Source organism: Python bivittatus, unplaced genomic scaffold (genome assembly GCF_059951505.1).
Source record: "Python bivittatus isolate LINGU-HERP-01145 unplaced genomic scaffold, Pbiv_v1 ctg000090_np1212, whole genome shotgun sequence".
NCBI lineage: Eukaryota > Metazoa > Chordata > Lepidosauria > Squamata > Pythonidae > Python > Python bivittatus.
In genome coordinates, this window is record NW_028277046.1 from 370,251 (window position 1) to 441,315 (window position 71,065).

Genomic DNA, 71,065 nt, shown 5'->3' on the forward strand with positions numbered 1-71,065 from the left:
CTAAGAAACGGTGATTGAGTAAACATGATCGTGCAAAAGAGAGGTTAATTTTGTTTTACGGAAAGAAATCTTTGCGCAGTGACCGTATCTACTCCAAGCAATATAAATGCAGAAGCCAGCATGGGTATCCCCAAATGACAGCTTCGTGATGTCATTGCACCAACGATGCAACGTGTACTTGGACCACATTGCACGATGCACGGGTGCAAGTGTGGTCAGTTGTGAATATGGGCCTGCCGCATTTGCTTATGACCAGTTCAACAACTTCAAAATCACATCAACTATGTAGTATGACACAGAAGGTGGAAGATTGTCATCCAGTCGCATAAGGACAATTTTAGGCACAGAGTGTGAAACAAACCATGAATTATTGACATCAAGTATGTGGATTAAGCAGAGTACAGCATGAGAAATGCCGGGCTGGAAGAATCACAAGCCGGAATTAAGATTGCGGGGAGAATCATCAACAACCTCAGATATGCAGATGATACCACCCTACTGGCAGAAAGTGAAGAAGAACTAAAGAGCCTCTTGATGAGGGTGAAAGAGGAGAGTGCAAAAGGTGGCTTGAAACTCAACATTAAAAAAACCAAGATCATGGCATCTGGACCAATCAATCCCCGGCAAATAGAAGGGGTAGAAAAGGAAGCAGTCACAGACTTCATTTATTTGGGCTCCAAGATCACCGCAGACGGAGACTGCAGCCATGAAATTAAAAGACGCTTGCTCCTTGGGAGGAAAGCTATGGCAAACCTAGATAGCATATTAAAAAGCAGAGACGTCACCTTGCCAACAAAGATCCTCATAGTCAAAGCTATGGTTTTTCCAGTAGTAATGTATGGCTGTGAGAGCTGGACCATAAGGAAGGCTGAGCACCGAAGAATTGATGGCTTTGAACTGTGGTGCTGGAGAAGACTCTTAGGAGTCTTGGACTCCTGGACTGCTAGGAGGTCAAACCAGTCAGTCTTAAAGGAAATCAACCCTGACTGCTCATTGGAAGGATTGATACTGAAGCTCAAGCTCAGATACTTTGGTCACCTGATGCGAAGGGAGGACTCTTTGGAAAAGACCCTGATGCTGGGAAAGATTGAAGGCAAAAGGAGAAGAGGACGGCAGAGGATGAGATGGTTAGATAGCATCACCGAAGCAATGAGCATGAAACTGAGCAAACTCAGGGAGGCAGTGAAGGACAGGAAGGCCTGGCGCGATGTGGTTCATGGGGTCACGAAGAGTTGGACACGACTTAACGACTGAACAACAACAACATGTGGGTTAAACTTAGAAAGTTTAAAAGGGTAGGCATTGCAGGAAAATCTGATCAGAATGTAGAGTCAGGATATACGATCGCTGTAAGGAACACCTTTCTCTAAGGTGAATGGGAACTTAAGGAGTTATGGAAAAAGATAAGAGATGTGGTGGAAACCAGGGTAGTCAAAAGCATGCTCCAAATTTCAAAGAGAAAAAGTAACTTTCAGAAACAAGCTGTTCATTAGAGAATGATGGAGGATGAAAATTTCGGGCCGTGAGCCCATGAGATGGCTGAACCCAGCGCATTCAACGTCCAGCAAGAAATAGCTGCGAAGGCCGTCCCAGTCACGAAGATCAACAACAGAAAATACTGAGGCAAGGAACAGTTTTAAGAGCAGAGAAATAACAAGAAATTGTCCAGCTGCAATTGGGCTATGAAAGAACCATAGAAGAGATCCAATACTGGCAAATATACTGAGATATTACAGTATGCTACAAGCAGGACTGTAGAACCTTTTCAGAGAGAATTCGTTCAGAAACGGACTCTGTCCGATGTAAAATAGAAAAGCAGGAGTCTGTCAAATGCAAAAACAATAGGCACAGGGAAATACCCATAAAACTGCAGGGGAAAAGGCAGTTAAAGCGCTAATGGCTGTACGGCAGCATGGAAGGGACTGTGGTGGTCTTGAAGCTGCAAAGGCACATGGTGTAGAGGCCTATGCTGAAAGGAGGTGCAAGAAAAAAGGCAATTTATCACACCATTACACTGATTCCTTACATGGGGAGAGAAATGCCAAGAGGACAAGCAAGTTTCAGAAAAAACAGAGGGATAAGAGAGAGGAATGTAAGATGGATCACAGCAAAATAATTTAAGAACATTTAATAATAATGAACTTCATTGCGGTCATTAACCAGCACATTTAAGGCCATTCATCTTGGCTTGATGGCAAGATCTATGGAGATTTGCAGGGAGGGCCAATGATGTCATGAGTGTCATGATGACATCACACGAATTACGCCAATGATGGGCATGATGGCATCATCGTGGTTTCTCCTCCTCTAGTTCTAGACTCTATTGAGGCTAACGGATGTGGTAGAACATCTGATTGTTCTTCTGAGAAAGCTTAAAAAATAATCAAGAAGCTGCTGGTAGACCTGGGTTTGGAGAAACAGAGCATTTCAGAACAGAGCTGGGAGTGAGAAGATGAAGCATGTTGTTCCTCCATGTGTACAACTTGTACAGTGACTATAGCACTGTTTCTCAACCTTGGCCACTTTAAGATGTGTGGACTTCAACTCCCAGAACTCCCCAGCCAACATGGCTGGCTGAGGAATTCTGGGAGTTGAAGTCCACGCATCTTAAAGTGGTCAAGGTCGAGAAACACTGGACTATAGGAATGGCACAATTGAAAGAGATGAGAGCTAGAATTAAAACTGGAGCTCCAAACACTAACCATTTTGAGAACTACAGACAACATCTCTTTGTTATTCCAAAGGAAAGAAGAATTAGAAGAGCTCATTACAAGCCAGAATGAAAAATGAAATATCTGTTAAATATTAAGAAGACAAAAGTAATGTCTCCTCCATCCTTCGTGAACTCACATTTGGCAGTGAAAAAGTTTTGTTTCTTTGGAAGCAAGAGTAAATAACAATGTACGTTGTGCTAGGGAAGAAAGTCATGATAAACCTAGATAATGATCGTGAAAGTTTTTCAGTGTTTTTCAACGTGGGAATGCATGGCTGACAAAAAGAAGAGAAATGCCTTTGAATTATGGACCTGAAGAATCCATGGGTTTGTAGGCCTACCACAAAGCACGGGAAGAAGCAATTATTTGGCCTTGGATCAAATAAAAACTGTCTGTTCCCTTGAGATGATCATCAAGGCAGCAGAAACTCATGGCAGGTGATGGCCTAGGGGAAAAAATGGCTATGCTTGACAAGCTGAGGGAAGAGAAGACAATTTGGAAAGACAGGAACAATATCACTGGAATGTCCTTAGAATGGATCGCCACAGAGGGTAGGTCAAGGTGGTGGGTCTGTCTCCATATTGTCTCCAGTGTTTGTGCCTCCTTTGAGGGTATGGATAGCTGATCAATTCAATTTTGATAAATCTGAATGTACAAATTGAGTCACTTTGAAGATCAGCTGTTTCGTTGGGTTGATTGAACAAAGGAAAATGTCAGTTCAGCCCATGAAATTGTCAAAGTCCTGTTCAATCATTTCAACGTGAGCTTTGCAGCACCTCAACTACTCTTGTATTTCTTTCCTTCTGCTCTAGGCCACATCAGGAGCTTGGATGGGTGAGACTAAGGCCACCTCTTCTCTTGTTGCTTAATACAACCTAAGACCACCACTTCACTGCGCTCCACAACCTCTTGAGATAGATTTTGAACTCCAGATCTCAGAGCAGACACACCCAGTCTCATTTTGGGACTTTTCTTGTTTCTTCCCATCCCCTTCTGTTCTCAAGGTCACCACTAGTGGACCAGTTTCCCAGAAAACTTTGTGGTGGTGTCACTCTCATGGGCCCTTTGGGCATCACATCCCCCAGCTGAATCCAGTGGGGGGCAGAAATGTGCCATTTATAGATATTTCTGGCTTTAGCATTGAGCGTGGTTTCTCCTTCCATTCAACATGGGAACCATGCCTAGGAGATCAAAGGTGCCGAAAGTCAACAGAAAACAAGGAAGGACCGGTCCAAACTTTCACACTTCACATTTATTTTGGAAAAAAAAGTCTTCTTAAAAATACTCCTACAAAGATATCGGAGTAGCGGGTTCTGCTTTTCCTTTATAAATACATCTGGTTTCATTTCTTCCTTCTCCCCTTCCCATCAGCACCCAAAGATGTCTGATGGAGTCAGAAGGCCCTGGTTGGAATGGAAGACACGCCCTTGGGTGACAAGGGCTGGCAAACCACATATTATTCACATTTTTTTTTCTTTTGTAAAAATACAAATACTGTCAAGGGTAAAGAACAAACATTGCATGTGAGGCCACGGCTCGTGGCCAGCCAGAGACAAAGCAGTCTCCCTGAGATGGGGACCTGCCAATGAATTGAGTCACATTTTCATGAAGATTCAAATCATTCAAAGCCATAGCAAAGAAGCAGGCTGACATAGGACGGTCAATGAATGTTCAATGTTCTGGACTCTCCAATTCCATGCCCCCAAAAGAAATTACAGACAAGAGAAGAAAAATCTTAATTTGTTTGATTTTAAATAAATACTTGCTACTGTTTGCAGACACTCCCCCTCCATACATCTCTCTATTCCAGGTTCACGTCCAGACAACTGAGATTATAGACAGTGTTTCCCGCATTGCTCAGATGGACACTTCTTGTCAATCCCCTGCGTTTCTTCCAACTCTGAAACAGAATCAGCTCTTTTGCTCATCCTTAAAGGCCGTTTCCTGTCTTGGATAGAAGTTGAATTCTAACAGCAAAAGCTATTTATTGGATTTGGGATGGGGCTTTAGCGACAATGCTGGGCTCCCTTCCCCCTTACATGAATTCCTCAAGGGCTCACACACACCTCAGTGAAAGAAAATCCATCGAACAAGCAGAGATTCCTGGATTACGATGATGTCCTCTAAAGCAGTACTTCTCAACCTTAACAACTTTAAGATGGGTGGATTTCAGCTCCCAGAATTTTGGGAGTTGAAGTCCATGGGAGCCAGCTGGGGAATTCTGGAGTTGAGGTCCATGGAAGCCGGCTGGGGAATTCTGGGCGAACTCCCAGAAAAAGTCCACATTTCTTAAAGTTGCCAAGGTTGAGAAACACAGCTTACATTTAGTGATTCTATAGGAGACCAAAAAAACAAACAAACAACCCCCCCCCCAAAACCCAAAACTGAGATTCCGACCAAGTAGCCTAATACAAACCTAGCATGAACCCGGGGCAAACACCCCCCTTCGCTCAAGGTCTATCATGAATGTTCCCATCAAGACTACTTTTGAGGTGCACATCATTTGTGGCTTCAGTTCATGGTCAACATCATTCCCCCTTGGAAAGCTGTCCATTGCAGCACATTCTCCAGATGTTGCTGGCCTACAGCTCCCACTATTGCTATTAACCATGTTAACTGATGGGAGGCGGGGGAACAAGGTTCTAGCACCCCAACACTTCAGTCCAACCCACACGAGCAAACCGGTCTGCCAAGCAGCCTGGTGGAGTCCCCTCTTGCTTGCTCCAAAATCAATAGATTCATTTTCCTGGAGAACATTTAAAGTCTTCCGACTTCTCTAAGACAGATCAGGAAGTCCATTAAGATTGTCTCCCTGTCCCCCAGCCTGATTTTCAGCCCCTTCTTTCCCAAACATCCATCATTTTGTTCAGGGGGCCACACCATATCTCAGCTTTAAGGGCCAGCCCAGACCCTTTCCTGCATTTTGGCATGGTAGATGTGGGTCTTGCTAGCCTACCACCAGCCCCTCTGCCTTGCATTCGCCCCACTGCCATTCACAAACTGCCAGTGAATACTCTGGAGTAGCATTACTTTGGTGGCCCAACCAGGGTTTGTCAATAAGGCTCTTGTAGGACAGGGTGGTAGGTTTGTCGCAGGAGAACATCTTAGCCAAAAAACGTTCCTTCTAATTCCGCGAATGCCATGCTGAAAATCTCTCTGGCATTTTTCCACCATTCCCCTTCCGTTGCACGAAGAGTTTGTTTCTGAGGATCCCTTAAAGCAGTGTTTCTCAACCTCAGGAACTTTAAGATGTGAGGACTTCAACTCCCAGAATTCCCCAGGGGCTGGGGAATTCTGGGAGTCGAAGTCCACACATCTTAAAGTTCCTGAGGTTGAGAAACACTGCCTTGAAGGGACAGCTGGAGAGACTGAATGTAAAATTTTCAGGGAACACTTTCACTTCATGGGAGGGCAATCAAAGAGACTGCGCTTTGTAATAGAACACAGACCCTTTAACTTTAATTTTAACACAGCTTCCTCTGCTATTTCAATGATCAATGCAGCTGAGAAACACCCCCAAAGGAATTTGGAAGAATTCTCAACCCCCATCCCCTGAATAAGGTAGGAAAAAAAAAACATTGCAGGTTCAGTTACTTTGCTATTGAGAGGAAGGAAACCTTTGGGAACAATTGCAAGGTGCAATTCAGCCCAGCCTCTCCTACTGTCCAAAATCACAGTGAAAAGCTTGGTCTGGTCTTGTGAGCCCTCGGTTTTCTGCTTTGTTCTCCAAGGGGGGGGGGCTTGGCATGGGGAACCCGGGACCCCTCCCTGCCCAAGCAGGCCCTCCCGACCGGATCGCAGTCCCTGCAAGCCTGGCATTTTATTGCTCTGTCCAGTGGAACGGGGCAACCCCACTGGAGGGTGGGGGGCATGGGCTTGGTAAAGCAGATGACGCAAGGTGCGAAGGCCAACAGGAGATCACTGGCCCGCTGAGATGCTACAGGTAAGATCAGGTGAGCTGAAATGCTTGAAAAAGCACTCTGCTGGCCATCTTACAGATGGAAAGGCATAAAAGGGGCAAAGAAAGGGTGGGGAGGGGGGATATTCCACTATTTCAGCAAAGCCACCAGAAATAGTTTGGCACTGCAAGCCGAGCGCCCTCCTTCTCAAGAGGAGGAAAACACGCAGGTTTCGAGCAGCATACTCATGCAAAACCGTCAACGGAGGAGTTTTGATTTGGGGGCACTTTGTTTTCTCATGCACATCTGAAATGTTCCATGTGTGTGTGTCTGTGTCTGCCTTCCTTCCCGTTCGGAGCAGCGCGACAGAAGAGCCACAGGGCCTCCATCTAAGAAGCAAAAAGGGTTCCCTCGCTCCTTCATGAAACACACCCAAGAAAAATCCTCCTTTTTGCCTGAAATGAAAGCTCTGGTCCTGCCGTCGTGGGGAACTATAACATCAGTTGGGTCTTGCGCAGAGCCAAACCATTGTGGCTTGTTCTCAGTTTGAAAATCAATGTGGGAAGAGGCGGTGTCGAAGCCGCTTCACAGGGACAAAAGACGGTGGCTCGGTTTGCACAACACACTTTGCTCGATGGAACGTGCTTGCAGGCTGCAATGTGCTTCAACTAATGGGCTGGGTTCACAGGCTGAGCCGTGCGCACAGACCAAAAGCCCTTACCAGGTTTAAAACTTTCCGAAGATCATGTGCTGTTCCTGATGCAGCCTTTACATCTTTAACTAGCCTACAGATGTTGTGTGAACACCGCCAGATTGTTTTTCGGGCATGTCTCCCACCTCCCCGTTCAGACACTGGGCACTTTTACCTTTGGGTTCAGACATATTGCAGGAAGCTATAACATCAGTTGGGTCTTGCGCAGAGCCAAACCATTGTGGCTTGTTCACAAGAGGTGGCAGCTTAGCACGAAGGCTGAATCCAGCACTGGGGCTGCTCTTGCTAACTGTGGTTAAAGCAAACCATGGTTTAGCAGAGTGTGGAAAATAGGGTGGTGGGGAGCAGCAGTGAAATAATGGGTGGGTATCCTTGTTTCTGGCTTGGCATGTGGTGCAAATGTGGCCCCCGGGGCTGATAAATCACAGCTTGGGGTTCTACAAACTTCAGCCACTGTGGTTGATTCCATCAAGAATTCTTCAGCAAACCCTGGTTTGAGTTGTTTGAACCAGCCAAGGACGTGGCAATGTCTGAACAGCTGCACGCTTTTGTTCTGCTTTCTACCATGCCAAGGCCAGAACCTGGTCAAAGGGGACAGAGTTGGCAGTGATCTGACACCCCACCCCCGGAAACTTCCTTGGAAAATATGAGGACTGCGTGTGACAAACGTCTCAACCAGCTGGGGATCTGTCTTGTGCCAGCCTGTCCTAAGGAGCTTCTACAATCTTGCATTTTCATTGCTATTCCTTGATTTTCCTTGCAAGTTCCCCAGATCTGAAGGAAGGCTGAGACTGGTGAGAATCCCAGATTCCTCTTTTCAACACCTGCTCCTTACACTGAGCTGGCCTTCTCCGTTCGTGGCTCCCTGGCAGCATTTCCCCCCCCCCCTTTCTGCACATGCAGGAGCGAGCAATTCAGCAAACATCTGCTCCTAAGATCCTGTGCGAGTGCGGGAGAGGGCAGACAATGGTTTCCTTAAGATAAATATCTGGCAGGCCCACCAACTGCAAATGGAAAGGAATAGGACCTCAGACAGACACACGCACGCACGCTTGGGAGCATCCTGGCCAAAGGACCAGGGAGGGGGTCAATGTGTGCACCCCTTGGAAGTGCTCACATGGAGGGGTGGGTCCACTAGAAACAGAAAGGAGGTCATTGTTGCGTTTGGAGGGGCCCGAAAACAATGCAAAGCAGCACTTCCTCGGGACCCGTTGCAAATGAAGGGGAAAAAAGAGGGCGGCCACAACAGAAATGCACGTCAAGTCTACAGCACGCTACGGGGGGGAGGCCTGGTGAACATCTCAAGTGTGTAAGAGCTGCCGCTGGGGGTGGTGTGGGGGGAACAGCTCAGGGCAGCGCCAGACTCAACACAATCCCAACACAACCCAACACAACCGGGTCCTGAACCATAGGAAGCCTCTCTGCGAGGCCAAAACCGCTTTGTCCCCAGGAGAAAGGCTGGAGAGGAGAGAAATTTAAAAAATCACTTCTTCTGGTTTCTGTTCTTCAAAGGGAAGAGGGTTTAAAAAGACCCGTCCGTTTTCGAAGTCTCTCGCTATCGAGAAAAGCCTCCTGTCCCTTGCTGTTCTTCCGTCCAGCCCAAAGAGCTGCTGGGGGGAACCACGTCCGGCAAACAGGAAGGAGATGGACCTTCCGCAGCCCCGTTCCAGATGTTCGGGGCCCTTCTTCGAAAAGCGATGCTGAAACGGCTCTTCCGAAGGATGGGCGGGGTGGGGGGGCCGAGAAGAGAGAGTGCAACCCCTTCCCCGCCCTTAGCCCTTGAGGAGAAGGCCCACGTCGATGACGTCGAGTTTGGAAGCGTCCTTCTAAATAAGAATCCCTGGGTTGCTCTGGTCTGCTCAGAGTCTGCAGCCGCTCGGCGTTCCTGTCTCCGCGGCGGCCACCCCGTGTGGGGACCCCACGGCCCGCGGGAAACCTGGACGCACACTAGGACAACGAGGGAGCGGGGCCTCAAGCTCGTGGCCGTGCGCGAGCACCACGTCTCAAACTTCCACGGACTGGATCTGGCTCATCTGCGTGCGCATCATCTGGATGCTGTTCAAGATCTTCTTCTGGTGGCCGGCTAGTGTCACGCCGACTCGCAGGATGTCTCTGGGGCCGGGAAGAAGAGCAGGGAGAGGACGATTAGCAGGAGGGAAGCATCAGTTCATTGTCCGCTGTTTTATTTTATTTTATTTTATTTTGTTCACATAAAACAGGCAGCGCTCCAATTGCACCATCGTGCCACCGTCTTGACTTTTCTGACCCCCCCCATGGTCACCCCTGCCAACCTTAACCCCCATCCATGAATCAGCCCCCATCTCAATACCATTCAGGGGTGCTGATACCATTCCAGGCACCAGGCCAGAGCCAGTTGCTGTAAACATCGGAGGTGCCCGCAGGGGAGGGTCAAGCAAGTCAAGATGGCGGCTGGAACGGTGCAACCCAAGCCCCGCCCCTTTTAAGGTGGGACGTGTCGCTTTGCAAATCCCCGCGAACCCGGGGCCAAGACCTGCTCTTACTCCATTGTCATCTGGGAAACCAAGTCGAAGCTGACGAAGCCGTTGCTGACGAAACTCTCCTTGTACTGGCCCATCTTGATTGCTTCGAGCCATTCGTCGACCGTGTTGAAGCTGGAATAATCCGGGATCGTGCGGTCCAACAAGGGGAGGTTAATCCTGCAAGACAACCACAGCAAACTCTGGTCCCAACCTGGCACATTTCTAAACTGCGCAAAACTGAGAACCCTTCCAAAAACGGCCTCCCCCAGATTCTGGCTTGGTTCTTCTTTTAAACCAGGTCACCACATAGCAAATTTTCCACTCTTCCATTTGTTACTGTAGAATTTTATTAGACATGCTTCGACTCCTCCAATTCCCAATTTTTCCTCTATTTTATGTCCTCAAGGGAGATGGTTTGTCTTTGGAAACTTTGGGACAATGAGGCATGGTTGCAACACGACAATTTTGTGCTGAGTGCAACAATAATGCACGTCTGTGCATTAACAAAACGCTGTAAGAAAACAATTTAATTCTCTTGCATAGTTGGAAGTACTAGATACACACACATACATATCGACGATTTCCAGATAACTTTTCTGCAGTGTTTTACCATTAAACAGAACAGAGAAATAAAAAATGCAGTGGATTGAACTGGAAAAGCTGTGGACGCTCCAGTTTGGGAAAAACTTTCAGAACCATGAGGAAGGTGGGCTTTTGTGGCACAACAGAAACAGAAGGTGTGTGTGTGTGTGTGTGTGTGTGTGTTTGGGAGAGGGAACTTTATTCCACATTTTCCCAACCTTGGTGTCCCTCTTCCACACAGACATTTCTAACCCCTTGATAGATCCCTAGGTTGCACATCCAGCCATCCCACCTGAAGGAATTCTTCCAACCGATGAAGAAGACGCAAAGTCTTCTTCAACGTCAAAGTCAAACTTTGCTCTGTTTCCTTACCCTGAGGAAAGGGGTGCGATGGCTTTCAGGCTGTTGGGGTTTCGGATCATCTTGTCTAAGGTGTTGACAATCTGTCCAGATTTGGGCCGGTGGTTGCGATCCTTCTGCCAGCAGTCCAACATGAGCTGATGAAGAGCGCTGGGACAATCCATGGGTGGTGGCAGTCGATAGTCTTGCTCAATGGCATTAATTACCTGGAAATGAAGGACTCGTGGGTGGGCAATAGCTTGACACCAGTGGGGGCCTCTTGAACACTGAGCGAATTTTATGCTCCCTGCTCCCAACTTATTGTTATTTTGGTACTACTTCCCAAAAAAGATGATCTGCGCCCATCCACCGCTTCACTTTCTAAGAAGGCTTTTTGCAAGTTTGGAGAGAGAAGGATCTGAGAACTGGAATTGCTCAAAATATAATCTTCAGCATTAGGAAGACCCAAAATTTGTCCTCCTGCCTTTGAGGCCCATCAACCCTTCCAGACTACTGCAATCATATTGTTTGAAGATCAGGGAAGTTGTCTAAATGAGAGGGTAGCAGGTTGAAAATGGTGCTTTAGATGACAGATCAAATCAAATCAACTTTATTAGGGTCACAGAGCAGCATAGTTTAGATGATGAAGATTTTGAGTTAGGAGGAATGATTTGGATTAAAGCCTCCTTTCCCTCACCTCTCTTCAGAAGTAGAAGCAGCATCTGAAACATTGGAAGAGGTCCCACAAGATTTCCTTCTCATTTTTTTCCCTAAGCAACCAATGATTTCTGAAAATCCCCCATTTTCTGCTCTCTAGGTCTACAGATGATGCCAGTCCTATCACCCGAAGCTCTATCCGTCTACAACACCCAGTGTTCCCCAGATGTTCCAAAGCTGTGACTTACGTCCTGGTTGGTCATATCCCAATAAGGCCTCTCCCCATAGGATGTCACCTCCCACATGACGATGCCATAGCTCCACACATCACTGGCCGAAGTAAACTTTCGATACTGGATGGCTTCAGGTGCGGTCCAACGGATTGGGATCTTCCCACCCTGTGAAGGTGAGAAGAATCAGGTCAGAAGAGGATATTCAGTGGGTGGGTGGGGTAGATCCACTACTCCTCTTTTGAGGGAGGGGACAATTATTGGTTCTCTTTGTCACACAGCAAGAAAGAAAAGTTTCTGGGGAAGACTGACCCACGCAGAGCACCCTGACACTTCCTTGGTTAGTTCTTTTAGAACTATGTTTTTCAGCCTTGACAACTTTAAGATGTGTGGACTTCTACTCCCAGAATTCCCCAGCCAGCCTCTTTCAAGACCCACTGATGCTCTTGGTCTTGGAGAACTGAGGGGGGAGTTATGGGTTGATCACAAAATAGCCACAATTCAGTGACAAGGCACTTGTCCTGTGGGCAAGGCCTTGGTATCTTCAGGGAAGAAGATCCTTCACCCATGAGGGGAGATCAGCATACCATAACCTGGTCCCTTTCAGTCATTTTGGACTACAATTCCCAGACTTCCCAATTGTCATTCAGGAATCTAGAGAGGGCCAGATCAGGGTTGGCTGACATGAACTAGAAGTGGCCAGTCGACAACCTGAGGACCATATATCAGCTCCTCAGGAGAAAGAGAAGAGGTAGAAGGTGACCTGTCCCCCGGTTTGTCTCAGTCCACTTTCAAATTCTTGGCCAACCACATCTACCCCTCCTTCTGGCATCTTACTAGAGCACTGGTATAGGTGGGGTCCGAGGTATCATCTTCCAGGAAGCGGGAGAGGCCGAAGTCCGAAACCTTGCAGACCAGATTGCTGTTGACCAGGATGTTGCGTGCCGCCAAGTCACGGTGGACGTAGTTCATGTCAGCTAGGTATTTCATGCCGGCGGCGATGCCCCTCAGCATCCCCACCAACTGGATCACAGTAAATTGCCCATCATTTTGCTGAAGAGAAGAACATGAGGACAGGAAAGTTGGGTGACATCCAGGGCAGGAGATGTGAGGTGTGAGCTGGCCACTGTGGTTCAAGGATCTCCTAGCCAGCGGACCTGATTTCCCTAGCCTCAAAAACTGAACTTCAGCTGTAGAAGAAGTCTCCCTCAATCTTGCCTGTGGACCTTCTGGATGCATCTGACTGGCCTTTATGTGACAAAGACCTTGGTCAGATCCAAAGGAGTCCAACTCCTGTTCACGCAATCTACTCAACGTAGTCAACCGCTAACCCATTCAAATCTCCTAAAATCCCAGAATCAAGTCAACCAGGACATAAGCCATGACGGGGAGAACGTTCTCAGCTGTTCCTCTACTCCAGTTCTTTTCTTAGAAGATGAGGTAGACCACCAGAGGTAGTTCACTGGCTTTTAGTGTCCCTAAACCATGGCTGGTGAGCCTGGTTTATTTCACCTTGTGCAAGGCTGGGTCTCTTGTGGGCCTCTTCATATAATTGACTGGAGCAAGTGACCCCTTTCTGACAGTCTCACAACACGTTTAACCAGGCCAGTGCAGGTCTAATGGCTGCATTCACACAGAATCCCACATTTGCTGACGGCTAACTTTGGCTAGGTTTTTCATAGAATTATGGAGTTAGAAAAGTCCCGTGAGGCCATCAAGACCAACCCCCTGCTTAATGCAAGAATCTGTTAAAGCAGGGTTCCTCAACCTTGGCAACTTTAAGACGGGTGGACTTCAACCTCCAGAATTCCTCAACCAGCCTTGCTGGCTGGGAATTCTGGGAGTTGAAGTCCACCCATCTTAAAGTTGCCAAGGTTGAGGAACCCTGTGTTAAAGTACCCCAGGCAGATGCCTTCACGCCCCTCCTTGAACAGATCCAGCAAAGGGGATCCTCGCAAACTCAGGACATTTTTCTTATTTTTTCATCTTCCATTGTTGTCCAAGGGATCCCACCATCCAGAAAACCCAGGTTTAGAATGTTGTGTGAACGACTCCATTAAGCAAAATGATTGCCTTGACATCTTTTGAGGGGAGAGGGGGCTAGAGATAGGAATGTTTTCTTTGCTGGTGCAAATGGGTATCGAGAGGGGGCTGGAAATGGGTGTTCCCTGCCCCCTTTTGCTTAAGGGCAGGACGTGACCTGCAAGGACGCCCATGCGAGGGAGAAGCCGCTGCACCCCGTTGGGGGCCTTACCCGGAGGAAGGAGTCCAACGAACCATTCTCCATGAATTCGGTGACTATCATGACCGGGGGGCTCTTGGTCACCACCCCTTCCAGGTGGATCACATTGGGGTGGTCAAACTGACCCATGATGCTGGCTTCGCTCAGGAAATCTCGCCGCTGCTTCTCAGTGTACCCTGATTTCAGGGTCTTGATGGCCACGAAACTCTCCCTTTTGCCTGCCAACTTCAGGTGCCCGCTGCACACCTCGCCAAACTCTCCTGGGGGGGGGGGAATCAAGGGTAGAAAAACACGTTTGGCCCCGTGGAACCTCGACTTTCTACATTTCTGTCCCCAAAGATAATTGGACACGGCTTTGTCCTGTCCCTGCCTCTGTTCGATGAACTGTTTCATTCAAGCGAAGATGAGGAGGTGCCCCGTTCATCGTCCCCCCAATGGGGTCCCTTGCAACGTGGGGCCCTCAGTCTCTGCAGATTCATTTCTGTGTCTGTAGAGTCTTAATCCACCCCACAACTGAGATTACAAATTGACCACGAGCAACCATCGTGCCCATAAAACACACCCGACTAGAGTGGGGGAGATGTGAGATTAAGATGAGCTAAAAGCCGCTCTATTCTGGCGTGAGATAAATGAAGTCACCCTCAAGCTGAGCTCCTGGAAACTTCATGAGTAAGGAAGAAGTTTTCCAGGAATATTTCTTTTCAGATTTCCCATAAAAATAAAGAAAAATTACCAGGTCTGACGCTGCAGTCCTGCAATATTGGGGCTCCATTGAGGGTGGGGAGTCAAAAGAGTCGAGATGGTGTCAGTGACTATACCATTGCAGGCGCCATCTTGACTGTTTTGACCCCTTTGGCAGGCAGCCCATAAGAGCTGCCACCTCCCGACCCACATTTCTACCTCAAATGCCTCCAATTCGTACAGGTCATTCCAGTGGGGAAAAAACGGTGGTTGAATGGATTTTCTTGAACCGTTTCAAAAGTCAGCAGCGCAACAGGTAAATTCCCAGCAGCCAGGGTTCCTGATGCTGGCCTTACCTGCCCCGATCACCTGCTCAATTTTGACGCACGAGATGTCGATCTCCTTCGCGAACTCCCGGACGGCCTCATTGGGATCTTCATAGGTGAACGGGTCGATGTAGATCTTCATGCCAGGAGTAACTGCACGGAGGAGAAAAAGCAGATTTCTGTCATTTGCTCATCCCGTTACTCCGTGAGCTTGGGTCAGGGCACCCCAAGTTTATTGGGGGAGAGCTGTTTTGTTCCCCCTCCTGCAACAACCCTGTGAGGTAGGCCAGGCCAAGATTTCGTGATGAGCCAACATCAACCCAGCTTAACCAAGCCCCCTGACCACACTGCCGGGCCTTCACACTTTCTCACACAATTGTAAGAAATGCAACCACTAGATTGTGGTTTCCTGTCACACTCACAACCAAGTAAGCCCTCCCAGTCCTGGCTGGGCCTAATTCTAAGAGAGACCCCCACCCCGCATCAAAAAGGAGGGTGCAAATGATTAAGCACCATCGCTGTGAGTCTACAGTAGTGGCGTTTGCCTCTTGGCGTGCGGGTTATCGCTCTGACGTCAGCCCGGTGGGCAGCGAACGCCGCTCTTCCCACCTGCCCCCGCAGGCCCAGCTCTGCCCCTTCATACATACTGTGGCCACTGGTGTAATGCTGGAGCTTGTCGGTGTACTGAGAATCGGTGCGCTCAAATCCACGTCTTCTGGAAGGAGAGCATCGGGCTGAACGGTAGGCAGATGGACTAGCAGAGCAGGGGGGACAAGGCTGGGCTTCAGCAATCAGCCCAGAGGCAGCGTGTCCTCCCCGTCCCCCCCCCAGCCCCCCAGCCCTTCCTTCTCTGGCGAGGCTGAGCTTGCCCTGCAGGAAAGCCACGTGGAATGGTGCAACTGCAGGCTGAAGGCACGCCGGGTACGCGCAGTGCGCGGTTCGCGCATGGCCTTCTCAGCCACTCCCAACCCACGGGTAAAACCTCTCCCGCACCCCTCCTTCCCACTTCTGAATTCCAGAGGCTCCCTGGCTTCACATCCCTATTTCATCACGAGGGGAAAGGTTGGGGGGGGGTCAGCAGGGCATGGCCAAAAAAGTCAAGGTGGCAGTTGCCATAGTGTAATGGAAGTGCTGCCTGATTTTTACACACACACACACACACACACATCAATTTTATGAAAAGTTTTGCAAAGAACAAAAACTAACACAAACTAATAGAGAGGAGAAGGAAGGAAGGAAGGAAGGAAGGAAGGAAGGAAGGAAGGAAGGAAGGAAGGAAGGAAGGAAGGAAGGAAGGAAGGAAGGAAGGAGAAAGAGGGGAAGGGAGGGAGGAAGAGAGGGAGAGGGAGAGAGGAAGGAAGGAAGGAAGGAAGGAAGGAAGGAAGGAAGGAAGGAAGGAAGGAAGGAAGGAGAAAGAGGGGAAGGGAGGGAGGAAGAGAGGGAGAGGGAGAGAGGAAGGAAGGAAGGAAGGAAGGAAGGAAGGAAGGAAGGAAGGAAATGTCAAAAGAAAGAATAAAAAGAAATAGAAAATTCCAATTTGAAGTGCTGCCCAATTTTTATTCTTTCTATCTATCTATCTATCTATCTATCTGTCTATCTATCTATCTATCTATCCATCCATCCATCCATCCATCCATCCATCCATCCATCCATCCATCCATATTCCTTCCTTCCTTCCTTCCTTCCTTCCTTCCTTCCTTCCTTCCTTCCTTCCTTCCTTCCTTCCTTCCTTCCTTCCTTCCTTCCTTCCATCCATCTCTATTTCCAATTTAGACATTGCCCAACTCCAATTGGCTCTGGACGGTTCACATAAAAATGTAGCTGGTGCTTCAATCACAGCAGGATAGCCCCCATCTTGACTTTTTTGACCACGCCCTGCAGACAGCCCTGACTGGGAGCTCCTCCCGGGGGGGGCTTGCAAATCAAAACATGGGGGCAGCCAGGGAAGCTGCAGAGAGGGGAAAAGGCCACCGACGGCAGGCAACCCAGGAAGGGCGGGACATTCTAACGCTGTCTGGAGCAAGAGGCAGAAAAACAGAAGCCTCCTTGGAACATTCTGCTGCGACCTGCTTTCTCCAGACCTCCCTCCTGGAGGACCCCTTGCTCCAGATCTCAGCCTACCTGTTGCACACGAGGATGATGACCACGAGGGCGATGAGGAAGACCAGCCCTGCCGCCGAAGAGCCGATGATCAGAGGCAGCTTCTCCTGGATGCTGGTCTGGTATTCAGCTGCAACGGCAACACGGAAGAGGGAGAGGAACGGTCAGCCAAGCCCGGTCTGCCTGCACGCTTGGCACAGAGAGGCGGGCAAGGCCTGGCGTTTCTGCCAGGCTGTCGTAGGATCGTAGAATGGAAAGGTTGGAAGGGGCCTGAGAGGTCATCCTATCTAACTCCATCCTCAGGGCAGAAATCCACTCGTGCGGTGTTTGGGATGGACGGCCATCAGCCTTGGTTTAAATACATCCAGCCAGAGGAGCGTGGAACGTTTCCTCCTCTTAGGAAAAGGGTCCCACTGAAATCTACTTCTTGTAATTTCAAGGAATCGTGGAACGGAAGCAGGAAAGGGACATTGGAGATCATGCAGACCAGTGTTTCTCAACCTTGGCAAGCTGAAGATGTGTGGACTTCAACTCCCAGAATTCCCCAGCCAGCAGGGCTGGCTGGGGAATTCTGGGAGTTGAAGTCCACACATCTTCAGCTTGCCATGGTTGAGAAACACTGATCTAGTCCCACCACTGCAGCCGCCCAACAGACAGCCATGCAGAGCCCTGACATAAACCTGACTTGATTTGCCAGTGGCTCCCTAGCCCAGCCAAGCCTCCGTGCCCCTCGGCCCAAGGGGGTGACCCCCTGCCTCTCACCTTCCGTCATGGTCTGGAAGTACATCTTCCCACTGTAGCGCCCGTAGCCGGCCACCGTGCGGGCTCGCACCTGAAAGACGTAAATGGTCCCGGCCTTGAGGTTTGGGACGGTCACGGTGTTGGTGGGGCTTTTGACCGCCGTGGAGTTGAACTCACTCAGATCCTGCTGAGGACAAAGACTAGCATGGTTATTCAGGGCAGGGGGAGCAGAGGGGCATGGGGAGAAAGCCAGGGGCTGGGTTTGCATAGCTTGAGACGCGACGGTAGGGCAGCCCTGGGTAGAATCATCACTGGGAGTTGGGGGGCCTGTGAGGCCATCCAGTCCACCCCCCGCTCAGTGCAAGAATAGAAAGAAAAATATTCACATATTGGAAGAATCCTAGTGTCTTTTCTTAAGGGTCTGTCTGTCTGTGTGTCTGTCTATCTCTATCTATCTATCAATCATCTATCTATCTATCTATCTATCTATCTATCTATCTATCAATCAAGCATCCATCCATCCTCCATCCATCCATCCATCCATCCATCCATCCATCCATCCATCTGGCTCCCTCAATCTCTGTTTGCAGGATCAGTTTCTGTCAGCCTTCCTAGACAGACCAGGCAGGAAACATGACCAGATGAGCGAATTCTACTTTATTGTAAAGCTATATTAACAGAATCTTGCAAGTCTGAAAGTGCAAATCTTCCCCAGTCCCCTTTACAGCCCGAGAAACTAGGGAGGATCCCTTCTGAGCCTCTTTCTTCACCTGTTATGCAGCTGTGGGCTGGGCTCCCTCTTATCTGACTGTTCCTTAGCTGGCATCTTTTCACCCCGTCTCCCAAGGTCTTTCCCACCTACCATCCCATCTTCTAACCCCCATTCATCCTCACTGGCTTTCTTTGAACCTGTTCCCATTTCCCTGACTCTTTCTTCGAGGGTGGGCCCATGTCAGGTTCAGCCCAAAGAACTCCACGAGACAGTGCAAATATAGTTCTGTTGCGTTTCTTAGCTTCCACCTCAAGACAGAATCTCTCCAGACTGAACCTAAGTTCCCAAGCCAGCGAGCCACAACACCGTGAATTCCTTAGGGTGGTGCCAGTCTCATCTTCTTAAACCTCCCATGCTCCTGTTGGGGGCTAAGGAAACGCTTATCTCCCTGAGCGTGGCCTTCATAACACCATTCCATCACAGCCCAGGACATAAAATGGGGTCTGACCAATACATAAGAGAACCGCGTCTGCCTTTTTTGCAGCAACTTCACGCTGTTGGCTCAACATGTGAAATCAATTATTACCCCGAAGTCTTTTTCACAGTAATCTACACCTGGCATCCCCTGTACTATACTGTACTTGGAAATTATTTGGGTTTCCTTTAATGAAGACATTTGTGTTTCATTTGTGTTTCAGTGTATTGCAAGGACCTAGATATTACCTTGGCGCATTGCACAGATGAGACCACCACAGAATAAATAGTATGGTTTAATCGTACGAGCCTGTTATTGGAATGTAGTAATTATAGAGGGTGGGAAATCCAAAGTCCCAGGAATGGAACATTCCTGAGAACTCTAGAATGTCGTTTTCCTCCTCTGGACCTCTCCTGTTTCCTCTAAACATCACACTACTTCCACTTTGGAGAATTAACTTCCAGAAAACCAGCAGAATTTTCAGACTGGTGAGACCTGAAAGGCAGAACATTTCATACCAGAAGTCTCTAGAACAGTTTTTCAAACTGTGGTCCGTGAGAAATTGATAGGGTTTTGTGGGATGCTAGGGGGGAAAAAACCCTTAAATTAGTGTTTCTCAACCTTGACAACTTTAAGATGCGTGGATTTCAACTCCCAGAATTCCACGCATCTTAAAGTTGCCAAGGTTGAAAAAAACTGACTTTAATATCCAAGGGCATCTGTTGCAATTGTTCAAAGGAACACCAATCTCATCTCAATCATTGAACATTGATTTGTTTGATTAAAACATTAAACTCCCAATAAATGACATTCTTTAATTCTGTGCATTGGAAACGTTGATTTTGCATTTGCCGTAAACAGTTCACTTTTTATACCTAAAATAAGCGACGCTTTAGGACATTAATTGGGGCACCCGTTTTTGCAAAACTCAAGTAACTACAATATCCCCATTGGCATAAATACATTACCGTGAATCAAAGCTTCCTTTTACTCCCAATTTTCTATCACTAGACCTTTGATCAGGGATTTCAAGATGGTTTTTAAGCAGGCCCCACAGCCTGAAAAAAGTTTGAAAACCCTCTCTCCGTTCCCTAAGGTTAGATTTTCTTTTCCTGAAATTGTGGCATTCTGTCAAACCCAGGTTTAGGGTTTAGCACCCTGCAGAATTTTGTTCTCTGCCTAAAAGGCACAATAACACCTTGTGACCGATTCAACCCGTTTCCCGCTATTTAGGAGTATTTAGGACCTGAAAATATGGGTTTTGCCAATGCCGGAGATCGGCGCAGAGGTCTTGCCCGCTTTCCATCACGGACTCTTTGCAGCTGGGCCACAACCCTCCCGATCCTGCACCAGATGTTTGCAAAACGACGGGCTTGCTAAGAGAGGAAGCAGAGCCCGTGTGTATGTCTTGGGGGGAGATGGGCAGGGGACAAATTTAAATAAATAAATAAATAAATAAATAAATAAATAAATAAATACATTGGAGCATTTGCAAACGTGGGGGGAAAGCAGAAATGCGCCGCAGAAGAGAAAACGATTGTCTCTTTGCCGAAGCAGAGCAGGAGAGAAGCAGGCTCCGATTTCTGCAATGTAGAGGGACGGATTATGCAGCCTCAGCTTCCCCAAACCCCCTCCCTGCATTTTCTCCTCCTGGCAATTGAAAATAGGTCACTGAGCGAATGTTCAGCTTTTCTAATCTCAGATGGAGAGGGTGTTGGCGGCTTCTTTGAAGCACAGTTTTAATTAGCCTTTTTTAAAAAATACATCCTCCCCTTCACCCACATCCACGTTTTATTTGCTCGCTGCAAGGGAGAAGTCTTCCTCACCCCCCTGACAAATATATTCTTGCTTTAATCCATCACAAAAAGGGGCCGTGATGGTGCCGTTGACGCCCCGCCCCTTTTACATGTGTAAAAAGGGGCGGGGCATCGATGGCACTGTCGTGGCCACCATCTTGACTTTTTTGACCCCTCTGCGGGTGCCCCTGATAATAAAAGCCTCCTCTGTGGTTGAATGAGAAAGGATGCTGTTTTGAGCCTCCCCAAAGCCAGCCGTTCTCTTACTGTGTTCATTGTTTCTGGACCACGTCAATTTCACACATGGTTACTCCCTCCCTCCCCTCTCCCCACCAGATGACATGGTTAGTTTATGGTTCGATGTATTGTGCAAGCCCAGAAAATGGATTAATTCAGTAACCATGTTCAACACGCCGCAGGAGGGGACACGGAGGGGTGGGCAGGGCCTTACAGTCCCTGTGCGATCAACTCAAGAGAGAAGTTATGCGCGTATGGTTAAGCAGCCCAGCCATTCCTGGAAGAGATCACCACCTATCAGTGATGGTGGGAACCATGGGAAAAGGAGTAAGGTAGGACTTCCTTGCGTGGGACACAATTCAGATATGGACCATCTTCAACTCCTGGGCCCCCAACCTCCTCCTTGATACCTTCTCATAGTACTGCAGCTCGTAGTCCAGGATGACCCCGTTGGGCTGGTCCGGTTGAGACCACGAGAGGGTGATGCTGTCCACTGTCCGGCTCACTTGATGCATGATGGACACTGCTGAAGGAGCTGCAGGAGAAAGAGGAGAAGATAACCTAAGCATCATCTTTCAATTGCGGGAGGAAGACCTTTGGTGGAAGCTCTCGAGATGCTGCCATGGACTTCTTGGTGATCTTCTAATCGATGCTTATTAAAAAAAAATCCAGGTACTTAACATGGCCATGGTGCCTTCACCTCAAATATTTACAGGCACACAAACGACACCACCCAACAAGGCAGACTGAGGCTGGGATGTGAAGGCCACAGAACTGGTATCAGCATTGCTCCCCACTGTAGGGTAGAGTGTTGGGACTCCTGATGGATCAAATTCGGTGTCTAGAACTACAGGATCCTTAATGGGTTGGTCTGATCTCCTCCTTGAAATCTCTCTCTCTCTCTCCCATCCATCCATCCATCCATCCATCCATCCATCCATCCATCCATCCATCCAGATCTCTCTCTCATCTATTCAGATAGATAGATCATAGATAAATATGATAGACAATCAAATTCATCTATCTATCTATCTATCTATCTATCTATCTATCTATCTATCTATCTATCTATCTATCTATCTATCTGAATTTATTAGCTGCCCAACTCCAACAGAAAACTAGTTTTCTTGCTTTTATGCATCTGACAAGGATTAGGGAAATCCATTCAAAATGCAATCATGGCTAATCTCCCCACGTCTACAGTTCTGATCAGCCCCAAATGACAGAGCTGATGGATCGGGGTGAAGAGGGATTCGCCCCCCAATATTTGGAAAGATCTAGCTTCAGGAAGGGGATTTCAAGCCACCATTCCAAAGAGCTCGGAGAGAAAAACGAAACAACAGCCCCACTAATCATGTGCCATTTTTCCTAATCTCTCAGGAGACCAGAGTGGGGTCCTCTAGCAACTCAAGGCCAACAAATTGTAATTATAAAACTAACCATTTTCCAAAAAGCGTCATTGTACACACAGAGATATCTAAGTGCCATACGTTTAGGAAGTATTTTGTTTTTGGGATAATGGTTATCTTGTCAATGCTGGAGTGGACAAACAAGTTTGAAAGGAAATCCAGTTGTGGGATATTCACACAACACACTAATGCAGGGCAGTGAAAGTTCTCATGGATGCATTTGCCCAGAATTCAAAGCTTTTAATCCTGGTTTATTAGCTTTAATAAACAATGTGAATAGTTTATGGTTCCTTGAACTGTGACAATGATGTCTAGAACAACTTGGTATTTAAAAAGGAAATCTGACCCAGAATTTGATTTTAATTGGAACCCACTCTTGGACTGCAATCTTATATTTCGAATTGTACCATACCCAAAATTTGAATTTTAGAGTTCATATCTTCATCTGATGTATAATTTGCTGTACAGATTTAATGTATTGTTTACTATCTTTTCTTTTTTGCAACCTGAACTGAGTTAACCCAGCTCTTTTAGTGTAAAATTCAACAGACCCATGGGTTTTGATTAGAGATTCGATCTGAAATTTCGTATAATATCATAATGGTACATTGGAACATATTAGTTGTACAATATTTCAGTTTTATTGCTTATCCGCCCGAATTTCGCTACCTGTACCCGAATCTTCTATTTATGTCTTCTAATTCTTAGATTCTTTCAAAAATATATAACAATAAAATGGGGGGGGGGTCAACTGGGTAACCGGGCTGAGTGCATTGGGCAAACACAGGCTGAAATTGAGTTGGATCTTCAACTTTGAGCATCCTCAACTTTGATCCTTGAGTTGGATCCTGACTTGGCCAAAAGGGTTAGGACGTGGCTTATCCCTGGCTTGTTGGAGGCCTCCGAATCCTCTGGTTTTGCCGGCCTGTTTGCAGCAACACCCGTCGCCCGCGCTTCCTTGGATCCCAAAGAATCAGAAAGTGAACTCAATGCCAGAATGCTTTTGAGCGCATGGATTTTTAAAATCCATCCCCGCCTTCTGTTGCCATGAAACTGTTTTTGATTGACATCAGTGCTGGGGGGGGGAAGGGGCCAGGGGGGCCGGGGAAGAGATCCAGAAGACCACAGGCCTGCTCCATCCCGCCCCACCAGAAAGTCCATTTGCAAACTCAACTCTGAGAACCAGAAAAATGACTATTTTTCTTCCCTCCCACAGCTACAAGCTTCAGCTATGAAACAGACAAACTTTCTCTTGGGGGGGAGGGTCCAACTGTTACGGGTCTAGAAGGACCCCCGGACACATGCCAGCCGGAATAACTGCCCCCATCTCCAGTTTCTTTTCAAAGCCTGAAACGCTGCCAACCTCAATCCATCCAGCCCGCCCCCCCGCCTGTCTGGTGTCAGCTGCCAATTTTGCCCAGCAAATCTCATCCCCCCCCCCCCCCAAAAAAAGTCAGTCCTGGATTAATCAGAGCAGCTTGGCCAGCTTGGATTGTGTTAATCCTCATGACTCGGGTGATGTCTCGGGAACGGTACCCAAACGGGGTCTCCCGGGAAGGGCTAGGAATGAGATGGAGCTAGGGGGAAGGAGGGGGCAGCTGGGGGGGTCTTCCCCCCTCCCAACCTTCATTCAGAAGTTCTTCGCGGAGCGTCAGGTTACCAGCGGCCACCCTTGAGCCCAGAGGGAATTTTGCGATTTTCAATTACCGTCCGGCAGACACGGCTCTGCTTGGAGGTCAGGTCAGAAATGTACCAAGGGAGGGGGCGCCTGGGAAGGACGCGGGCACAGCAAAAAGAGGGGGGGCCCTGTTGATCAAGGCTCTCGAGAGGGAGGGAGCTGCCTGGTTTCTTTGCAAAGAATAACAGGAGTAAAATAAAGATTTGTGACTAATTGTGATGAATGAGCGTGCTTGTGAGGTTGGGCGCGGAAATGCAAAAGGCGTGCGCTTGGCAAAGGAAAAGGTTAGTTCAGCAGGGCAATCCTGGGCATGGCTGGGGACAACAAGCAACCTTTAAGCCTGACTTGGTTCAAGGGAGCACGGATGTCTTATTTGGGGGTTGCGCCTCTCCCCTGTCATTATTTGGCAGAGAAAACAGGGGGTGCTCACACCCTGATTGGGATAAGCCCCTGGCGTGCGTTGATCCGGAAGGTCAAGATAGACTGCCTTTGAACAGGGGTGCTCCATCGCGGTCAAGAGTTGCGACTGGAATCACCCTTCGTCCCCCGGTTTAATCTGAGGGTTGGGGAGGCTGAGTTGTGCTTCTGGCTGAAGCCCATCGTGAAAAGCTGGTTGCTGGGTTGACCAACTGGAGAAACTGGATTGAATAGGAGGGAAACCAGCAGACTTGCAGGGCAATCCTTCTCCGTGCACCCCATCTCCAGCTCCCACCTCTCTCCCTGACCTCTGCTCCAAAATCCCTGGGGTCCCCAGCAGGACTTGGGGGACATTCAATGGGCCCCCAAGGCATCTCAGCAATTCTGCAATCAAGGTGGGGGGCACTGGGCACAAATAATAATAATAATAATAATAATAATAATAATAGTAGTAGTAGTAGTAGTAGTAGTAGTAGTAGTAGTAGTAACAAGACCAAGCTTTAAGAACAAATGCATAAAAAGCCAGAATTGAGAAGACAGCAACAGACAGCAAATGCTGCCTCTGCGAAGAAGCTGAAGAAAAGTGGACCACCCAGTCAGCTGCGGCAAGAAGATCGCACAGACTGACTCCAAACAGCGGCATGACAAAGTCGCAACAAGGGTGCATTGGAATCTCTGCAAGAAATGCCACTTCCTGCAAGCCAGAACTGGCGCGACCGCCAAACAGACGAAGTCATAGAAAACTGAGAAGCCAAAATGCTCTGTGACTTTAGGATTCCAGCAGACAAACCCCAGACTTAACCATGGTGGATAAGAAAGTCTGGATAGTGGACACTGCAAGACTTGGAGGCAGCAGAAGAGGAGAGAAAGAACTGGAAAAAATCACAAAGTATAAAGACCTGCAAATAGAAGTAGAACGACTGTGGCAAAAGAAAGCAAAGATAATACCAGTAGTAATAGGTACCTTGGGTGCCATCCCAAAACATCTGGAGCACCCCTTGAAGACCCTCGGCATTGACAAAATCACCATCGGTCCATTGCCAAAGGAGCTTTACTTGGAACTTCCTGCCATGATATCTTGAACACCATCAAACAACATCTGTCCATCCCAGGTCCTTGGGAAGGGCTTGATAGGTGGATAAAAATGCCAGATCCACTCTAAACATCTGGCTGACTGTGTGACCAACCATAATTTACTACATTTATACGGTGCCTGACTCACAGCGACTCTATGCACTGGGCAACTGGGCATTTGCATGTGCCAGCCACTGGGATGACTGGAGTACTGCCGGCGTGGCCTTGACGCAGGCCAAGAGGAAAAACTAGCCTGCCCCGATGTACGTGACCAGAAATTGGGGTGCTTTGCGTTGACAATCCTTTGTGACAAATGATTTGGAAATCCTTGGGATTTCCAAACCAACTTTGGGGGGGTAAAAAAAAAGAGAGACCTGCTTTCTGGTCTCCAGACATGGGCCGAAACCTCTTCAGCTGCCAGGGGGACGATGCAAAGACCCTTCGCGGGGCCGGGGCACCCCTGCCCCAAAGACCCTGCAGGGCTGGTGGGAAGGGGACGATCTCCCCGAGCCCTTCTTCCCAGGAGCATCAATGTTCCTCCTTCCTCGCTGCCGGTTCCTGGTTTTTCCAGGCCCAAATCTTTTTTTTTCCTCTCTCTTTTTTCCTTTGCTTTCTGTTCGGTCTCCGCAGCTTCTGTTTCCAGCCCCTAATGAGAAGCATCAAGGCTGCCAAGCTGTGCAGGAACAGCCGAAAAAACCCTGCCTCTCTAATTATGGGAGAATTAGCAAGCAGACAGTTACTGTTTAGCCCTAATGAATAGATACATCACACCAGGATAGGAGCTCCCGCTCAAAGGATAATAAGGCTGGGGCAGCCCGGAGCACGTGGGAAAAGTGAAAGCGCAACAAGGGATTTTTCGCTGTTCTGCCTCCCCCCCCCCGAAAAACCAGCAAACACTTCCCCTCCTTCTCGCTGTAAAGGTGACAATGTTCACAGCTGCTGCAATAAACTCACAACTGTGAGGCTTAATTGCAACAGGCGAGACTGCAGCAAGCGCGGCCCCCCCAGGCAATGCAGCCCGCTCCCCCCCCCGCCAGCAAACTGGAAGGGTTTGATCTGGGATCCCTTGCACACCCCGGTTTAATGGGTGGATGGAGATTTTCTTCTTGGATGCATGACGATGCAGGATAACGCATGGGATGGTAAAAGGTTAGAGGAACCCTTTAAGGGCGCATGACGCGGGCAGCTTTGCATCCTTCTAAAATTGCAGATTCTTTTGCAAAGGCTGCTGCGTGGATCCGGGGCAGACAGGGAGGGCATGGGGGATCAGGTCCCCCGTCCCTTGGCTGCAAGCAAGAGGCCTCAAAAACACCCCAGTGACATTTCCCTGCTAGTGAGTCAGAGCATCTTCGGAGCATCGCTGAGTCCGGAGCACCAGCACGCGTTTGTGTGTGGATAAAATCAAGGTGGCGGCCAGAACCACATGACCGAAGCCCCACCCTCTTCCACGCAAATTGTGATGCAGTACAAAGGGGCGGGTCTCAGCTGCCCTGTCACGGCGGCCCTCTTGACTTTTTTGACTCCCCTTGCAGTTGCCCATGGCCAAGCCATCACTGAGGGGATAGAAAGTGTGTTTGGGTTCAAATGCTGAAGTTCCAATGGATGAAGCCTCAAGAACGAGGAAGAAAAACAGAAGCCCCTTTCGCCCAGGAAGGAAGGAAGGAAGGAAACTTTTGGGAACTGCCGCGAAGAGAGTGCAAATTCTTACCTGCTTGGTTGGTGGTGATGTTGACGGAGGCGAAGTGGGGGGAGAAGGGGCTCTGATCGGTGACGCCGTTCACCGCCTGGATCTCAAAGGTGTACTGAGTGTGAGCTAAGAGGTCGCTGATGTAAACATGGGGCTCGGTCAGACCCAGCTGGCGTGGTGTGAACTGGACGTTGTCCCCGCAGCGGGTGCAGGCCCTGCGCCCGGACCCGCAGCTCTTGCAGATGATGTTGTAGACCAAGTCCTCACGGCCCCCAGAATCCCGGGGCGGGCTCCATTCCAGCATCAGAGAGGTTTCGTTCACGCTGGAAATGACCGCCTGGGGGGCTGAGGGGATGGCTGCCAGAAAATAAAAAGAAAAGAGAAAGGTGGACGTGCTGAAATGTACCTTTGGGTTACCTTACGTTATGGTTTGCAGGTCCCAGGGCAACAATCCCCAAATGGGGGTTGGACTAGATGACCTCGGGGTTCCCCTCCAACTCAATGGCTCCATGAATTCTGTGAATGCTGAAGGACCTTCCTCCAGACGTGTGATCGGGGGGCACAGAGGTGGCAAATGCCCTCCTCTGAAACAGCTCACCCCCAAGGCCGGTATCTCCCCCACGGCTACGGCCCTCCAGAGAATACTTGTTCTGGAAAGTGTTTGGAGACCAAATCTTTATGAGATTATAATCTGTTTTCTACCTTTATTTATTAGCGTTCTATCCCCCGCTTTGTAACCGGAGCTCAAGGTGGCGTCCAGAGTGCCCCCCTCCTATTTTTCCCCACCACAGCAATCCTGTGAGGTAGGTCAGGGATGTTTCCTTGGCTGGGGCGGGGGGACTAGAACCTGGGCCCCCCTGCTCCTAGTCCAATGCCTTCCCCACTCCGCCACCCTGAGTCTCAATTGCGTCCTTGCTTGGATTCTTGGATTTTGTATTTTGTACCCCGTCTAGAATCTTGATCAATCCTAAAAATGAATCAATCAGTCCGTGCCCAGGTATGCCCCAAATGCTGAGACTGGCCCCTTTGGGATCTCTACTGGGCTGTTCCCACAACCGGGTCAGCCAATTGCTCGTCGCTTGAACACGCAGTGCAGAAGGAGTGTGTGATGGGGCTATCGGGAAGGATGGGGTCCCCAGTCCAGAGCAGAGCCTAGAGCTTTGATGGGAAAAGTCTCCCGGTTCAATTGTCACGTAGTGTCAGCCTTACTAGGCAGGTCAGACAGGAAACACGACCAGATGAACTAATTCTGCTTTATTGTAAAGCTACATTAACAGAATCTCGCAAGTCTGAAAATACAATTCTCCTGCCGTCCCTTTTACAGCCCGAGAAACTAGGGAGGGTCCCTTCTGAGCTTCTTGCCCCATCCCTTATGTAGCGGAGGCCTGGGCTCCCTCTTATCTGACCATTCCCCAGGCAGCATCTCTTCGCCTCGTCCCCCAAGGTCTTTCCCACATACCATTACACGTAGCAAAGACGGGATAGGGGGAAATTTGGCTGGCTGAGGCTCAGGAGAACCAGGAAGAGGAGCAACTTTCCCTTCACCCCCTCCTCTCCACCTTGTAGGAGGCACGTACTGGTGCACGGCATATCCAGCGGGTCCGAGTCCGCACGGTAATAGCTGTTCCGGCAGACGCAGTTGGTGGCTCCTTCCGACGTGGTCCGGCTGTTGATGGGACAGTGGACGCAGCTCTCGTCCCCTTGGTTGGCTTTGAAAGTCCCAGAAGGACAGCCTGGAAGGAAAAGGAGGACAGGCTGGGTGGGGGGCATCTAAGAAAGTGGGGGGGAGATTTACACAATACAAAAAGAATCCAGAGTATTTGGTTTGGACGCTATAAAAATGGTCCAGTGGCCCAACGCCTCTGCCCATACAGTCATCTAGCACAGCATTTCTCAACCTTGGCAACTTTAAGACGTGTGGACTTCAACTCCCAGAATTCCCCAGCCAGCATTCTGGGTGTTGAAGTCCACACATCTTAAAGTTGCCAAGGTTGAGAAACATTGGCACATTCGTCCTCCTTGTAGCTGAAGCGTCAGATTCCTCTACTGACTTATTTTTTATTCTCTTTTATTCTATTATTATTGTCCTTTCCTCCATGTACTTTTATATTCTATATTCCATTCTTGTTCCTTGCTACGTATCTTATATTCATACATACCACTTGCCAACTGATATATATATATGTATGTATATTGAGATTCACTTACTCTTCAGGTTTTATCTCGCTGATTTGCGGCCTTCTGGCTGCAATAAAGTGATTTGATTTGATTGGAAGAAGGGGGAGCGCACCCCAGAATGGCCACCAAGGCATGAAAAGCCCGCCTTGCACATTTCAGATCCCCCCGTCGGACTAACCCAGACGCTCCAAAAACTGGGGCTTCTAAAACTTCCTTCTCCAGTTCCTTCCATGACGGGAACTGGATGCTTCTGGGCTGATCTGGGGGGAGAGATCCTCCCGTGTAATTTCCAAATCGCTCCGTCCCTTGGCGATCAAGGCTGCGCCAGCTATCCCCTTACCTCTTCGGCCCGCTCTAAGACCCCCTCCCCAGCCCCCGTCTGCAAATCTGCAAGAACGAGAAGGGGACCCCCCGCACCCAAGTCTCCCCCCGCCGTCCCAGGGGGCAGAAACAGCTGTGAAGGCAAACTTGAGATTCTCCTCTCCTTTTCCCTGGCTCAGATTGTGCAGGCGAGTGGCGTTTCTTGTCCTCGCGAGCAAGACGCCCAGTCTTTGTCCTGTTTTTAATTCAGGACAAAGCGCATAATGCTGGCTCCTGTTTTTCCTTACAACAGCCTTGCGAGGTAGGGACTGCCCAAAGTCACTCAGGGATTCTGTGTTAAGAGCAGACCTGAATCTGGCCTCCCAACTCCTAGTTCAGCACTGTAACCATGATACCACACTGGCTTTCTGTAATCCAGTGTTTCCCAACCTTGGCAGCTTTAAGATGTGTGGACTTCAACTCCCAGAATTCCCCAGCCAGCACAGCTGGCTGGGGAATTCTGGGAGTTGAAATCCACACATCTTAAAGCTGCCAAGGTTGAGAAACACTGCTTTAATCAATGTACTTTGCAGGACACAAATGATGTTACGTTAGCATGATGTCACCCTAACAATGGATGTACAGCTGATCCTTGTTATTCGCGGATTCCGTACAGTGGAACCTCGGGTTACGAACGCTTCTGTTAACGAACTTTTCGGGTTACGACCAGCTCCGGCCGCAAAATTTTGCTTCGGGTTGCGACCAATTCGGGCTGCGACCCGAGTCACGGAACGAATTAAGTTCGTAACCCGAGGTACCACTGTATTTGCAAATTCGCCTACTTGCTAAAATTTATCTAGAACCCCCAAATCAATATTCACAAGCATTTGTAGACGTGCACAAAGCAGCCAAAAATTTGAGTCACCCGACACGCACGTTCCCAGCTTGAACAAGGGGATCCCCTGCCTTGGTTCAGCTCCAAGGCAGCTGTAAATAATGGTCCTTTTCGCGGTCTATTTAATGCCACATTTTTTGCATTTGGGGGCTGAAATGTATATTAAAGCCGGGGGCTTTAAACCAGAACGCGTGTAAAGTAAGCTTAAGCATTGATGGGTTGACGAAAATGTTGCGAGCAGAAGCTCGCAGGAATCTAATGCTGAATTACCCCGGATGGACCTCACAAACCTAGATTACCTTGGGTTACTTACATGATGGGTAACCAGCGTGCACAAGACTTGAGTTGGCCCACAGAAGAGTTTCACATGCAACCGAATAGTAATTTGGAAGAAAAAATATTAAAGCGCGTAATGCTGGCTCCTGTTTTTCCTTACAACAGCCTTGCGAGGTAGGGACTGCCCAAAGTCACTCAGGGGTTCTGTGTTAAGACCTGAATCTGGCCTCCCAACTCCTAGTTCAGCACTGTAACCACGATACCACACTGGCTTTCTGTAATCCAGTGTTTCTCAACCTTGGCAGCTTTAAGATGTGTGGACTTCAACTCCCAGAATTCCCCAGCCAGCTGGAGAGGAACTGTGTGAGCGATCTTTCCTTTTAATTCTATGCAAATGAAGCAAACAGATTTATACCCCAAAGTTAGCAAAGAAGGTGGAGTAACAGGATGCTTTACTAAGTATATTACACCACTGGTAACTGAAATCAGATTACAAGAAAAACCCATTTTTTGCCAAAGGGAATTGCACGCTCCCTTTAAGGAAGCCAAAAGCCCATTGAATGCAATGGGATCTCGGCTAAAAGTCCAAGCAAATCCCTTTTCAGAAGAATTCAAAGGGAATCAAGAATTTCTCTCTCTTTTTTTTTTGGAGGGAGGGGAACAGGATAGCACGCTATCTAGGATCACTTCCTGATCCTTTTCTACTGTGCCAAGACAAAACCGTGGGAGCGTGCAAGGATAGGATTCTCTACAGCTATTACCCGGTCAAGGTTAATCAGATGAGCGAATCGCTTTTTTCACAGATCGCAGGAGAGTTTGTGCGGGTCCAGAATGGCTAATCATTTATACTGGCCGAGGTGCCTGCGCCTCGAAGACCGTCGCATCTTGAGTTAGATCGCCGTGGCCTGGATCGCTAATTGTTTGTCCCAGGCGCCTTGAAGAACGTCTGGAAGGAATTGTTCCGGCTTGAACAATTTCATCTCAAGACGTTTGCTAGTCGAGTTGCCACTAAGGTCCCTAAACCAGAAGTGGCCTTGTTATATCCCACTCCCAGAATGCATCTGAAGTGGATCAGAGTCCCCGCAAAAAGTCTTCAACTTGATTGCAAACTATAGGCAATCTATGGAGTAGTGTTTCTCATCCTTGGCAACTTGAAGATGTGTGGACTTCAATTCCCAGAATTCCCCAGCCAGCATGTTGAAGTCCACACATCTTCAAGCTGCAGGAGTGTTTTCCTGCTCCTATTAGACACAGGGCAGAACCCCAAATGAATACAGAAACAGCAAATGGACCCCCATGCAGGGTCTTTTGATTGTAGGAAGGATGCTAAGTTGGGGATAGGAATCCAACTCTCCACATTACTGAAATATTCCTCACTGTTTTCCTGATGGAGAGGAAATCCTAGCGTGGGTTGCAATTCCACTCTGCCGAGACCAAACATGTTGGTGAAACCAGGACGTGGAGGCGACCAAATATCTTTGCTCAGTCTTGCTCTGTAAGCAAAAGGCTCAAGGAAGGGATAAATCATTTTATTTATTTCTTTATTAAATTTATTTACGGAATTTATTTGCCCCCCAGGGACTCTGGCCGGTGTATCGAGCGTTCTGGAAACCCCAGTTCTGGAAAATTAAAAGATCATGCAAAGGATTTTGATCCGTTTGCTCCATCTGCGATGGGACCTGGGTGTCCTGAGGATGTCCGCGAGTTCAAGAGCGGTGGAAGGTTTGTTACCGATCGCGAGAACCCCCATCGGCCGAAGCAGCGTACGTCTCGTGGTCAGGCTGGCGTGGGGCTTCCCACATCTGGGGTTGATCATTTGGGGCAGGGGGAGAAAAAGGCCCAAAGTGTGGCCAGCCGGAGAGAGAAAGCTGAAAACCCTTTTCCCCTCTGCTTTCAAATTCCTGCCCGAAGCCCTTCTCCGGAAAAGCACGCGTGGCCCCTTCCAGGCGTTCACAACCACCAGACCCTGGATCTTTCGCACGGGGATTGGGGTTCTCCTTCGGCAATTGTGGGAAATTGGGCTGATTGGGGCCTTCCGAAAAAGACGGCCAGGGTTGGCACTTCGGAGCATCCTCGGCCTGGCAAACAGCGGGCGGGCCACCCTGCTCACCAGAAGGAGCCCCTGAAAGCACCCCCCTCCTCAGAACCTCTCCCCAGCCCGGGCACTCATATCGGGGGGCGGAAAAACATTCCAAAGGAACATCAAAGCTGGGCTGGTGGAAAATGGAACCTCTCCAGTCATGCTTAGACAAACCCTCTCGGCTTGAGCTGGTGTTAAAACAAAGATTATCTTATCTGGAGTCATAAAAAGAGAAAAAAGAAGGGAAAATTGTCCAGCTGACAACATCTTTAAGAGCCTTGTAAACCCAACAGAATCCCTAAGCTAGAATCAGGGGTGTTCATTAAGGAGGAGGAAAGGCCAAGTGAGTTATTTCTTCTTCCTCCTCCTCCTCCATCTCTTCTTCCTCTTCTCCTCCTCCTCCTCCTCCTCTTCTCCCCTCCCTCCCCTTTCTTCTTCCTCTTCCTCTTCTTCTTCCTCTCCTCTTCTTCTTCTCCCTTCTCTCCCCTCTCCTCCACCTCTTCTTCTTCCTCCCTTCCTCCTCCTCCTCCTCCTCCCCCTCCCCCTCCTCCTCCTTTTCTTCTTCTTCCTCCTCCTCCTCCCCCTCCTCCCCTGCTCTTCCTCATCTTCCTCTTCCTCCCCTCCGCCTTCTAAATTCATATGGTGCCCAACTCCCAGCAACTCTGGGTGACTGCACATCAAGGGGCAGGATACCCCACACATTAAATCTGATTTATCACATTTTGCTCCAGCATTTTGCTCCTGAGTTATCTAGAACTTCCCTGGCTTCCTTCCAAACCACTCAGAATTTGCTCCAAATGTTCTCAGTGTTGTAGCTGCTATTGTTGTCACTGCTGTTATTCCATCATGCTCATCCTTTCTTCTGAGTCCCAGACTGCCCCGATGGCAGGGGAAAGAGGTTCTGTGGCATAGAGCAGGGATGGGTGTGAATTTAATCCCTGTTTTGTGCACCAGGAATGCGGCATGAGCAGATGCTGGGGGGGGGGGGGGGTGGCAGTTAGTGGATTTTTTCTGCCCTGCAGACCAACCCACGGGGGTCTTCATACAAAGGGCTTTTTTAAGGCCCAGATTTCCCGCGTCTTCATCACCGGGAGAGCACATTCTTTGCTTTGAGCCAGCCTTACCCTTCCTCGACTGGCACTTCATTGGGATGGCTGGAACGTGATCCTTTTGCAGATTAACCGTTTCACACCCCTCTCGGTGTGTTTCTGGAGGTTTTAATCATCCGTTCCTTAACCCAGCATCGTGAGAATCCCAAATGGGCCTGGGTGATGCAGGCTTCTAAGCAGGATTGCACCTGGGGAGTGCCTGGATAGAAGACCACCAGGAAATCTCAGGGTTGTGAGCTAAAGTAGTCAAAGTCCGCCCAACATCCTGGAGGAATGTTGGTGCCAAAGGAAAGGCTAGAGGTCAATCTAGGCCAGTGTTTCTCCAGTGTGGCAACTTGAAGGTGTGTGGACTCCAACTCCCAGCATTCCCCAGCCAGCAAAGCAGGGGAACAGCCTCCCTCCTGCAGTCGTGGGCGCTCCATCACTGGAGGGTTTCAAGCACAGCCGTTTGTCTTAGGCTGGCTTGAGGATTTCTGTTCGGGGTGGGATGGAGTAGATGACCTCTAGGGTCCCTTCTGACCCTATGACTCTAGGATTCTTCTGCAATAAAATACGCAGGAAACAATTGGCAGAAGTCTTTGGTGTGAGATTATTGAAGCATATCAGAGCACTGGAGTACATTCATGGTGTAATAATAATTAATAAGAATAATAAGAATAGTGTTTGAGTTACAAGCTTATTTTATATCATTTTTATAGCCTCCTAACAAACTAACTCACATGATTATCCCTTAATTGAAAATTGGAAAATGTTTTGGAGGGCAGGACAGACACACCCCACACAACAGAGGGCACATAGAAAGCCCCAGATTTGACCCACAACTTAGCTAGTTGTCAACGCTGGCAATTCTGAGCTGATTCCATAAAGGATCATAGTTGGAGGAGATCCCAGAGGTCATCTTGTCCAACCCTCCACTATGGTGTTTCTCGACCTTGGCAACTTGAAGATGTGTGGACTTCAACTCCCAGCATTCCCCAGGTGGGACGCTGGGTGGGGGATTCTGGGAGTTGGAGTCCACACATCTTAAAACTGGCTGGGGGATTCTGGGATTGGAGTCCACACTTCTTAAAGTTGTCAAGGTTGGGAAACGCTGCTCTACTCAGTGCAGGGCTCACTAGAAGACCATTTCTGACAGATGACCACCCAGCCTCTGACCCCCTAACGCCACGAAACTGGCACAAAAGATGATTTGGTTCACAGGATTCTTGCCTTTCGCTCCAGGGTATTACCTACTCCCAGCAGAAAATCCTGTTTTCTGGTTCAACTTCAACTGAACCAAATTCTCTCCCACATTTACCTTTGTGGTGGAGACGAACAACTTGGCTTCTGAGTCACACATCAGAGATTACATCCTCGGTCGCTAAAAAACTCCAGTGTCAGGAAACTTTCTGACTTAAAATCCTCTAGTTTAGCTGGCGAGGCCAGGAGCCAACACTAAGCCAACCTTGGCTAGATTTTAAAAGCCTGCTTGGAATTCACACAAGAAAGGAAGTCGACAACTGCAAAGTCATCAACAGAAACCATGCACTTGACCAGGAAAAACTAGCTGGTAGTTCCAAGAAGGGTTGAATTGCAACAGGGCGCCGAGCTGAGCTTGCCTGGATGGGAGACCACGAGGAGATCCCAAAGCTGGAAGCTAGATGGAACGTTGAAAAAAAAATCACAGAAGGCTGTAAGAAACCGCTTATCTATTGTTATATTCATGGCTATGAAGTCAGGCAAGTTTGACTTGGGATTTAGTTCCATCTTGATAGAAAAGAGCTTTTGGGAAGCTGTGATTAACAAAGAAGGAGGTGCTGGGTTTACAAATGCTTCTAAAAACCCACCTTGATCCTGCACAGGTAGATTTTGCCCCAGGAGCAAGAAAGCCGCATTAAGAGAAGGGCTATGCGCCTCTTCCTCCTTTTAACACCACTGGGCAGCATTAGAAAAGCATTTGGGTGAGAGTTTTGTTTTACTGCTCTGTCGCAGTTCTGTTCTGCGTGACCCACGGAGCATGACTCAATGCAGCCTGCCTTTTTCCAAATTTGAGGAGGGGGGTCGATAAAGGGGACCAGGCCGTCGACAGACCAGGATGTGCAGATCCAGAAAAGAAGGGCGGACAGCTTTACGCGGGCGCTGCGGTTGGCATTCCGATCCAGAAATTAAATTAAAACCATGGCAGGGACAGTTGATTAAAACAGAATGCGCGACTAATTAGAGGCTCTGACACCGGGGTTGTCAAAATTGGCGGTGTTAATTAGCTGCTTGTTAATGTCGGCTCCCCGCGCTTTGTGGAAATATTAGTCACTTTTGTTGGGAAAATGACCGGGTGGGGGGGGGGGGAGGCTTTGAGCTTGGATAAGAGTTTAGAGGGAGCTACGTGGGGTCCAGCCTACGTGGCGCAAATGCGCGCAATAAATCTTCGTGGAAGGCAACACGGATCAGGGAAGAGGCAGGAGGCCGGATTGCAGCGAGTGCGAGGCCGTACGCCCCTAAGATTTTAGGACAGAACAGTGTTTCTCAACCTTGGCCACTTTAAGACCTGTGGACTTCAACTCCCAGAATTCCCCAGCCAGCAAGGCTGGCTGGGGAATTCTGGGAGTTGAAGTCCACAGGTCTTAAAGTGGCCAAGGTTGAGAAATAGGGGGAAAGGTGCTTCTCAATTTCCATTTCAGTTGCCTCCCCCCCCTCAAAGTTTTAGGAATTTTAGGAAAGATTTATTCCCACGCATCTAAGATCTGCCGAGGGGAGGTGCAAAAAAACACGGAGCAGGGAAAAGGTGACGCGGCTCCCCAGCTGCTGCAAGGTCTCTGCTTTAAATCATCCCCAAACTGTTTTTCTTTACCCAAAGGGTCTGACCCGGCTTGGCTTATACGCATTCGTGATTTATACGTATAGAGGGTTAATCCTCCATCCACTATCGCGCTGCCGCAGAGAGAAAGCAGTTGGGGAATGATTTCTCCAGCTTCTCATCTGTTGTTCGTCATTTGGAGCCCGGTGTGTGCTGTTTTCCTCTTCCCTCCCTGCTCCTTCTTCCTTTCGTGACATAGCTTTTACGTTAAAACCCTGCAGGAGAAGAATATCTATACTTCCCCTCTTTTACTTTTATTAGTCAATAATTCTGGGAGCCTTTTTGGCTGCATGGCAGAAGACCACTGTTGTAAATAATAATTACAAGTTCTTCCTTAACTTTTTTGGGTGGTCTGGATGTGTGTGGTAGCGGGGGGAGACTTTACCCAGTTATAATCCTTTGAAACTGACAGGGACCAGGTTTCAGGCATGCAAAGCCCCCCACCCCCCAATGGTTTCCCAGCACGTGGTTTGCAAACTCCGAATCCTGCTTGAAATTTATCAGGGTAGTAGCGCTTGCAAAACCCCCATAATTCCAGTGGGCATGCTTTGGGGGCTGATGGGAAATGAAGTCCAGAATTTCTGATTCTGAGTGCAGGTCCGTGCCAGCTGTTGGCACAGCGTGGCTTATATTTGTTTTGTGGGTGGCGTGGTTTTCAAGCACAGAGCATCTGAAGAAGTCAGCCGCAGTTCACGAAAGCAACTGCCTTTTCATAAAATGCGACCTCCAGCAGCTTTTCAACAGGTGAGCGAGCCTCAGCGCTGGGGGTACCCGCCACTCAGAAAAAAAAAGAAGTCATTTTTAGATGGGGGAAACTTTTAGGGTGCTGAAAGCTCAAGGGCCCTTTAGAAGGGAGACAGCTAAGCTGGATGAAATGAAATTAAATCGCTATTGATCTTCTGGAACGAACCCAGTTCTGCTGCAGCTCCGAAGCTTTTAAAAACAGCTTGTCTTCTAAGCTGGCCAACATCCTAACTCTGGACTTGGGCTTTCTATTAACGGGCAAGCGCCTTTTAATTTGTCGATCCTTCTAGGAAGTTGGCGGGCGAAAGCATCTTTTTAGCCCTGCTCTTAATATCCTCAACTTTGCGAGTATCAGTCTTGAAAAACGCCCTGCCTGGCTATCTTTCTACGAGCAGGGAGAAGACCCCTCTCTTCTTCTTCGGCGCTTCCTGGAATTCCCGGTGCTTGGGGCTCTTGATGTGGAAGTGCCAGGGAAGGGGGAAACGTCTTTGCCCCAAGCATGCCCGCTGGGCTTTTGTAAGGTGGAATTAGTTTGGGAGAGATCTTCCCCAACTCGCCTAATCCTGCCCAGCCTGCCCACTTTTCCCCTTTGGATCTGCCTTAATCCTTGCAGGGGGGGCTGAGGAAGCCCACTGAAATTGAAAACCGGGGGATTTTTATGGCTCCAGAAATCCCTCGTCCGCCCAGCCCAGCTGTCCAACTGTGATGCTCAGCTCGAGAGCAAAGGTTTCAGCTGGGGCTGGGTGGTTTCTCCAATGTGGCTTGCCATCTCGGAATAGCTACAGGCACTGCAGCTTGAAAATCTGGCCGGGCACGCCGGCCGGGCACGGATTCCAGCTGCCGAAAGCGGTTTCCATGGCAATGGGCGCAGAGCCCAACGGGGGCTTGGGGAAACACAGCCGCCACGAACCCGGCGAGAACCGCGAGAGCATTAAAGGGCAGAGGCGAGAAACAGACAAAGCTCGGGGAGAAAATCCCAACGTCGGGGGGCTTCAGTTTTTCATCTCCTGCAACAGCCTCCCCCATCCGGGGGCTCTGGGACCACGGGACCAGCCTGGCCATCCCAGGCATAGCCAATCTGGGTTAGGGGTCTAGTCTGGAGGCCCCCAATTGCGCTTCTTGTAGGCACCGGGGTCCGTATGCATGCCCGACTCTTGGGGCTTTCTCTGACAACGCTGCTAAAATCTGGGGAGCGTGCCATTGTAAAAGAAATCAGCGGCACCATTTTGGGCCCTTGTTTGGTGGAAATGACCCCCCCCCCAAATTTATATATCCTGGAACTGACTTAAGAAAAGGCAAATAGAAACAAACATCAGCCCAAAACCAGTGGGGGGGAAATCCCATCTCCAGGGCTGAAAGAGAAACGTAGGTTGGCCCCCTCTGTGGCATTAAATGCTCCATTTCACTATTCTGTCTCCTTCAGTCCTCTGTTCTCGAAATTTAACTCTCAGCTCCCCAAAGCTTCCAGGCCTACAGCCACCACCTTGATTTTTTTGACACCCCTCCCTGTAGATGGGTTAAGTTATGGAACGTGCTCAGAAAAATGGGTATCCCCAAATGTCTCGTCGTCCTCCTGAGAAAGTTATATCCAGGCCCGGAAGCCCCGTCTGGACAGAACTGGGCAAAACAGAACGGGTCCAAATCAGCAAAGGGGGGCGACAAGGGAGTGTACCTTCTCCCCCTATTTATTCAACCTCTGCACTGAACATATATAAAGTGAAGCTGAATTGGAAGAAAATGAGCGTGGTTTTAAAACTGGAGGAGGAACCATCGATAACCTGCGCTATGCTGATGACCCTTCGCTGATAAGCTGAAAATGCAAAGGATCTGCCAGCTCTGGTAATGAAAGTCAAGGAGGACAGTGAAAAAATGCGACTAAAATTAAATCTAAAGAAGAGCAAACTAGCGACAACAGGTAGAACAGCCAGCCTTAGAACTGACAATCAAGATATGGAAGTGGTGGACGCTTCTGCCTTTGAGGATCAACGTCAACAGTCAAGGAACCAGCGGTCGAGAAATACCAGCGCTTGGTAGGGCAGCCATGAAGACCTTGGAGAAGACATTCAGAAGCCGGGATGTGTCTCTGCCTACAAAGATCAGAACCGTGCAAGCCACGGTCTTCCCTGTGACCCCCATGGAAGCGGAAGTTGGACTTGGAAGGAGCAGGAGAGGAAGAGCGTTGACGCCTTTGGGCTTGGGTGTGGAGAAGACGCTTGGGAACGCCATGGACAGCCAAGAAAACAAACCGATGGATCACTGAATAAATCAATCTACAATTCTCACTCGAGGCACAAATAACCAGGCTCAAATGATCCTACTTTGGACACATGATGCGAAGGCTTGGAGAAGGCTCTGACGCTGGGAAAGGCGGAAGGAAAGAAGGGAAGATGATGGCCAACAGCAAGGTGGAGGGCTCAGTTACAGCAGCAATGGGGGCACCATGGAAGACCTCAAAGACCAGGGTGGGGACAGATCTTCCTGGAGAACATCTATCTATGTGGCTGCTAGGAGTTGAAAGCAACCTGATGGCACTTAATCAATCAATCAATCAATCAGTCAATCAATTCTAGTGGATACACCGGGCATCTCTACTGCTAGGGAAGGAGGGAAAAGCTTTAATTACTGAACAACAACAAAAAAAGAGCGAAACAATAACAAATAGTTCCAATAATTAAATTCCCTCCCTCTCTCCCCCCCTCCCTCCCCTCTTTTCTTTTCTTTCCTTTTCTTTTTTTCTTTTTTCTTTTCTTCTTTTTTAAAGTCCAACTCTTGGTTCCCGGAATATTTATTCATTGGTTGTGAGTCATTCTTTAGATCTTTTGTGGTTGCTGCAACTGCATTCCAGCAACTTACTGCTTGATGCCTCACCTTCTCGCCATTTATCAGCTGCTTTGGAGATTAAAGCAAAGATGACACAACAAATTAACCCGTTTTTTGGCTCTGCACGATATACTGAACTAGGAACTAACCCGTCCACCATAAGTGACCAGTGGAACCCCACGAAGATGCATGAAGAATGCAGACGACGTCCTTCGTATTGCTTTGCGGTGATGTCATGATTCCTGTGACGTCACTCACTGCCCCTGTGGACGCCCACGCAAATCAGCAGGGTTGCTCCACCCGCAAAGAAAACTAGCCAAGATTAACGCAAACCACGGCTAGCATCTGATGAGCAAGCAGCCACCCATTCTGTAAAGGATTTGGGTTTTGCATTAAATTAATTAAACCATTTCTTTGATCAAGCAAATTGAATTTTATCTTTAATTATTAAACGAGTCAAAACTGGGACATGAAATAAATTATTTGAAAACTTTAAAATTAAATCAATTCAATTCCCACTTCCTTTAAATGGGGGAACCAAGCCTAACAGCCAAGGAGGCAGATATATATTTCTTCACGAGACAGAGAGAGAGATGGAAAGAGTGAAGAAAGGGGCAATGAATAAATATAGGAGAGTGAATGTATGACTTGAATTAATTTTAAAGTTTAAATTATATTAAGTCAAGTGTAGCTTTTGACCCGACCCGCGTGGACTTTGCGAGGCTATTCAAATGCCAGAGGACGCTCCGAACTGATAAAAATGGTTCAATTTTTTGCTGGAAGACTTTGAAGGCAAGCGCCCAGGAACGCTGGGCATGGAGAGCTTGGCCCATTTAGCCTAAAGCTCTGAAAAGATTTTGGGGAGGCCGGAGCCCAAGCTCTGCAACGTCTTCCTCTCCGAGGGTCTCACCTCGCTTTCGGGACGGCTGCAGGGCAGTCGTCCAAAAATCAAGTGACAGGGAGGGCACGATCTATCGATCTGGTTTGATTCCGCTTCTACGGACGGTCATTACTTTGAAGCGGCACGCTTTTACGTCCCAGGAAAAATGACTCGAGGCTGCAAGCAGCCGGGCCAAGGAGAGAAGGAGGAGGATGGTTACCTGGAAACTTTACAGGATTGTCGAACTAATCTAAAGCAGATTCTTGGTCTGGGTGATGAAAGAGGAGGGGGAATTTTACAGGCCAACTGAGAGGAGCTGAGAAGGAAGTGGAGCAGAAGGACGAGGCCTGGCCTGGAATCAAATCAAACCATCTTGGCTTGTCTGCTGCGTGAGGCATGCAAGGGAGCCCCCACGAAGGTTGGCCTTCGAGAAGCAACCTCGGAGCCTTCCCATTTGGAAAGCACAGGAGGGGGTGCCCGCCGTGCCCAGCCTCCGACCGCGGCTTGCAAAATTCAGCCTCCAGGGAGCGTGAAGCCGTGGTTTGTCTCGAGGCCGGTTTGCTGAGCAAGCCAAGCATCTTGGTTTGCGAGGAATGCTGAGCTGCCAACCAAAGCTTGGCACCTCAGTGGGCTTCACGCGTCTGCTGAAGCGGGTGAATTTTTTGCAGCCGGATGGCGTAAACTCAGCAGTTTGGTTTCCTGGGATTTGTAAGGAGGAAATGCAGGGAAATTTGAGTCTAAACCCATGAAGTGGCTGGACGTGCGGTTAAAAAAACAAAAAAACAAAGCTGGCATTTCTTTGTAATGTGGTTTTGTCTGTTAAAGCACAGAGCTCTTTCGGGAGGGCTTCCGAGAACAACGCGCTGGGAAAGGCGGCCTGTTTGCTGCACATCGTGTGAGCTGGGATGTTAAGACAGGCCACGCTTCCTTGCTGTGGGCCACACGTGTTACGCGAGCACAGCAAAGCACAGACATTAGGGGTTGTGTTCATTGGTGTGGGGAGTTAATAATCTTGTGTAGTAAACCCCTCCTACTTCGTTGCTTTGTCTTCTCTGCCCCTCTTTAATCGGAAATGATCTTTCTTTGCCATTCGCCTTGATTTTCTTCTGCAACTGGAATTGTGCCCCATCTCTGCTTTCAACAACCAACCAGCCAGCCAGCCAGCCAACCTCCCTTCCATCCATCCATCCATCCATCCATCCATCCATCCATCCATCCATCCATCCATCCATCCATCTTAAACTCCAGGTCCTCCTTCCTTCCTTCCTTCCTTCCTTCCTTCCTTCCTTCCTTCCTTCCTTCCTTCCTTCCTTCCTTCCTTCCTTCCTTCCTCCCTCCTTCTGTAATCCTTCCTTCCTTCTTCCCTCCTTCTCTACTCCTTCCTTCCTTCCTTCCTTCCTTCCTTCCTTCCTTCCTTCCTTCCTTCCTTCCTTCCTTCCTCCCTCCCTCCTTCTGTAATCCTTCCTTCCTTCTTCCCTCCTTCTGTACTCCTTCCTTCCTTCCTCCCTCCTTCTCTACTCCTCCCTCCCTCCCTCCCTCCCTTCCTTCCTCCCTCCCTTCCTTCCTTCCTTCCTTCCTTCCTTCCTTCCTTCCTTCCTTCCTTCCTCCCTCCCTCCCTCCCTCCCTCCCTCCCTCCTTTCCATCCATCCATCCATCTTAAACTCCAGGTACTCCCTCCTTCCCTCCCTCCCTCTCTCCTTCTTTCCATCCATCCATCCATCCATCCATCCATCCATCCATCCATCCATCTTAAACTCCAGGTCCTCCTTCCTTCCTTCCTTCCTTCCTTCCTTCCTTCCTTCCTTCCTTCCTTCCTTCCTTCCTTCCTTCCTTCCTTCCTCCCTCCCTCCCTCCCTCCCTCCCTACCTCCCTCCTTCTGTAATACTTCCTTACTTCTTCCCTCCTTCTGTTCTCCTTCCTTCCTTCCTCCCTCCCTCCTTCTCTACTCCTCCCTTCCTTCCTTCCTTCCTTCCTTCCTTCCTTCCTTCCTTCCTTCCTTCCTTCCTTCCTTCCTTCCTTCCTCCCACCCTCCTTCTGTAATCCTTCCTTCCTTCTTCCCTCCTTCTGTACTCCTTCCTTCCTTCCTCCCTCCCTCCTTCTCTACTCCTCCCTCCCTTCCTTCCTTCCTTCCTTCCTTCCTTCCTTCCTTCCTTCCTTCCTTCCTTCCTTCCTTCCTCCCTCCCTCCCTCCCTCCCTCCCTCCTTTCCATCCATCCATCCATCCATCTTAAACTCCAGGTCCTCCCTCCCTCCCTCCCTCCCTCCCTCCCCCACCCATCTTAAACTCCAGGTCTTCCATCCTTCCATCCATTTTAAACTGGAGCCAAATGAGTGAGCCATGGTGGCCCCAGAACGATTCAGGGAGCCAGTGTTTTGAGTGCAAAACACATGAAAACAGGAGTTTGAGCCCTACAATAAAAAGAAAACCCATCAAATTCCCCCAAAGCCAGAGCTGCCAACATATGAGATGTGTCCCCATCTCTTTCCAACCGACAACCTCCAAAAGCCTCCCCGAAGTTTGCCGCCCCCCCTGTTAGATAGGCCTATCCAGATGTTTTATTTTTTCCACCATTAAACTTCCTCCCTAATTTAACCCTCGCAACTCGCCTGGTTGAAGACCTCCCTCAGCCATAGCACTGGACGGTGGACTCTGAACCAGCCTCTGCCTTTCAGCCCGGAGCCCCACGTCGGTGCCTGTCCCCTTACGGCGGTGGATGGCCGTAGTAAGATTTATTTTATTTGAATCTGGAGTGCCATGCATGCTCCTCTGAGTTCCTAGAGGAAAAGGGAGAGATCAGTCGACATGAGAGCGATACCAAGGCCTGAGTGGAGATTCGAGCTGGGCCGTTTGATGCTACGGTACCGCGTTGCAGCAAGGCATGGAAACTCGGGTGCCAGTCAACAGCTTTAGGTAAAAGGAGTCCTTTTTGAAGTCCGCTGGGCAATTTGCGTCTCAGGTGCCTTCCTCCCTGTCGGCTCTGGCTGGCGTCGATCGGTTCCCTCCGTGGCCTGGGGAGCCAAATTTCCCTTCCAAGGGTCTTCCCGCCCCCCCCACATCTGCCTGCCCTTGCCCCCTTCCCCACCGGCCCCGCGCCTGGCCTGTTGCAAGCCTGCACCCTTCCTCGGCGCTTCGGGGAGGGTGCTGGTAACAGAAGCAGATCTGTGCAGCTTGGCAAGGAGGGAGAGGGAGGGGGCCGCCTGCGCCCAAGGACACAAAAGCCCCCACAGCTGTGTGTTTGCAAACAAGGCTGCTGAGCCAAAGAGAGGGTCTGAAAGCAGTAATTGTCTTTAATTAAAGGCGTTGGAGCTCTCTCGGCAGTGACGAAAAAGCAAGCGCCAGCATTGCATTCAGCCGCGGGGGGGGGGGTGTTGCAGAGCGCTGCACACACACACACACACACTCACACCAGGACCTGCCTCCCCTCCCCTGCAAAGACAGGCCGGACTCTTGCAAAATCCTGCAATTCCATCTCCGTTCAGCTTCCTTACAGTTTCTGGATCAGAAGCAAGGGTAGTGTGGTGCAGTGGGCAGAGCCTGGGACCCAGATGGCCAAGATCCCGGTTCAGCTCCCTCTACGGCCACAAGAGCACCAAGTGATTTTGGCCCAGCCTCTCTCTCATTCTCTCAGCCCAACCGGCCTCGCAGGATTGTTGTAGGGGAGAAAATGAGAAGGGAGTGCTCGTCCTGAATCATTTAACTTCAAGCTCCTGGAGGAAAGGTGAGCGATACATCTAAATACAAAGTAAATCTAGTTTTTAACTCAGATTCTTGACCCACCCTTCTTGTCCTGGGAAGACCAAACTGCTAATATTTGAATTCTTTAACTTCGTTCTGCTTTAATTCTTTTTCATCCCTGCCCCCCCCCCCGCCTTTCTCATTTGCCAATTCTGGCCACACAGAGCCACGACTGAACCCGAAAACCCAGCGAAGAGGGGGCCAGCAGCACAATGACAGCGAGGCCAGCTGTCAAACTGGTCTCAAACTGGTGCAGAGGTTGCTCATGGGGTTTGGGGGGGCAGACGGGGCAGAAGGTTTGGGGGATCCCAAAATCCCCCAGCAGGGACTCTGCCCCACTCCCTTTGGGATCTTCTGGAGCCGAGATGGCCCACTCCGCCTTTTCCAAAACATCTGCCCGGGAGATGGACTGGAAGTGGGCGCAGGGACCCGCAAGAGCTTCTCCTGGCCGGGTTTGGAGGTCGGTTCCCCACTGCAGAAGGGAAAAACTCGATGCTCCGGGAAAAGGGTGGGAAGGACTGGGGACAGCAGCTTTAAAGGAAGAAAATGAACGGGAGTCTATCAGGACGGCAGCAATGCCATTTCTCTCAAACGCCCCGGATCCAAAGAAAACCTCTTTTTTATTATCTCTGATTTTAAAAAACCGAGGAGGAGGAGGAGCAGGAGCAGGAGCAGGAGCAGGAAGGGGCCTCTCTCGCCTCATCCCTACTTTCACATACGCTTATAGCTAACAGACTCTGGATTTTACGAGTGCCCGGACTTGAGTAAGGGGAAATCTTTGCTCAGTTGCACCCTTCCGGCAGCACCGTTTTCTGACTTCTGAGCCCATCTCGGCTGACGTCCCCCATTCAAGAGGTTGCTGCGGGCGTCTGACGTCTGTGAGGCAGGCCCACGTCTGGAAGACCAGCCAAGTTCATTGCAGGACTCGCTGAGTTCTGGGGAGCCTGGAGGCCTCTCCAGGTGGCCTCCTTGCCCTCAGCCCCAAAGCTGTCCTGGTTTATGCCTACAAGCAGCATCTCTCCAGGGGTTCGCGGATGCTGGACCAAGAGGCGACAGCGTGTCTTGCTTCTAGACCAGTCTTTCTCAACTGACAGATGGGTGGACTTCAACTCCCAGAATTCCCCAGACAAACAAATCCACAACGACAACCCTGTAGGGTGGAGTGGGCTAGGCTGAGAGAGAATAACTGGCCCAAGGTCACCCAGCCGGGTTTCGTTGGGGGTGTTTAAACTGCCATCTACCGGGGTGAATTCCTGCACTGGGCTGGGGGTGGACTAGATGGCTTTCAAGGTCCCTTCCCACCTTCCCATTGTGTTTTAATTAGCATTGCTGCACTGGGCAGGGTTCTGATTAATTCAGCCTTTGTCTCCCTCGCTCAAGCAAAGCTCCACCTTGCTACAGACAACTAATGGATGCAGCGCTTGTTATAAGAGCAGTTCCATTTCAGCGGAACCCTGTGCTTGCTTTTTTCATCTGCCCTCCCCCTCCCCCTTTCCTTGCATGCCGCGTCTTTTAGAGGGTAAGCCCAAGAGCAAGAACGGCCTTGCTTGGTGTTTCTAAGAAGCTTTCTCTTTCAAGAGCAAGGTACGACGACTCTTTAAATAAATGCAGAGAATAAAGACCCAATGCCTGCGTAAAGGATATTGAAAAGAGGGAGACCCATTACTGGCCAACTCAAGCATAGCACAAACCATGGGAAAGACGCGGAGAAAGAAACGTTCAAAGAATCTTTTCTCGAAGCGCAGAATCGGTTCATGAAAGCGTGTGCTGCTTCCACCTTGCAAGCCGAGGCGCAAAACTAAAGCTTCGCCTTTCCTATAGCGCAACCGGCCGATATTGAACAAATGATGGGAAACGTTCGCAAAAACAATAGCACTTTTTGAATATCAAAAAAACCTAGAGTCTTACGAGCATCCTTTCTCTGGGAAATTCCTCCACCGCGCCAAATGTACAACGAAGCTCTGCAGATTTACAGAATCTGGTTTTAATTAGTTTTTTCCTCCCGCCCCCCCCACCGCCCCGGCAAGTCTGTGCGGGGCTCAGAAAAGGCTTAGCAAAACAGAGGTGATTCTCTAGGTGCTGTGGAAGCCAGACATTTTAGACCGAGATTCAGCTGAACAGTCAAGACGGCTGGCAGAAATGGAAACGTTAAGTTCCAGGATACAAATATTTTAACAATGTAAATTAAAAGCAAGGCTAGGATGAATTAGCAAGCCACACTTAAGAGCCTGCCAAAACGAGCGGTGTTCTCCTCAATCCTCAGGAACACCAAGAGCCGTACAATCCCTGGGCTGACTTGAGAAAAACAAAGGAAGCGAACGGGGTTGGGTTCGCACAACTCGCTTAACCCTAAATCAGAGAACCAGAAACCGTGTCTCTCCTTGCATCCTTTGCTCAAATGGTTTAAGAGGATGGTCGGCCTGGTAAGACAACGGGGGTTGCCCGAACCTGCAACTCTATTTTCAGTCTAAACTCTGGCTTAATGCCAGAAACCAGAGTTATGTGCCCATTCAATTCCTCTTTCCTCTAGTTCCCATTCCTTCCATTTTCTGGAAAGTGTTCCTGAAAAATCCCTTTAAAAAAATCTCTCCAAAAAGCATTGGTTGTGTTCGTCTATCTACAGGTAGCCCTCACTTAATGACAATAGGGACTGGAAAATTGGTTGTTAAGTGGGGTGGTCATTAAGTGAGTCACCACATGACCGGTCCCGATTTTATCACCATTTTTACAATGGTCATAAAGAGAATCACGTGACTATTAAGCAAATCATGTGGTCGCTAAGTGAATCCAGCTTCCCCAATGGACATTTTTTGCCAGAAACCAGCAAAAAAGGTCGCAAATTGTGATCATGTGACCGCAGGACGCTGCAACTGGCGTAAACGCGAGCCAGTTGCCAAGGGCCCAAATTGCAATCATGTGACTGTGGGGGTGGTGCAATGGTTTGCTACGGTTGTAAGTGCGAGTACAGGCCATAAAGCACTTTTTCCAAGGCTGTCATAACTTCAGACCGTCATTAACTGAGGACTGTACAAACATTACTGTATATATTCACAGATAAGCCCATCCATGGATAAGCTGACCCTCAAATTTCCAACCAAAATACCATGAAAAACATCCCACCCATGGATAAATCGACCCTCCATCCCTTTTATATGTGGGTAAAAGGGGTGGGACTTTATTTGCACTGATGCAATGCCATCTTGATTTTTTGGACCCCCATGCAGATCACTGGGGTCCGGGGCAGCCAGGCAACAGAAACAAAACACTGAAAGAGAAACAAGACGACACGGGCAGCTCGCACTGTATATACGCGTAGAAGTCACATTTGCGTTTGCCTGTCACCTTGCTCCAGTGAACTTGCAGCTCTGGGTCTGAGCTGAAGGTACTGCTTGTCAGCCTTGACAATCTGACAAGTCAGATGAGCCCCGGTGCCGCTGTTTTCTCATTGTGACTTCTAATACAGAGGAAGGGACGATTCTTGGTTTGAAGGGCAACCTGACGCGAGGGACTGAAGAGAACCAGAAACTGGCATCATGATCTATCAGACAGAAAAAGCTCAGGTGATGTCAGCCTTAGTAGGTAGACCAGGCAGGAAACACGACCAGATGAACTAATTCTACTTTATTGTTAGGCTGCATTAACAGAATCTTTCAAGTCTGAAAGTACATCTCTCCCCCCGTCCCCTTTACAGCCTGATAACTTAGGGAGGGTCCTTTCTGAGACTCTTTCTCTACCCACTATGCAGCTGTGGGCTATGCCCTCCCTTATCTGACTGTTGCCTAGTCTGCGGCTCTTCCTCCTGTCTCCCAAGGTCTTTCCCACACACCGTTACAAATGGCCAGTTTCGCACCTACACTGAGCCACGATGGTCGGCTTCGTGCATTGAGTACATTCCAAACAACCCATATTTTGACTTATAAAATTCCACCCATTACCTAGAGGCCCTTTAGAAAGATCATATTTCCTAAGAGAGAAATATTTCAACATCAGAAAGATAAATTCATGGTTCCAGTTACTCAGTGGATTGAAGACCTGCGATTTCTTGCAAATTAGGAACAGGTTGCTTATCAACATAGACTGTGTGTGGTCAATTATTATAAAATGCATCCTTCCTTAAAACTTTGAGACTTGCAAGATTGATATTAGCCTAGTCCAGAAAAGAAGCATGCCAACATGAATTAATTCTACTTAATTGTAAGGATACATTAACAAAATCTTGCAACTCTGAAAGTACATTTCTCCCCCGTCGCCTTTACAGCCTAGGGAGGGTCCTTTCTAAGATGCTTCCCACATCCCTTTTCCTTCTGTGGCCTCAGCTGCCTCTTATCCAACTGCTGTCTAGTCTGCAGCTCTTCCTCCTGCCTCCCAAAGTCGTTCCTACAGACCATTACATCGCTCCTTTGCAGTCCTTCCTCTCCTCTCCTTGCTCCAGCCAGCCACTCACGAACCCAAGCTGAAAACAAGCTGCAGCGCAGCTCACTTACCCCTGCAGACGGTGCCATTCTCCACCGATTCATAGCCGGACTTGCACATGCAGCGCCCGATGGGTACCAGCCATTCACCATCCCCATTGCAATACAATTTGATGGGGACATCCACCTCTTCAGCATTGGGGATACAAGTGCCTCTGGCCGCTACCAAAGACGTACTCTCCGCTCCGGACAGTGTCTCCTGGAAGATGGCGCCATTCTGGATGATGCGCAGGCACTTGCGGTAAAAGACGCGGACCGCGATTAAGGACATGCAACCCCCGTAATCTTGGAAGGCCAAATAAAATCCGTTCTTGGAGACGGGCCCGAAGCTCCGCACCTCCGTGTTGATCTTCATCACCCGTCCCCCAAGATCCACCTGGGAGAAGCTCTCGTCGGCTGCGATGGTGTCCACCTTGGCCCAAGGGTTCTCCATCCAGGTGGGAAAGCTTTTTGTAGCTGCGTCGTAATCCGATTCGTAGTAGTAAAGGTTGAAGGTTTCCTTGCAAGATCCTGGGACGTTGGGGATGCTGCTGCAATCGCGGACGGAAAACTTCATCTCCACATGGATCCGGTGAGCCCCTCGTCTTCGGATATACTTTGTCCGTAACCAGTTATTCTGGCTGGATTCAAAGACATTGCACACTTGATATGTCCGGATGGTGTTCATGTTCTCGTCGTAGCCGCTCACTTCCTCCCACTGCAGAGAAGAGACGCAAACACAGCCCTGGAGGTCTCCAGCAAGACTACAGAGCAGATGTGCACCTTCCTGGAATGACCCTCAATCTGTGGCTTTGAAATCCTTGCCTATTACAGGACAGCAACCGAAAGCGTCTTCTTTCGGACCAAAGGATTTGCAAATCGTCATCATTTTGCAAATTCAAGACATTGAATTTGTCGGTCTAACGAACCAGTTTATTCCAACTGATGGAAAATGAAGAGCATCTGCGTGTTGGTGTTCCGAATGAGAAGAATATTTCAATGAAATTCTCATTTGTCGAGAACGTGGCTCCTGCACTTTTAGTTATGAGAGAGTGGAGCGCTGGCCACCTTCACACCAAGGAAGGAAGAAACTTTCTCATTTATTGCACTTCAGGAAAATGTCAGAGAGCCTGCAGAGGATGGGAGAGGTTGGATCTCTATCTCTATCCAAACTTTCTCATGATCTGCAGGCTTTGTAATCTCCCACATTTTCCTGAAGTGCAATAAATGAGAAACTTACTTCCTTCCTTCCTTCCTTCCTTCCTTCCTTCCTTCCTTCCTTCCTTCCTTCCTTCCTTCCTTCCTTCCTTCCTTTTTTTTTTTTTTTAAGATTAAAAAGTAGGGCCAACAAAATGATGGATAAGTATGTTACAGAAAAAACAATCAATAAGAATTAACTAAGGTAAACTAAGCTACAATACATTCAATAATGCCCCACTAAGACATTCTAAAACATTCTGAGAATAAGGCAGAAAACCAAAAGCCTCTTTTGCAAAGGCGAATTTTGCAAAGGGGAATCCGCCTGGGGGAAATTGGAGGATGGAGTTTAGCACGGATCTGTTCAGGGCTGATTCTCTCCTGAGTGTCCCTTGGTGCCGTAAGGTGTGGCCCACTTGTCCTAAAAATGCTTTGCGCTCTTCATGCCCGGCAGCGAAACGGAGCTGTAAAGAAAACACCCAGCGGGCTGGATTCTGCCCAAGGCCTAATCGAGCCATTGGCAACTTTGCAACTTGGAAAAAAAAGAGGCTTTGAAGCCTAACGTGGAATGAAAGCAAGGAGACGCCCGTGGGAACTCCCTCGCTTTAATGCGAGCGCTGCTCTCTCGTGATAGCGAGAGGCGGACAAGGCCAACCTGGATCGGCACTCAGAACGGCAAACGGTTCCTGCTGGAAGACACTCTGGCCATGCAAGAACCAAGGGGAGGAGGTATTTTGCATCATTACTCATTCTCAGACCCTTTTCTGGGGCCTGCGTAGCTTCACAGACACATATATGTGTGATGATGAATTGCATACGGAATGATTCATCATTTCTCGGCCTAGAGAGGTAAAGACGGGGAGGGAGGAGGAAACATTCCCCATTTTATTTCCCTAGTAAAAATGTCAGCAGTCCAAAAATTTGGAGGAAAACTAAAAGTCTCCCCAGGTTTTCTTCTGGGCAAAACATCTTTTTCCCCTTGATTTCTGCGTGTCTCGGGAGCTACGGCCGTATCTAATGGACTTGGGTAATCGGGAGGTAGAACTGGTTTGAGAATTTGGATTAACATGTTCATGAGAGCAGATCAGGACTGGAACCTGCTACTTAGAGGACAGGCTGGGTTGTACAGTACTCCTATGACAGCTCCGTAGAGCCTCCAGGTTCAAAGGCAGTATATCTGCAGTTTCAGAGGGGGATTTCAGAAGGTAAGTAATTGTTTGCTTGGAGCAAGAACTAGCCTTGGGAAACACACATTCCCTTTTTAAAGTCTGCAATCCTTGAGTTGGATTTTTATGGTTGAACTAAGGGATAGGATTGTCCACAGGGCCTTCTCAGAAATGGCCCCGGGGCCTCGTTTTTTTCCTTTCTTTTTTCTTGGCTCCCTGGGTTTCTCATCTCAAGCAAAAGTACGGGCGATCCAAAGGATTACCGGGGGGTGGGGGGACCCCTGGTATTTTAGATTTGCCGCCAGCCGTATCTTTCAACCAGATGTGTTACTTGCATTTGAAATCACCAGCATTTTAAAACCATGGGGGATCTTTTGATTCTGCTGTTTGCACTGTGCCTTGCCTCTCGGAGGCTTCCTTTCAAAATGGTGGAATGGAGGGTATTTTATTCAGAGAAATTAAATTGCTGGGAAGGGATTCCCTTATCCAGTAGGTCATCTAGGGGACAAAGCAGTTCCAAACGCTGGGTAGAAAATCACCTTGGAATCATAAACGGGGATTAATGAGCGCGCAGCTCGAAGGATGCCAGCGGTTCTCTGGGGAGAACAAACGCTGCCCTAAATTCAGCATCTGTGCGTTTTCTGCGAAATATCCAAAGCGCAAAGCACAAAGGAGGTTGTTTTTCACACTGATCTCCCCTGCACCCTTCTCTCTCAGAGACACACACCTCCATTAAACGCTGTATTTTTTTAATCTGCCGCGAAGTTAATTAATCAACTAATTGCATTCATTAGCGCTGTCAGCCTTATCGGAATTATTCCAGGAGTTTACAGTGTTCCAAGAGAAAATTGCCAAGAGGTTTTTCTTGATGCAATTTAAAAATGAGCAGCGAACAGTGATTGCTGCCTTTTTCCCTCTCCCTGGATGTTTTCGGGGAGGGTCCTCAAATGGGTTTGGGGAGTGAGGTGTTTAAAGCACACAAAATTACATGTATTTGTATGCTGAGGGTCTCTCTCCTCTCCGTCAGTTGCCTGCTGCTTGATGGCCCAGCCCAGGTGTGCAGGGATCCCAGGTTGAGGGAGGGAGAAAGGATGGAAGGATGGAAGGATGGGAGGAAGGAGGGAGGGAGGGAGGGAGGGAGGGAGGGAGGAAAGAAGGAGGGAGAAAGGAAAGGAAAGGAAAGGAAAGGAAAGGAAAGGAAAGGAAAGGAAAGGAAAGGAAAGGAAAGGAAAGGAAAGGGAGGGAGAAGGAAGGGAGAAAAGAAGGGATGGAGGGAGGGAAGGAAAGGAAAGGAGGGAGGAAAGGAAAGGAAAGGAAAGGAAAGGAAAGGAAAGGAAAGGAAAGGAAAGGAAAGGAAAGGAAAGGAAAGGAAAGGAAAGGAAAGGAAAGGAAAGGAAAGGAAAGGAAAGGAAAGGGAGGGAGAAGGAAGGGAGAAAAGAAGGGAGGGAGGGAGGGAAAGGAAAGGAGAGGAAAGGAAAGGAAAGGAAAGGAAAGGAAAGGAAAGGAAAGGAAAGGAAAGGAAAGGAAAGGAAAGGAAAGGAAAGGAAAGGAAAGGAAAGGAAAGGAAAGGAAAGGAAAGGAAAGGGAGGGAGAAGGAAGGGAGAAAAGAAGGGATGGAGGGAGGGAAGGAAAGGAAAGGAAAGGAAAGGAAAGGAAAGGAAAGGAAAGGAAAGGAAAGGAAAGGAAAGGAAAGGAAAGGAAAGGAAAGGAAAGGAAAGGAAGGAAAGAAGGGAGGGAGGGAGGGAGGGAGGGAGGGAGGGAGGGAGGGAGAAAGGCAAGGCAAGGCAGGAAAAAATTACCACTCAAATTGGTTGTAAAACATCTTTGCAATTTTGCTTGGCTGTCTTCAAAAACCGAGTTTGCGAATCTTACAGCAAGGCTGATAACCACCCTAATGATCCCCAAACATTGTTTCCCTGACATCCTTTGTGTCACGAAGCCTGCGCAGAAAGATCCTGCAAGTCAAGGCACCTGAATGAAGTTCCTCTGGCCTTCAGCCCCCCCTTACCCCAACCCAAACTCACCCCTGATACCGGGTGCACCGTCCAGCCCAGTTCGGCGGTGGCCGTGGTGGAATCCATCAGCGTCTCTGCAGGAGGAGAGGAAACAGGCAGATCTGGTTAGTTCCATCGTGTTCCCCTTTGCTCTTGAGCTAAAATGCCCGGATAACATTGAGGAATCTCTGAAAAACGTGTTATGCAAAGGAACCTTAAGGCCCATTTGGGCCTCAGTTCTTAAAATCAGAATACTGATGATCAACTCAGATAGAAACAGCTCGAGTAATTTCAGAGTCCGCAGTCAGAGAAGTGCTTTTAGAATACACACTTAACGCATGCTTTTGTCTGTCTTTTTTTTTAAATCCTAATTCGCCTTCAAGCAGGTATGTAAGTGAAGGCCCGTGCAAGATGCCGTTTCTGCCCTCCCTCGTGCAAACGTACCAGGAGCAAATGCGACTCAAATGTGCAAAGGGCCAGATAGATTTCTTTTTAATAAAAAAGTCAGCAAATCAGACCGTCGGTTTCCAGGTCAGTTCTCCAAGCGCCCAACCTGTGCTGGCATCTTCTGCCCCACGGGCAACTATCCCGATGGAACGGTTTCAGAAACTGGTGTCTGCGCTGGGCAACCAGCGGAAGGAGCTCAGCCTGTTGACCTGCCAGGCCTGTCTTTTGGCGCTCCCGCGGGACCTCTCTTTATCTGCGGATCCACACGCCGCTGCGCCTGGCGCTTGGAGGAAACCAGCACAGAGGGGACCAGGCAGGCGCTGGGCTGGCGGGCTTCCCACCCAGAGCCTGGTCAGCCGAGGCAGCCTGTCATGCCTGTGTGTTAACCCCCACAGCCGAGACAGCAGAGATGCCAAGGCTAAATTCTCATCTTGGCCCAGATGCACCAAAACTACAGCTTTTAAAAAACTGGGGGGGGAGAGAAAGAGGGGGGCTAGGAAGGCCCAGCCTGGAATGGAAAGAGAATCCCCTTAAGCCTTAATGCCCAAGACTTGAATGGGGAAATGCCATGGAGGGCAGGGGACATTGGGGACCACTCTGGATCCTCTGCTCTGAATCCAGGTGGATCCCCCCACCCTCTCCTTCCACATTTAGAGGGGTTCGCCAGGGATATGAACGTCCCCGCTGACATTGAGGCTGCCCCCCCCCAAGCTATAGGGAGTGGAATTAATTGCCAAGATAATTAAAACCTTCACCTTTCTCTCCCCACCAGCTTTTGTTACCTGGTTGGATTCTTCTGGTTAAAAGTGATCAAACCATGACAGGCAGCGCAGGTCAACATTTACGGGCCCATCTGGTGACAATCACGGCATAGGGAAGATTGCAACTTGGGGTGTTGGCGGAGGAAAGGGGAAAGAGTGTGAATTAAGGAAGGAAATAAATGAAAGAGAGAGAGAGAGAGGAGGAGAAGGAGGAGGGTCTGAGAAACAAAGAGGGGAAGGATGGAACGGATCTGAATGAAGGTAGTTGGATCTTGGGGTGTGGAATTGACGCAGAAGTGAAAGTGGAGGTCTATGAATCAGAGCCAACATCAGAAAGTCCTCCTGTCACCTCTGTTGTAGGCCCACAGGGCAGTAGGAGTCAGGGTGTGGTCCAAAAAGTCAAGATCACAGCTGCAACAATGCATCAAAGCTCCATCATGGCCACCATCTTGACTTTCTGGACCTGATCGGAATCAACAGGGGCCTCTGTGACAGTTGCGTGTCATGTTCCAGTGAGGGTCACCCTATGGGGAGAGGGGGAACGTCAGCAGGAGCAGATGCCAACATTGTAGGGGAACTGGGGCAACGTTGAAGAAAACCATGAACTTCAGCTGTTGGTCAGAAGACCTGAGGACAAGGACCGAACCTCTCAACCCACGAATAAGGTCCACCACCGTTTCAACTGGGAAGCGGTGAATATTTTAGACCTGGCCAAATCTGGAAATGCAAGGAATCCTTAGAAGCTTGGCGTTCGGACAAATCCGCCATCCCCAGGCGCCTGGAGAGAAACCCCATCTATGAACCATTTCAAGATACGACCAAAAGTCAAGGGAGAAAGGAAGCAGCCCAGAAGATATGGTCTCCAGCAGCCAACACCCAGCGAAGCAGGAGACAGCGTCAGGGAAGAAGGGCAGAAAAAGGTGGGTTTGTTAAAAAAACATTAATTTAAAAATTATGAAAAGGAATTCACTTTCAGGAGCTGCAGGTTGCTTCATCGGGAGCATAGGATAGCTAGACTAGTGTAGGATTTCAACTGGGGCGAGGTGGGGGTGGAAGTCCTGGGAGATGGACCTCAACACCACACACTAAACTAGGCTTATCAAATATTCAGGCAGGAACAGATGGGAGGGCACGTCAGCGGCAGCCTTCGCCCGTCTCCTCCGGCGGGATTGGCCCGCATCGCAACCAGCCCCATGTGAAAGAGACACCTGAGTGTGGCAGGGAGGCTCAGAGGTGCCTCAACCACCGTTCGTCTGCTGGGCGTTCGACCTGCCCTACGTCCACGAATCCCAGGGTTGCAACGGAAAAGAAGTTTTCCAAAGTTCTTCCAGGACATTGGGCCAATCGAGGCTACAAACGATGACTTTCTACCTACGTGGACCTGAGAGGGGTCTTCAAGTGGTCCTTCAGCAGACGGGGTATTGCCTTCCTGGCCCTGCCAAGGGTTGACCTCGATCCTCAAAGCCAGTGTTTCTCAACCTCAGCAACTTTAAGATGCGTGGACTTCAGCTCCCAGAATTCCCCAGCCAGCATGGCGGGCAGCAGCCCAACAGGGCTCCAGGCAGAGGTTCCAGCCCTGCTTGGATATGCCAAGGGTTGACCTCGATGCCAACACTAGGCAAAACCAGGATTCTATCATGGTCTCTCTGGACATCATCTGCAGGTCTTCTGAGACGGAAACCTTGGCCAACGGGGAGCAGAAGGTTGAAATTAAACCAAGCAGATTCAAGCTGTGTCTCAGAGGGTGTTTCCTGACTGGAAGAGTTATTAAACGGTGGGAGAGTCTATCAAGAACTGGGGGAGGGTCTCCTTTCTCATGGGGGCTGGATGGACATGGTTCAGGGGTTCCTGCACTGAGCAAGGGGCTGGACTAGGTGACCTTACAAGGTCCCTTGCAACTCATACATTCGGTTGAGCAAGCCATATGGCCTTTAGATAAAACTAAAGGTCCCGTTTCCCCCAAGTTATGCCCTGCTGGCTTCCTGTTCAGGGGGTCTGCCAAAATAATCAAGATCCCAGCCACAACTGCACAGCCTCCATCTTGACTTTTTTGACACGCCCAATGGATGTGCCCGAACTGCTTCCTGGGCAGCGAGGTTTTCTACCTCTTTCTCCCGATGATTTATTTTTTTCAGTGGCCAATGCAGCCTACAACCTTATGATTTCCTTGTGGTCTCCCATCCCTGCTTCACCCTGAGGCCAGCCAAGGTTGCGCGATGCCACCACCTGCCCTAAACCAGGGCTGGCAAGTTTGCAACTGAATTTAGGCAGCCTTCCACATCTGTTTGAAATCCTTCAACAAAGGCTCCTTTCGTGCTGCTTAAGAGAGAGACGTGTTCAAGATGAAAGGAAGAAAGAATGAATGGAAATTAATAAGAAAGAGAAAGTGTGTTAGATCTGTGCACCAAACCATGTTTTACTGAGTCAGTCCTAATCATCTGGGTCCACCCCTTTTGCTAAACCAGGATTGCAATCCCCAATGTCTGTTTTCATGCATTGCTGCATGCCGGAAGCAAAACCAGACACTTTTATTCTTTTAGCACAAGATCTGGTCCCAGACAAACCAATGTACCGGCGGTTAGGCTGAGCTTACAAACTAAGGCTGAACTAACAAAACGCCCTTAACCGTCATTGAAAAACCCAGCAGCCACATTTTCACGATCGTCTAAAGTGAGATAATATTAACCTTGTTTTGCTTGTTTGCATTTTGAAGGCTTGGTGGACGCTGCGAAGCCCACAAAATCAACCTGGGAACCGAGCGACGCGTGTTCTCCGGAAGCCCGACTGAGAGAATGCAGGTTTGCTTAATAAATTAAACAAATTTAAGATACAAAATTTGTTTAATGAAGGAATAATAAACAAACATGCACAGGAATCGAAAGAACTGGCTAACAGATGTGCTTCCGTCCTGCTGACTCAGGGCAAATGATTAATGAGCTTCCAGAAGAATAGGAAAAAAAATGTGGTTTTCAGATACAGCCATTATGGATGATGGTGGGAATGTGGAGAGATAAAGTCCCTGGTGCTGTAAAATCCAAGGATGGAAACACCTTTTGAAGGATTCCAGGAACATGTAAGAGTCATGTCCTGGATTCAAGTCCCCCCATGATTTCATGTGAGGTCCTGAAGGACCACAGCAGCTTCCTCCTTCTGGGTTAAGGGAACTGCAGCCCCCATCATCCCCAGCTGGCCAATGCAGAGGAGGCAGGAGAAGGCTCTCCACGCAAATTGCCAGCACTGCAATCTTTAAGAGTCCGGCCAGGGCAGGCTTCTGGGCCAGGGAGGAAAGGGCAGCTGGGAGATCCGGCATCGGGGTGAGGCTTGCAAATGTTTCCCCACACGGATACTGGGGCAGGGCCCCTGGAGAGAAGCATTATGGCCCCCAGCCAAAGCACACCAGGAATAAAGAGAAGTAAAAGGTCTCAGCAGAAAGGTCTCCCAGTTACTGGCCCCAAATGTCTATTAAAAAAAAGTCTGAGCAAGGAAGGAAGGAAGGAAGGAAGGAAGGAAGGAAGGCAGGCAGGCAGGCAGGCAGGCAGGCAGGCAGGCAGGCAGGCAGGCAGAAGAATGCATCGGTAGAGAATTAACTCTGTATGTGGATTGGATCCCCGCTGAACATGAGCCAGCAGTGTGATGCTGCAGCTAAAAAGGCCAGTGCAATCATGGGCTGCATTAACAGAACCGTGGTGTCCATCTTACAGGATGTAACCGTTCCATTATACTCCGAGCTCGTTAAATCACATCTGGAGATGTGGGCAATGCGCTTTTAATGGGACATTGGAAAATGCTCCGGGTTCGAAAGAAGAGCGACCAGTAGGATCAAAGGCATGGAAAGTAAGCCCTGATGGGCCTTCTTCACTTGCAAAAGACATGATAGCGGTTTATAGCAGATCAGTTCTCTGTTGAAGCCACAGGAAGAAGACAAAGGGGCTGAAATCAAAAGGGGGTTTAGGCTGAATATGAAGATGGTAAGGATGGATGGGGTGCTTTAGTGGATTCTGAGAAGGGGGTTTGACTAGATGACCTCAAATATCCCTCCCCATTCATACATTCAATGATTTCTATGAAATTATCTTGACAGATTAGAGGAGTGGGCTGATAATGGAATTTAACAGAGGGATGCCAAGAATCTTTACTTGGGAAAGAGAAAACCCACACCCAAGTATAGAATGGGAAATCTTCAGGTTGTTGATCAGAAGCTGCCTGGCAGCCAGCTGTGTGATGCAGCTGCAAAAATAGCAAACATCATTTTAGGCTGCCTCAGTAGGAGAGTTTGCACATCTTTAAGGAAGATTCGGGGACACGGAATGAAAAAGGAAGACCTCCATTCATTAGGAATACATTTTTCACAGGCGCAAAAATCCTTCGTTTCCCCAAAGGCCGGGTAGGGACAGATTTCCCAATCCTTCCTACTCCAACGTTCCCCGAATATAGCCTGGCAGAAAGTCCCACAATGGACGGGGATGGAAGACTTTCCAAATCCAATAAAAGCATCTAGGAGCATTAGATCTCAGCCGTATCTCTATGACATCATGAGCTTAAGATAGACTGCCTCTAAACCTGGGGGATCTACAGCTATTAACCATAAGCAGGTTTCTCCTCCGTCCCTAATTCTTAACTCCCAAAATTGGAATACAGCAACCCCCACAAACATCACATTTTTCATTATATTTGTCCATACAATTCACTTCTAGGTAGCATGGGTATAATGAAATATGGGACTCATTTATGCAAAACACAGTAGGTTAGGAAAAAGCAGGATAGTTATGCAGTTGTTTTAGAAATAAATACATATATGCTCCCATAATATTTGCATTAGATAAATATTTATGGAATTGCAACTGTTTACCGTTGCAACAGCACATGATATTTTTTAATTTTTTAATTATTTTTTCTGTTGCATCTTTTCCACTTGCTTTTTAAGCCCTTGGGATACAAATTTTTTTTTTTTGGATAATGCGTGTATCTTTGTGTTTTCTTCCTTTTGGCTTTTTTTTTCTTCTTTTGATGTGATTATTAAAATAAAAATAAATAAATAAATAAAGATCATGTTTTTCAAGACTCCGGGCCAAACTTGCAGTTTCTCCCGCTGCCGTTCAGCCCTTCCAGGCAGAAACGCCGGCAGCTTGCAGAGAGACACTGGTGCAAAACAGCACCGAAATTTGGGACCCGTTTCCCCCCCCCATTTATGCAGGTTTTCTTGGGTACACAAAAGGCATTTTGTATTGGCCCAGTTGCCCAGCCTGGTGTTGGCAAGGAGACAAAACAAGTCCCAGTTTCTCCTGGCACACGCCTCCACCGTTCGCCAGCCTCTTCCCTTAGGACATCATTAATAGATAATATTAATTTTTAAGTATTAATTAATTTGGTTCAATTCGCAAAACTACAGCACTCCTCCCTTCCAGTCGCCAAAGGCCCAGAAGGAAGGGAAAGAGGAAAAGAAAGAAATATATATTTATATAAAGTATACACACTATCTGTTTCTTTCCTTTTGCTTTGCTGTATTTTTTTTTCTTTCCTATTTTTTTCTTTCCCTTTCCACACCTTCTCTTTGTTCCTGTTATTCTTCCCCATTCTTTTTAGTTTGCATTGCAGTAATTGCACTGTTGTCAATTGTACTCTTTAATAAAATTACTATAAAAAAGGAGGAAAGGAAGAAGGCAGACGTTTCCACCCGGGTTCCCCCTCCGCCTTGCCCAGCGGTGGCCACCCAGGAATATGTTCCAGTTGGCAAAGCGAGCGTCAGATTGGGGCAGCCCCCCCACCCCCCCGCCCCTGAGCCGAGATTGTTGGCCTGAACGGCCTGTGGATCAAGGCTTCTTCTCGCGGGAGGACCAGGAACCGAATCTCAGCTCCAGGGTTTCCCCAGCTGTGATTCAGCTCTTGGCACCATCCCACCGCCTGCTTAAAGATGGAAAAACTGGAGGAGGCCCAGGGACTTCTGGAGCGCTGCAAAGGTTGGCAGAGAGAAACGGGGTGTCCATAAACCCCGGTGTCCCCCGACCCTTTAATAAAAACAGAGAAAGGAGAAGGCGACTGCTGAAAAGCAAAATATCAGCCTCTAGCATTGTAGTTTCTTGTCTGTTTCATTTTTATCTTGTTTCGTTGATTCCAAAACTGCATCGGGGTCCGTGGGCATTCCTAGAAGGGCACAATGGTAGGTGAGATGCGGCGGTACCCCGTGCCTAGAAAGACGACACAATGGTACACTGGAAGGGCACAGTTTTTCTATACTACTCCAAGCACCTTTGCACTGTTATGCCTCTCCCACGGCTGCCATTTTGTGAGAGCCCCCACGAGCTCTCCCACGTGGCCCCTTGCCCCAAATGATCCCCTTCTCTTTGGGTTGTTGGTGACAGATGGGACCCCCTGTTTCCTGGCTGATCCTTAACTAGGTATTGAGGTGAATATTTAACTATTAATTAAATAAGAAGGATGTTGATGTCATGATAACCTAAACCTGGTTTAACCAAGCACACATGTTGGGTTCACATAATGTGCCATGCTCAAGGGCGGTTGTTGACTTGCTTCGCACAACGGGCTGAGAAAATAGGCATTTAAGCTGTCTCCCCACCCCACCCCCCGCTTCCTCTGGGGAGGAGAACGGGTGAGCAAATCAATGATATGACCGTGGCAATGGAGTCCTCATGTTGCAACTGCCCCAGACATAAAACCCCCCCAAGATCTAGTGTGCAACCACTGGCATGCATCGGACCCTCAAAGAGATGGGTCAGGTCCATAGCTGCCATGCTGGCCAGAGAGTCATCCCATAGTCTACGCCGTCCTGGGGCAACCTGAAATCCTTAGGAACCATCACCCCCATGATTCAGCCACTAACCCAGCGATGGAGTCCAGCAGTTCAGGCAAGGCTGTTGCTGAGAACTTGGGGAGGAGGGAACACAGCACCGAACCCAACTCAACTTCACCCAAAAGATCTCACGTCTGGTCTGTGGAGGAGAGCTTCTGAAGGCCACCAAGACCTCCTAGATAACTGCCACCACCGTTCCTGTCCTGGGCTCACAACCGATGCCGAATCTGAAACCTCCCCCCATCTGGGCCCACCCGGATCTTGGTTGCATGCGCCAAGCCGGTTGTCTCATCAAAACTGAATGCTGGACGAGGACAGTTCAACAATAGCAGCTGAAGACCACGACCACCAAGGACCTGGGGTCCTGGCAAATACAAGGCCTGAAAGGGAGGACTGCGCTCAACAGTGTCCCCACACCTTCCCCATGTGCCGCCCACCCTCAGTTTCCCCCCACGTCTTCCCCTTACATCGATCTTATATATAGTCATATCTATTATTTATATATAAATAAATGCTTAGCGTTTGAAACGGACAGTTCCAGCCATTCTGGAAATGTCCCCGGCTTGGAACAGCTCTGTTTCGAGTTCAGCGTGGGGTGTCTGGCGTTGGAAATGTTCTGTGTTACGGTGTATTTATGCCTCCTCAACTGCCAACGTGCTTCGCAGATGATCGGGATCGCTTGGAAGATGGGTTTAGGTTTTTAAAAAATTTAAAAAATTCAATTACTAATGGGGTATCCAGCAGGCTGGCAGACATTCAGGGAAGAAATTCACCACCGTCTCCCACGGCTTGGATGACTTATTGCTTAGTACATTTAGATGTTTCGCTACAGCCAGTATAGATTTGTCTTCTTTGTCCAACTTCTGGCAGATACAAAAAAAAAAAAAGACAAATTCTCCTCTTTTTGCTGAAGTGCTTTTAAATGTTTGGGGCAGGGAACAGACCTGCCACCGTGTCTTTTTTCCTGACGCTGTGGCTCCGGATCTGTCTGCTTCTCCTTCCCAAAAATTTTTCTAGAGGTGATAAAAAGTCCTCCAAGGACTTTGGGTGCAGGACAGATCTTCAATCAGCACTAAAATACAAGTTCTCGTGGATCCTTGACTTTTCTTCCACCAGATTGCACAGCTAAGAACGTGGCTGAAAATGGTCCTCCTAAACTCACAACGTTTCCTTGCAGCCAAGTTTGAAGTTCTTGCAACACGCTGCATTCACACGGTCACGCAACATGCCGAAGACCCAGCAATTGGATCTTTGCAGTATCCTAAACTTGATAAAGCTGACTGCACTCAACTTTTCTGTGACGACCACCTTATGCTAACCCAACCCAGCATTATGCTAACCCAGAAAATGGGTTCATTTAGTCCCCAGATGGAACAAGGCAGCTACTCTGGGCTAAGGCAAAATGTCTTCTGTGGTGGTTTTCAGCTGTTCTCTTTTCATCTCACTAAAAAGAAGTTAATTCAAGACTATTGTCAAGAAAAAGAAAAATTGGTGATATTTTCCAGGGCGGAGTTATGATGCTGTAGCATTTATTTAGAAATGAGGTGGCCAGTGGGTATGTAAATTATTTCACTGCACCATTCAGCCTTCCCCCCGCCCTTCCATTCAACCCCCAAGAAATTTCTCTAGAAGTTATTTTCAGAACAGGAGGAAGAAAGGGCAGCCAGGGAGGCTGAAGGGTGATAGGAAGAGGTGAGACAGAAACACACAACAATATCCCCTCTTCGTCCATCTGCAGCTTCCCTGGCTTCCAACATTTCCATTAAATCCCAAGGAAAACTCTCCTATTGGACATTTTCAGATTATAATGAAGGGCATCCAGGGAGGCTGGAGAGTGAGGGAAGATGTGGAACAGAAAAACATAATGATATCCTTTCTTGATCTATCTCCAGCCTCCCTGGCTTCCCCCCTCAATTCAATCCCAAAAGATTTTCTCCTATGGGACTTTTTTCATATCAGGAGGGAAGGACAGCAAGGGAGGCTGGAGAGGGATGGGAAGATGTGGGACAGAAACCCCAACAACATCCTCTCTTTGGTCATCTGCAGCCTCCCTGGCTTCTCTCTCTTCCATTCAATCCAAGGAAATTTTTTCTGTAAGACTTTTTTCAGATCAGGAGGGACGGGCAGCCAGGGAGGCTGGAGAGGGATGGGAAGATAAGTACAGAAGAACACAGTGAACATACTTTTCCAGCCCTCTCCAGCCTCCTTGGCTTCTCCACTTCCATTCAATCACAAAGGAATTTCTTCAATGGGACTTTTTCAGAAAGGGAGGGCAGCCAGAGAGGCTGGAGAGGGATGGGAAGACACGGAACAGAAAAACACAACAACCATCTTCTCTCCAGCCATCTGTAGCCTCCCTGGCTTCTCTCTCTTCCACTCGATCCAAAGGAATTTCTTCTATGGGACATTTTCAGATCAGGAGGGCAGGGCAGCCGGGGAGGCTGGAGGATGATGGGTAGATGTGGGGCAGATAACACAATGGCCATTCTTTCTCCAGCCCTCTTCAGCCAAGGAATCGACATCAGGAGGGAAGTCCCCCCAAGGAGCTTTTTCAGATCAGGGAAAAGGAGCAACAAACCCAGGAGGATCCCTCTTTATATGACATCATGTCAATGGTGGTGTCTCAACTTTCACAAATTCCAGGACAGCTTGCTGACAGCCCACAAAACAGATCAGGAATCAACTCAAGGAGTCAACGACGCTTCCGGGTGTTTAATCCACACCAAATACATATATTTCCGACACTCCGTCTGCAGACTTTAATTCTTGTTAATATTACACTGTTATGATTTATACACGTCCCTCTTTTAGTGAGCGTGCATCCTATGGAAACGTCTTGGATAACTAGAAATCTCACACAATCTCTGGCCAAGCTTTGCTTGAAGCCTGCAGCCCACGGAAATACATCTGTGGCGATTCTCTTGCTGCAACATCACCGAGATTCTTCGAAGAAAATAAACAAACTTCTGTTTAAGGGAAGCTGCTGGTTATATTTCGGTTTGTTTGCAAGCAAAGGCTTCTGTCTGCTTATTTTATTTTTAGACTCTAACAGTTTTTTTTTTCTTTTTAAGATGGGGATTGCAGGTGGTCCAGATTCAGCCCTCACCATCTGCAGGCAGGGCTGTGTGAAAACGTGCACAGGAAAACCTTGATTTATTTGTTACTTAGGCATCTACGCTGCTCCCATCTGCGGCTGACTCTAACCAACTCCAGAGCTGTAACCAGGGTGAAAAGAAACCATAATAACAATAACTACTTAGTCATCATTAATTCCATTACTCCAAGGAGATGTTCCCCAACGTGGAGAGTCACAAACCACAACGGGGCCGTGTCCTCTTCAGTCTCCAAAAAGATTTCAAACTCCTGAGCCATTTGGGGCTTTCGAGGGGACAAGCCACCCCTTGAATCTCACATGGAAGGCCTTCGGTAGCTGGTCCAGCCCTCAAAGTAGAGGCAACATGAGAAGCCCCCATAACGTCATGAGTTACTACCTTCTGGACCAGGTCTTCAAGGCCAGCCCCATGTAGAGCTATTGCAGCAGTCCAGCTGAGTGGTACCAAAGCTGGAGTGACTGAGGTCTGTAAAATCAAGATTTTCCCACACTCAGTATTCTGGAAAACTGTTGCAAGTATGAAAAACGGAACAAGATAGTAGGTGGCCATGTCATACTTCTCTGGATGAACAGGTAAGGTGATCACCTTCTACAACCGGTGGTGCAAGAGGGGACAGCAAGTTCAAAAGAAGTAGGAGAAACTTCTTTTGGACTTACTTGAAGTTCAGCTGTTCTTTAAAGATAATTCCTCTCTGGGATGGTGCATGCTTTCCCACACAATCTCCACCTTTTCCTGTTGCTTTAATCCATGTAGCTCAGAACTGGTGAGAGTTGCCATCTAAATGTCTTCTGTCCCTCTACCCTGCAGACCTCACTTCTTTCACGAGTTCTCCCCTCCCTTTCTCCTTCATCTGTGATGATCTGGACTCCAAAACCTCAACTCCACTTAAAATTCCTCCCTGTGTAAACACCACAGCTATGCTAGTTGGGTTGCAAATGGCTACAGAGATCTCTAAGCTCACGTATGAACTTGGGAAGATCTTGTTAATGGACCTCAACTGGGTCAGAGATGAAGCCCTGGATAGAGCAGACACAACCCTAGCTTGCTGCTTCCCAGGGCAAATACAGACTGGCATATTTAATCAATGGTTTCCAAATTCACCACTTGAATCCAATGGGGTGGTTTTGCTAAGCCACCAAAGTCTAACCCGGTTTAATGTGCTGTGCAAAATGCAGCCACGAGAGCTTTACCCAATGGAATGAAAAACTTGGCAGCATGGAAAACAAAGGGTTTGAGGAAGAATATGTTCAAAGGAAAGGATTCCTACCAATGCAGTTTGGTACTGACTGTTTATCTGACTCACAGGATCCCAGAATGAACAAAGATTTGTTTTTTGAACTCTGGCATTGAAGAAGACTCCGGAGAATACTGTGGACAGCCAGAAAAACAAACCAAAGGGAACGCTGAATAAATCAACTTGGAGTTCTCATTGGAGGCACAAATGGCCAGGCTCAAATTGTCCTACTTTGGACACATGATGTGAAGACCTGGAGAAGGTTGTGATGCTGGGAAAGGTGGAAGGAAAGAGAAGAAGAGGATGACCAGCAGCGAGGTGGAGGGACTCAGAGTGGTGATGGGGGCACCGTTGGAAGACCTGAAGGACCAGGCTGGGGACAGATCCTCCTGGAGAAAATCTATCTATGTGGCTGCTAAGAGTTGATACCAACTTGATGGCATGTAATCAGTCAATCAGTGCAAAGACTTCTTCTCTCTGGAGAAGGCTCTGATGCTGGAAAAGGTGAAAGAGAAGAAGAAGATGGCCAGCACCAGGTGGAGGGACTCAGTTACAATGGCAATGGGGGCACCACTAGAAGACCTGAAGGACCAGGTTGGGTACAGATCCTCCTGGAGAAAATCTTCCTGTGCGGTCATTAAGAGTCGACACTGGCTTGATGGCAGATAATCAATAATCCCAAATATACTTCTCCAAGGGTACTTCCCGCTGGACTCCATGGGGCTTCCTTTAGAGCGGAGTTTTATAGGACTGGGCATAAAAGTTCTAACAGTCCTCCAATGTGGTGCCTTCAAGGCATTCTGGGCTAAAACTGCCACCACCCTTATGGGCTGGGGACGATGGAGAGCCATAATCAAATGCTTTGGACAGTTCTAGGCGCAGGATCTTGGTCAGAGATAAAAGACAAAACAGGCATGCTAACTGCTGTTGGATAACATCAATATGTATATAACAAAGGGAACTTCAAGAACTTTAAAAAGTTGTCCAAGTTCACTTTGGGGAAACCAGAAAGCTGAAATGTTATATAAACCCCTCCAGGGCCTCAGCTTCTAGTCAGCCTCCAAAGGGCTAAGGAAAATGCCATTAAAATTCTGGTTGTACTCTAGAGTTTAGCCTTGCTGGCATCTCTTGCTTTGATTACTGAAGGTGCCGCTATGAAATATCATAAGCTGGACAATTATTGTCACACCTTGGATCACTGATCAGGGAACCTCACCAACAAAAGCCCTGTGCTTTTATAGATAATATCTTGAAGGAGAGGAAAGCAATTTACTATTTATGCATGAAGCTTGCACATTTTTTTTATGGGCAGTCAACCTTCACATTGTGGGAACGGAGACTAAATTATTTTACCCCAATATTCTCATAAAAACTATAGGGTTAGCTTTGAAAGAAAGCAAAGTATTACGGGATGTTCCATCTTATCAAACACGTCAATTAATATTGTTATTGCCTGTATCAGAAACAACCAAATACCATTACTTCAAAGCTTTCAGTCAAATAAAATAAAATAAATGAAATAAAACAGCATGGCATAAGAAATGCCAACCCAAAATATCGAGATATAATTTAAATGGTTCACCGACAGCATCAACGTTCCCCAGTGCAAACCTCGAGGACCAAACTCGGATTCCCCGAAAATCTGAATACCGCCAATCATTTCAATTTTGCCTAAAAGCTGCCATTCTCCAGTTGTGTGGTGGGGGAATATATGTAATTTTAGTGGGAATTAATACCCTTCTCAGAGGCAAACCCACAGTTTTTCGGTCAAAACCAGCTGGAAGATAAATTGAAATGGGTATTTCGGGTAGAATAGTTTCTAAGAAAACGACTTTGGTTCATATAGGAAACCGGACGCTTCCTAGTCCAATATTAAGACAGAATATGAAGATAATTAATGAAATTGCTGTCTGCACAATCAGACACACACATACCCATACACTTGCCTACCAACGCCGCACTCCGCCATTTTGGAAAATCCCTGCCTGCCAGCGTGAGTCCGTGCCCCTCTGCAGCTCAGCTAATGTCGCCTGCGTTCTCGTGCTCCTGCATAAGTGTGTAACCCGCACACTCACCTCAAACCCATGACAACACCCAGCCTGGACAATTGCCCCAAAGGGGAAAACATTCGGGGAGAAATTAATTCTGTATCCACCAACATTCTCAACACACTCAACTACATTTTCCCATCAAAATCCTCCACCACGCTTTTCATGCGCTACGCTCAAGGCACATGGAATATTCCAGAAGATGTGGTGTTTGGGCCTTTCAGGCAACGTGAACCTAGGCTTAAAAAGTCAGAGATGTGGGGAAAAGACAGGTTAGGTTGGCTGGCGTTGTTTCCAACAGGTCCTCTGTGTGTGCTTGGACCTCACTCGAATCGAATTCACCCTTTCGAATTTGCGCAGCGCATGAAATGCCGAACTCCATAAACCGCATTCCGCTTCCAATGATTCTCACAACTCAGTTCTGTGTTCTTACAATTGCCGTGATTCCAAACCACCCAACCTCATTTTTGCTGAATGGGCCACGGGGTTCACATGGCGGGGAGGGGGGTGAACCTCGATGTTGCCCTTTGCAAAATCTCCTTCCTTGTATGACATCTCCCATCATCCACAGAAAATGCACCACTAACCCTAAAGCAGCGCAAAGGGAAAGAGGCAGGAATCACCCATTCCCATGGGACGGTCTGTCCACCGGAGGAATTTTTAGAATTATAACCAGAGAAGTTTAAACACTCTTTCCCCACAACAATAACTCCAAAAAAAAAAAACCCTGAAATTTTAGGTCTCCAGCATGACAGGCCTTGAGGATAAGGAGTTCTGGGTCTGCATCTGCCAAATTTTATGGGTTCGAGCTTGAGCACCTGTCAGAAGCCACAGTGACATCACGTTTGTTATGACATCACTGAGCGAGGGATTGCATCATTGATCTGCACAATGCCGTCATGACAAACTTGACATCTCTCGCCTCCCTCGGAGATGAGAGCATTTTCCGGACTGGGACGATGCGACCCGCCAAAGGAACGAGCCGTAACTTTGGGGGTCTGGACTTTGGGGGCGAAAGGTGCCCTGGAAAATCCGGCCATCCAGACCCCACACTCAGCCTGGCCCCATTTTTCTCATTTTCTTTCTTCTTTCTTCCTCTAGAGCCTGGGGCTGAGGCACTCCATAAATATGTAAAACACTGCAGAACCCCAAATATTGCAGGAAAAATCCTTATTTTTCTCAACCCCCAAGAAAACGGAGGCGCTTCCACGGCAGGTGCCTGGTGCAGCGGCCAGGGGAGGAAATCTGCCCGCTTTAGCGGGTGGCACCCCAGCAGGCCGGGACCGAAAGGGGGCTGCCAGGACGCTCCGGGAGAGACGGTGGCTTTGGGTGGCAAGCGAAGGCGGGAGCGGCCGAGCGTCTGCAGCCAGCCACCCGGCCACCGGCCACGTGCGCCTCGGCTGCCAAGGAGGGCACCCCTCCTGCCATCGCCAGGCCCGGGGCCGGCCGGGCATCCCGTCTCCTGTGGGGCACGGCGGGTCCCGCACACCCAGCTCCCCTGGGCCCTGGCTGGCCAGCATCCAGGCTGCGGCCAAGCTCCGGGCGCCGGGAAGACCGGGCAGCCCCCGCCCGCCGCCGCTCGGGTGGGCACGGAGGGCTGCGGGCGCCGCACCCCGCCCTGGCCGCTCGCGGCAGCGCCCGCCCAGCACCCGCCGGGACGCCCCAGCCCGGCCCGGGGCGGGCCAGACCCCGACGGCCAGGCTGCCCGGCGCTCCGGCGGCCATCGCGGCCCTCCCCGCCCAGCCCAGCCCAGCCGGCCGCGGCGGCGGCGGCGGCGGTCCCGGCTTAGCATCCTCCGCGCGCCCGGCTCACCTTCCACGGCGGCGGCCGGCCGCGGCAGCAGCAGCAGCAGCAGCAGCCGGAGCGCGCCCGGGCCCGGCGAGGGAGGCGAGGACGGCGGCGGGGGCGGCGGCGGCGGCGGGGGCCCCATGGCGCGGCGCTCTCGGCGGCTCTAGGCGGCCATGGAGCGGCGGCGGCGGGCGGGCGGGCGAGCGAGCGAGGGAGGGTCGCGGGGCCGGGGGCGGGGGCGCTGCCCGCCCGGGCGCCGCTGCCGCTGGTCCGCCCGGCGCGCCGGAGATGCCGCGGCTGCGGGGGCGAGGCGGGGGGCGCGGGCGGCTCTGCCGATCTCGCCGAGCGCTGCCGCCGATGCCGCCGAGGCGAGCGAGCGAGCGCGGGGAGGAGACTGGCGCGGGAGGCGGGGAGGGGGCGGCGAGCGCGGGGCAGCCTCTCCGCCCGCCCCCTCCCCTCCCCTCCTCCCCTCCCCTCGCCGGGCGTCGTCGGCCACGCGGGTAGGGGGCGCGGTGGAGCCTCCGCGGGCGGGTGCAGTCTACCGGCCCGGGAGAGAGCGGGAGGAGGAGAGTGAGAGGCTGGTGGCCGGGAAGGGGCAGACGCGTCGCGGAGGGGGCGGCATTCGCGCTCCATCAGGTCAGCCCCGCGGGCCGGGTCGGTCCAGGCGCCCTCGCGGGTCCCGTCTCCGCCCGCCGCGTCCGGAAGGCTGCGGTTAGGGGCTCCTTTAGGCTGCCCTGGGGACGGATCACCGCGGCCGCCGTCGCCGCTGCCAGCCGGCACTGCGGGTCTCCGGCCTGCCGGCCCCTTCTCCTTCCTGGCCAGCCCAAACCTGCCCCTGCCGCGGAGGCCGTCCTGGGCGGGAGGAAAGTCTAGTGGATCCCCTTCTGGTGCAGAAACATTGCGAGGCAGGGCGGATCGCAGCCAGGCAGGTGTTCTCCGCCCCGGGAGCCACCCCTTCGCCTCTCTCCGCTGCGATTCCGGAGATCCTTTGAACCGTCC

General features: G+C 49.2%; 1 protein-coding gene across 1 annotated transcript; it reads right to left on the reverse strand.

Moving 5' to 3' along the window:
• Positions 1-6,047: 6,047 nt before the first annotated feature.
• Positions 6,048-53,981, reverse strand: EPHB2 (EPH receptor B2). Its single transcript, XM_088136680.1, has 16 exons — positions 53,898-53,981; positions 49,544-50,228; positions 28,787-28,942; positions 27,231-27,566; positions 21,355-21,479; positions 17,746-17,908; positions 17,005-17,113; positions 15,531-15,637; positions 14,914-15,036; positions 13,889-14,136; positions 12,480-12,687; positions 12,073-12,077; positions 11,653-11,802; positions 10,781-10,974; positions 9,848-10,003; positions 6,048-9,437 (listed from the first exon to the last, which is right to left on the reverse strand). Exons 1-16 carry the CDS (start codon positions 53,952-53,954, stop codon positions 9,329-9,331), a joined length of 2,931 nt encoding a protein of 976 aa, XP_087992806.1. The 5' UTR covers positions 53,955-53,981; the 3' UTR covers positions 6,048-9,328.
• Between the last annotated feature and the right edge of the window lie 17,084 nt (positions 53,982-71,065).

Coding starts and splice junctions, on each gene's coding strand:
- EPHB2 (XM_088136680.1), bottom strand. CDS start 53,954: ATGGATTCCACCACGGCCACCGCCGAACTGGGCTGGACGGTGCACCCG. Junction 15,037..15,530: donor GCATTACACCAGTGGCCACA/GTATGTATGAAG, acceptor TCCTCCGTGCAG/TTACTCCTGGCATGAAGATC. Junction 10,975..11,652: donor GGGATATGACCAACCAGGAC/GTAAGTCACAGC, acceptor CTTCATTTCCAG/GTAATTAATGCCATTGAGCA.